This window comes from Capricornis sumatraensis, chromosome 2 (genome assembly GCF_032405125.1).
Source record: "Capricornis sumatraensis isolate serow.1 chromosome 2, serow.2, whole genome shotgun sequence".
In the NCBI taxonomy this organism is placed as follows: domain Eukaryota; kingdom Metazoa; phylum Chordata; class Mammalia; order Artiodactyla; family Bovidae; genus Capricornis; species Capricornis sumatraensis.
In genome coordinates this window covers 143312855-143373802 of record NC_091070.1, presented here as the reverse complement: position 1 = coordinate 143373802, position 60948 = coordinate 143312855, and the positions used below count along the sequence as shown (strand labels likewise).

The window sequence follows — 60948 nt, the reverse complement described above, 5'->3', positions numbered from 1 at the left end:
ATTGATTCATTTTGTTATCATGCTCTGGAAGTGATAAGCTTTGTTCTAGCAGGCAGGTAATTATTGGCTAGTCACCTTGATTTTATGGAGGCTTGATTTCACATTATGTTAAAGATTCTGTCTTTAGTTTTAGCACAAATCCTTAGCCCTAGGCACAGCCTTTACTGCTATATACAACCATTCTAGGGATTTGATGCAAAGTCTAAGGTAAAGGCTTTCTAACTTGTTGGGATTCAAACTCTTGAGTTCTCTTGCAACAGAGAGCAACAATCTCTGCTCAGCTTTTTCAGCCTCCCAGCTACAGCTTTCCACCAGGTTCACTGGAGTCTTCCCTGCACATGCACAATGCCAGAGTTAGCCAAAGATTCAAGAGGAAATCACATGCAGATTAGAAGTCTCTTCCCTCAGAGCCACCTTCACTTCTAGAATCTCCTCCTTCAATTCACAGCTCCTCCAGCAGCAGCCAATTCCAACAGCTTAAGTCATTAAGACTGCAACTTTCTCTTCCTTTCTAGCTTCCCACTCACTAGACTGATTTGTAAATGCCCTGAGGGAAAAATCATGTAAGTATAGTTCTCTTACTATTTCTGGTCACTCCTTGGTGCCTTTAGACAGTTATTTATTATATTTTCCCAGAGTTTATCATTGGGACAGTTTGTACATTACAAGCTATTCCACCACTACCCAAATCAGAAGGCCTTCATTTTATAATTCCTCACTGTTTAATTTAATGCCTTAGAAAAAAATTACAGAACTGTTACTTAAATGTCCTTGGGTCTCTCTTATTTTGCATCTGACAGATTGAAAGTAGAATGGTTCACATATATTAAGATCTTTTATCTCAAATAAAATAACTCAAAATAATCTCCTATTAACTGTTGCTCCCAGAAAGTAGGGAAATAGTTGCTCAACTTTTAGTAAATCTACTGAGCAAAGAGGTCAGATAAACTGATTAGGCCATGGAAATGGAGTGACTGACCTTGAACAATATAGGAGTTAGGGGAACTGACCCTTCCATGCAGTTGAAAACATCTGTGGTTCCATATCCATGGATTCAACCAACTGCAGATTCAACCAACCAGACTGTGCAGTACTTAGTATATATTTTGTGGACCTACACAGTTCAAACCTGTGTTGTTCAAGGGTCAACTGAAATCAGAGTTAGACCAACTAAACTACCATGGAGCAAGGCTATTTCTATTATGAACTGACAAAAAGTATAACACTTCATAGTCATGAAACATAATAAATGAAGTGTGATTTACAACTAGGAAGAAGAATGTGGCTACTTGCATATATAGGAGGCATATTAACTGTTAAGTGATACGACAAATCTTGACCAATCTATTGTTGTCTTCGAGCTTAAATTTATAAAAACTTTATTTTGTAGTCAGCAAATATTCCACTTTTCAGCTTGGATGTGAAAGATGCTATTTAAAACCAAACAGCAACTGTACATGGCTGGCTGAACATTTATAATTCAATAATTATATAACCTCCAAAATACAGCAGAATATGAGGCACATAATTAGGACATCAGCTAAAGAAGACAAAGCAACGCAAAAGGATGTCAATGCTGTGGCGTGTGCTCAGTTGAGCCCTAAGTAAGTGGGACTGTTGGCTGGTAACATCTTCTTCTCATCTCTGTTTATATGCATTAATACCATGTGCTGTCTCATCTCTGTTTATATGCATTAATACCACATGCTGTCAGGACAATGTATCTCGCAGTCAGGACATCAGACTTTTTAAGAGAGAAGAAAGTTCTATCTTGTATAAACTGGTTTCATAAACAGACATTGCTTTTAAGTGATTCTGTCTATGGCTATCTAGCTGTAAGTTCTCTAGTTTGGTCTGTTCCACGTATGTTCATCCTGAAAAACTGCCAAAATAGCAGCAACAACTGATGATATCACAGGGTAAAAACTCATTGACACAGGAAACCAAGCACTGTTGGAATATCTTTCTTCTTGGTCACTCAATTTATACTTATTAGGTAAACCAAAAGACCTGTTTGTTATACAAATACGTGTATGTGTATATATGACTGAAATTAACATCTTGCAATAGAAAATGCCTGTATTCAGAGTCCACCAATGCTTTGGGATTCTGAGCTATTTTCTGGTATGGTAAACAGACTTAGCATCTCCATCTCCAGTGGATGCAAGCTGCCTCCAGTGATAATCAAGGAATGCAATGGTCCTCCCAAGTCCACAGTAGACATTTGCTGCAAAGTGCCTGCTGCAATTTTCTGGTCCTCAGCTCCAACCCTGGCTAAGCCAACACAGAGTGTCTCCTCGGTGACTGCTATTAAAAGAAAAACAAAGATGCCACCATTCAATTCAGTAAATGCATTATCCTGAATCCACTCAAACTAACACTAGTACCAAAAATACATTTAAAGAAGTCCCAAATAAGTTGCAAATATATTAAATCTCCTTTAGTCACTCATTATAGACATACTATCTGCTGATTTATCTAAGGCTTTTCTAAATTATTTGCACTACCTAACATTTAAAGTAAAGTAGTACTTCCTAACTACCATTTCAGAATTCCAAAGACTTACTTTAGTTTAAAATTTTAGGACTTGATGAATAATTACCTGTATCCATACTCTATCACATAGCATTTGTCTTTAACTAGGTTCTTAGTGGACAGTGTTTATTACATGCTTATACTATAAATAAAATGTTTGAGATATCTTCACATTGACCAAGATATACTGGAAAAACCAGAAGATTATGAGATAAATACATAGATTTGAGTCTCTGCTTGACCACTCAGCTATATGACAAACTTTCAGTTTCTTCTTTTTTATGGGAAAACTATCCTTCATAAATGGTGTTTTAAGGACTAAGATAATAGAAATGAAAGTACTTAGTAAACTACACAGCCCTGAAGAAATAATAAGACACTGTGACATTATTTATGCTTTTAAGTTTGAAATAACATACATTAGTGAACTTCATTATTCATTCCAGTGTGTCTGCTCTTTAGCAGACCCTCTTGTGATTTTCTTTAGTTGGAAAAGCTGTCGTGATTGAAAAATGACCAAAATGGGGCAAATGATTTCTCCAAGGACAAGCAGGAATGTAAGGAACTCTGTACAAAGGTATGGGTATAGAGCACCCCTGCAGGTTATTTATTTCATGATTTTAACAAGGCCTACTGAGGCCAATGGTTATTAAAGAATCTCTTTGTGTATCTTTTCTACCAAGAAATATGTGTTCAAAGCCAGCCAGCACCTTGTAACAGAATATAATGACAGATTTATTTAAGAACTTCTCAATAAAAATCTATCGACAATGAACATTTTATTATACAGCACATCTACTGTGTCTAGATATTAAGAATGCAAGGGTAAATTCTCTTGTCTTTATCCTGAAAAAACAACTATACCTGGTCTCAGTGTTGAAAATGAGAAAAAGAATAAGTATACTTTCACAGGATAGAGCTCACTATAGACCTGGGCTAAAATGGAGGTTCTGTATTTCACCAAAATATTTATTCTAAGCTATTTACATAAAATCTGATTTATAGTTAATTTGTAAAAAAAAAAATCCTTACTTTCTAGAATGATATTAATATTACTAGAAAGAAATCCATTACTTTTCTTTCAGTAGAACTTTCAGCCTATGAGATTGAGGGAAAGATGAAAACAATGATAAGGAAAAAATGAATGCAAACACACCGACTCTCACTTTAGTGGTGTTGTTAATGCATGTGTGTGTTTCAGATGTTACATACTCATCTCAATGCAGCATGAGGGGAATATGAGAGCCCTTTTAAGATTCCTGAGTACCTGGTTCTTCTCCTCGTATTCGCTGATTCTGAACAATCTCCAGAAGTTGCTGGGCTGCTTGGTTGACACTCATATACCGAGGAGGTTCATAGATCTTTCTTCCCCTGTTAAGTGTAAAAGTAGATGCCACTATTCTTAGCCATGAAATTACATAATACATTTTTAATGTAATTATTCCCCCAGGTATACTCAATTACCACATTCTATGTTCTGTTTGAAGCTGCCACTTGTTACTCACTTTAAGTATATCATTTACCTTTAGTTTCTTAAGCTTTCTTCATTGTTCTATTTCAAATGCTCTCTCATCTCACTGAAATGTTGGCAGAAATAAGTCCAACAACTTAAAGATAAATGTTTATGTCAAAGTTACTCTTATTCAAAGTGGTACTTTAGGCAAAAATAATTCAAAATAAGTAGGAGTTTGTTCTATAATCAGATTTTATAGGGTTCATTTTTATTACCATGTTTAAACCACAAATTCCTCTTTTTATATCTTCCTCTAAGAAAAGTAAACTACAGCAATAAATATCTCAAAGTCTTGGAGGCTAAGATATGTTTACTTCCATGTGCCTCAAAAGCCTATCAAATGTGCTCAATGGTCAAAATATTGCTTTTGCAGTTTACAAAAAAATTCATATAGATTATTTTGTTGACTCTCAAAACAATTCTGTAACTCAGGCCTAAGAGAAATATAATGCAAGCCACAAATATAGTTTAAAATTTTCAATAGTATCCACAATAACAAAAGTAGAAAAAAGAGACAAAATTAATTTTAATAATGTATTTATTTAGCCTAATATATCCAGAATGTTATATTTCAACATTTATTCCTATACAAATTATTATACATCATTTTTGTACTAAGTCTTTGAAATCTGAAATGTATTCTATATTTTAGCACATCTTAATTCAAATGTTAAATTTTCACTGGAAATACTTGATCTGTATTCAGATCATAAAATTTCATAAAATTCATGGTTGTAAAAGTAGATTTACATATTGAATTGTTCTAAATATACTTAAATGCTATCTAGTTACTTAGTTGAGTATTAGTTTTAAATTAATTAAAACTAAATTATAAATTCCATTCCTCAGTTACATTAGTCATATGTATTTAAAGCTCTCATTAGTTATATGTGGGTAGCAGCTACTGTATGGGACACTGCATCTATAAGTAAAAAGGGGTTATTTCCCCCAATATACAATTGAAGACAATACGGCTCAGAAATGGAAGTAACTTTCCCAAGAGCACATAACCAGAGTCCGACTCATGACTCAAACCCATGTCTTCTGATTCTCAATTAACTCATTCCACATATATTTACTGAGTGCCTATTAGGTGCCAACCACTGTTCTCAATACTGAACCCATGGAATTTACTGCTATTTCCATTCTATCATACTGCTTAACATTTCATAAGATTGAAAGTGTTAAATTTTGCACTGTTACTGAAAACTGATTTTCAACAATCTTTAGAACTTATGTCATTTAAGTAGAACTTATAGTCCATGGAATTAAAATAGAATTACACATTCTCAGAATATGAACTTACTTGATTAGATTTTCCAAAGACTGCTCCTTTACTTTGATGTCTATAGGAAGCAAAAAAAATAGTTCTCTTTTAATTAAGTACTTTACCCAAAATCCTACATGTAAACTGCAGCTGAAACACCTAAATTTTTGGTAAATATTATTCTCAAGTCTCTAAGCTGCTAATTTGAGAGTTTGTGACAATCTTCCCTCACACTTGTATCTGGCCACATTTTTAAGGAAATATAAAGAAGAATGGAAGCTTGTGGTTGTATAAAGATCATTAGTTAGAAAACAAACATGAGGTTGGCCCTGAGACCATCCTGAACAGACTGAATTTCCTTTTGGAAAAGAAGACAGGAAAGAGTTGGATAAATATTGGCATATACACTATCTGACAGCTAATCAAAATCTTTGTGTTCATTTCTATTAGCTGGTAACTGCACAGACCCAACTGAAAAGTTCTTGTTAACATGTTCCTATTCTTACCTATTTTTCAGGCACTAGAATATAAGCTTAAATGCATGTAATGCAAATAAAAGAAAATTCTTACAACATATTGAAGAGACTTTCACCTTTGTGTGAATGGTAAGACATGCCAGTAACTTATGAAACATTTTAATAGCAAATATTCATACTTTAATGGGGATTTCCCAAGCATGGACCAGTAGCCACAACAGCCGAAACACATATAGCCCTTGCTCTCATAAAGCTTGATGATGCAAGCATCACAGAGATTTGATTCTTTAGGCTTTGTAATCACTGATGCTCAGCTAAACAATCTGGTAGAAGGTAAAAAGGCAGAATCACTCTACATCCTCACAGGAACTCAGTACACAACAGCAAGAGCAACAGCTGCTTCCTGTTCTACATGCTAAAAACAAATGGTTCGGCCAAAGTTTGTTTCTGCAAAAATAAATACAGTGTAACTGAGTGGTCTTTTTGATAGACTCTGACAACTTTCTCAAGTGATTATAAATTTTCTCAAGTGATTATAAAAGTTTTTCTTACAAAGGATACTAAGTATTTGCTTGGAAAATGCTCTAGAGATAATCCCTTACATATATTTCTAAATGTTCTTAGAACCAGCAATGAATATATTTTTCAGGTTTGAAATTCATTATTTAGGCATTTTCATTGTATGGCACATATAGGAAATATGTGTACCTGTTATTGAAATATGGCCTGCAATATAATTAATGATATAAACATCAACTTAGATCTCCTTTACCTAATAGTTGTAATCATTTTTAAAAAGTAAACATTTATTAATACATTCACCTTGAGCTTCTGAAATGTTATTTGTGATAGTTAAGTTTTTAATATTTTACACTTTTTCACTTTTTAAATGATATGTTCTATAGAATTTTATTTTAAAAATGAAGAGAGCTGAGGACAATTTTTATGGGCAAATGCTTCTTCACTAATGTAAGTCTGTATTAGTGAATAAATTCAAGCCAGACTCATCTTACCTTGTACCTACACAGGCCATATTTATTCCTTTCTACTTGCTAGAATGTAAGCTTCTCCTATTCATTTTAGTACCAGCACCTAGCATAATGTAAAGTACCTAGCAGATACACCATAAATTCTACTGAATAAATTTGTTCATGTGGCTCTACTATGACAGCTCAACTTAAACTATCTACCTCTTAAGTAGAGTAAAAGTCCCAACTCCTTCAGAAAGCCTTTACAGACTTCCTCCCAAAGGCTCTTTGTCCTTTGAAATAGCCATACAATTAATGCTATATTTTGTTACTCTCCAATTACATCATATATATTATTCTTGCCTTTCCAAGTAAATTTTAAATTCTCTATGACATATTATATGGTAAGACATTAATATGTCTTACCATGACATATTCTCACTAATCCTTACAGGGTATGGCCCATAAGAGCAGGCATTCAATAAATACATACTAATTAAAAATAATGAGAACTCCAGGTGATTAAATCATGAGATCTATGGTTTGCAAAGTCAGAATCATGATATCTTATACTTCACACCTTGTTCCTGTTTTTGTTAATGGAGCAAGGAAGATATATTGTTTAACCTTGTTTGTCTTTTCCCAGGAAAGCCAAGAAAAGAGGCAGCAGCTCTTAGAGAAAGTTCAAGAGCCAAAGTTCTGGTTTGTCCTTCCTGCCTCTACATACAATAGAACTTAATTGTTCTCTCAACTTTCAGGTACACAGCACATTAGTTCCAACTAGATTTCAAAATCCTGAGAGCAGGACCCAGGTCTAATACTTCCTTGGTATTCCAGAAGAACCTAACTCCACAGTGGGCATAAATACTTAATAAATACTGTGAGCTGAATTTCTAACTGCCCTTTCAAAGCTTCCAAAAGATAATTCCAATTTTTCCCCCTTTCCTCCATTTTTTTCGTGATACATGAAGATGTTATCACAGGTAGCTTACCTATTAAGACTACTTTTATCCCCATTCTGTTTTAAAAACTTCTCAGCTCTGTTGTTTAAACACACACACACACACTTCATATCTGAGCTCCAATGAATCCCTATTTTTCATCCCTCAGTTGCATATATTTCTACCTCTGCCAAGCTTTTTTAAATGCCTGTACCTCTTGCATCATTCTCCTTTGACTTTCTACATAGTGCTGGCCTTAATTGGCTCTAAGTATAAGATAACATGATGGATACCTTTAATGGCATATTCCACATGAATTAAGAAGAACCACAAAATAAGTTCTGCCAATAAGAACTACTAAAGAGGGAGACTAGTATCTTTCCACATGGAAAATCCAAACATAAAACTATAAAGCTAATTAGCTAATAATGAATCACTAAATTACACTGATAATTAACTAAAATAAGAAAGCATTATCATACCAGTAAATTGTGGGATTCAGGCATAAGCCAAAAAAATACCAGAGAAGCATGCATGGCCTGAACTAGATCTAGAATTAATTAGGTGTCACTCTTACTGGAGTAAAAAAGGAATGTAATCTAGCTGGAACTGAATGAACTAGCAAGAATTAAAGATTTTCTGTGCCAATGGGTAATAAGATCAAGTCTGAAACTAAAAGAAAAAGTCAACCAATTATCTTCTATTACATATCTGTTGGACAGCTACACTGTGCTACACTTCTAGACATTAGAAAGAGAGGAATCAGTAAGACAAAGTCCCTGCTCTTATGAAGAAGGAAACCAACGAGTTAATAAAACAATTCAGATGAATGATAAGATAAGAAGTTACACAAGGTAATGGGAAAGAAAATCACTGGGGAATACAGGGTGTACATTAAATTAGGCAGAATTTTACTTTAGATCAGGAGTCAGTAAACGTTTCTGTAAAGAACGAGGAAGTAAATATTTTAGGTTCTGAACGCCACAAGGTCTCTGCCAAAACTACTTATTGCTGCCATTGTAGCATGAAATAGACATAGATAATACATAAATGAAGTAGCGTGGCTGTGTTCCAATTAAACTTTATGAAACAGGTGGTAGCCTAGATCTGATCCAGCGGAGGTAGTTTGCTAACCTTTGCTCTACATAATTTCCAAATTCTACCCTATAAGAAATGCTAACCATTAGTAAAACTTTTCTACAGTCTTCTCTTTTAAAAGAGATATATTGATTGGGGTTCTGATAATGTACAAATTATATATTATTGAATAATAGAGAACTTTGTACATGAGACAACCTAAATGTCTTATTTTTTTTTTTACTTTACAATATCATACTGGTTTTGCCATACATTGACATGAATCTGCCACGGATGTACATGTGTTCCCCATCCTGAACCCCCCTCCCACCTCCCTCCTCATCCCATCTCTCTGGGTCATCCCAGTGCACCAGGCCCGAGCACCCTGTATCATGCATCGAACCTGGATTGGCAATCCATTTCACATATGATAATATACATGTTTCAACGCCATTCTCCCAAATCATCCCACCCTCACCCTCTCCCATAGAGTCCAAAAGACTATTCTACACATCTGTGTCTCTTTTGTTGTTTCGCATACAGGGTTATCATTACCATCTCTCTAAATTCCATATATATGCATTAGTATACTGTATTGGTGTTTTTCTTTCTGGCTTACTTCACTCTGTATAACAGGCTCCAGTTTCATCCACCTCATTAGAACTGATTCAAATGTATTCTTTTTAATGGCTGAGTAATTGTGTATATGTACCACAGCTTTCTTATCCATTCATCTGCTGATGGACATCTAAGTTGCTTCCATGTCCTGGCTATTAAAAACAGTGCTACAATGAACATTGGGGTACATGTGTCTCTTTCAATTTTGGTTTCCTCGATGTGTATGCCCAGCAGTGGGATTGCTGGGTCATAAGGCAGTTCTATTTCCAGTTTTTAAAGGAATCTCCACACTGTTCTCCATAGTGGCTGTACTAGTTTGCATTCCCACCAACAGTGTAAGAGGTTCTCTTTTCTCCACACCCTCTCCAGAATTTATTGCTTGTAGACTTTTGGATAGCAGCCATTCTGACTGGTGTGAAATGGTACCTCATTGTGGTCTTGATTTGCATTTCTCTGATAATGAGTGATGTTGAGCATCTTTTCATGTGTTTGTTAGTCATCTGTATGTCTTCTTTGGAGAAATGTCTGTTTAGTTCTTTGGTCTATCTTTTGATTGGGTCATTTATTTTCCTGGAATTGAGCTGCAGGAGTTGCTTGTATATTTTTGAGGTTAATTCTTTGTCAGTTGCTTCATTTGTAATTATTTTCTCCCATTCTGAAGGCTGTCTTTTCACCTTGCTTATAGTTTCCTTTGTTGTGCACAGCTTTTAATTTTAATTAGGTCCTATTTGTTTATTTTTGCTTTTATTTCTAATATTCTGGGAGGTGGGTCATAGAGGATCCTGTTGTGATTTATGTTGGAGAGTGTTTTGCCTGTGTTCTCCTCTAGGAGTTTTATAGTTTCTGGTTTTACGTTTAGATCTTTAATCCATTTTGAGTTTATTTTTTGTGTATGGTGTTAGAAAGTGTTCTAGTTTCATTCTTTTACAAGTGGTTGTCTGGTTTTCCCAGCACCACTTGTTAGAGGTTGTCTTTTCTCCATTGTATATTCTTGCCTCCTTTGTCAAAGATAAGATGTCCATAGGTGCGTGGATTTATCTCTGGGCTATTTTGTTCCACTGATCTATATTTCTGTCTTTGTGCCAGTACCATACTGTCTTGATGACTGTGGCTTTGTAGTAGAGCCTGAAGTCAGGCAGGTTGATTCCTCCAGTTCCATTCTTCTTTCTCAAGATTGCTTTGGCTATTTGAGGTTTTTTGTATTTCCATACAAATTGTGAAATTATTTGTTTTAGCTCTGTGAAAAATACCGTTGGTAGCATGACAGGGATTGCACTGAATCTATCGATTGCTTTGGGTAGTATACTCATTTTCACTATATTGATTCTTTCGATCCACAAACACGGTATATTTCTCCATCTATTAGTGTCCTCTTTGATTTCTTTCACCAGTGTTTTATAGTTTTCTATATATAGGTTTTTGTTTCTTTAGGTAGATATATTCCTAAGTATTTTATTCTTTTCATTGCAATGGTGAATGGAATTGTTTCCTTAATTTCTCTTTCTATTTTCTCATTATTAGTGTATAGGAATGCAAGGGATTTCTGTGTGTTGATTTTATATCCTGCAACTTTACTATATTCATTGATTAGCTTTAGTAATTTTCTGGTGGAGTCTTTAGGGTTTTCTATGTAGAGGATCATGTCATCTGCAAACAGTGAGAGTTTTACTTCTTCTTTTCCTATCTGGATTCCTTTTTATTTCTTTTTCTTCTTTGATTGCTGTGGCCAAAACTTCCAAAACTATGTTGAATAGCAGTGGTGAGAGTGGGCACCCTTATTTTGTTCCTGACTTTAGGGATGCTTTCAATTTTTCACCATTGAGGATAATGTTTGCTGAGGGTTTGTCATATATAGCTTTTATTATGTTGAGGTATGTTCCTTCTATTCCTGCTTTCTGGAGGGTTTTTATCATAAATGGATGTTGAATTTTGTCAAAGGCTTTCTCTGCATCTATTGAGATAATCATATGGTTTTTATTTTTCAATTTGTTAATGTGGTATATTACATTGATTGATTTGTGGATACTGAAGAATCCTTGCATCCCTGGGATAAAGCCCACTTGGTATGTATGATCCTTTTAATATGTTGTTGGAGTCTGTTTGCTAGAATTTTGTTAAGGATTTTTGCATCTATGTTCATCAGTAATATTGGCCTGTAGTTTTCTTTTCTGTGGCATCTTTGTCAGGTTTTGGTATTAGGGTGATGGTGGCCTCATAGAATGACTTTGGAAGTTTACCTTCCTCTGCAATTTTCTGGAAGAGTTTGAGTAGGACAGGTGTTAGCTCTTCTCTAAATTTTTGGTAAAATTCAGCTGTGAAGCCGTCTGGTCCTGGGCTTTTGTTTGCTGGAAGATTTCTGATTACAGTTTCAATTTCTGTGCTTGTGATGGGTCTGTTAAGATTTTCTATTTCTTTCTGGTTCCGTTTTGCAAAGTTGTACTTTTCTAAGAATTTGTCCATTTCTTCCAAGTTGTCCATTTTATTGGCATATAGTTGCTGAAAGTAGTCTCTTATGATCCTTTGTATTTCTGTGTTGTCTGTTGTGATCTCTCCATTTTCATTTCTAATTTTATTGATTTGATTTTTCTCCCTTTGTTTTTTGATGACCTAGCTAATGGTTTGTCAATTTTATTTATCTCCTCAAAGAACCAGCTTTTTGCTTTGCTGATTTTTGCTATGGTCTCTTTTGTTTCTTTTGCATTTATTTCCGCCCTAATTTTTTAAGATTTCTTTCCTTCTACTAACCCTGGGGTTCTTCATTTCTTCCTTTTCTAATTGCTTTAGGTGTAGAGTTAGGTTATTTGATTTTTTTCTTGTTTCTTGAGTTATGCCTGTATTGCTATGAACCTTCGCCTTAGCACTGCTTTTAGTGTCCCACAGGTTTTGGTTGTTGTGTTTTCATTTTCATTCGTTTCTATGCATATTTTGATTTCTTTTTTGATTTCTTCTGTGATTCATTGGTTATTCAGCAGTGAGTTGTTCAGCCTCCATATGGTGGAATTTTTAAGTTTTTCTCCTGTAATTGAGATCTAATCTTACTGCATTGTGGTCAGAAAAGATGCTGGGAATGATTTCAATTTTTTTGAATTTACCAAGGCTAGATTTATGGGCAAGGATGTGATCTATCCTGGAGAAGGTTCCGTGTGCACTTGAGGAAAAGGTGAAATTCATTGTTTTGGGATGAAATGTCCTATAGATATCAATTAGGTCTAACTAGTCTATTGTATCACTTAAAGTTTGTGTTTCCTTGTTAATTTTCTGTTTAGTTGATCTATCCATAGGTGTGAGTGGGGTATTAACGTCTCCCACTATTATTGTGTTATTCTTAATTTCCCCTTTCATACTTGTTAGCATTTATCTTACATATTGTGGTGCTCTTATGTTGGGTGCATATATATTTATAATTGTTATATCTTCTTCTTGGATTGATCCTTTGATCACTATGTAGTGTCCTTCTTTGTTTCTTTTCACAGCCTTTGTTTTAAAGTCTATTTAATCTGATATGAGTATTGCTACTCCTGCTTTCTTTTGGTCTCTATTTGCGTGGAATATCTTTTTCCAGCTCTTCACTTTCAGTCTGTATGTGTCCAATGTTTTGAGGTGAGACTCTTGTAGACAACATATATAGGGGTCTTGTTTTTGTATCCATTCAGCCAGTCTCTGTCTTTTGGTTGGGGCATTCAACCATTAACATTTAAGGTAATTACTGATAAGTATGATCCCATTGCCATTTATTGTTTGGGGTTTGAGTTTATACATCCTTTCTGTGTTTCCTGTCTAGAGATCCTTTAGCATTTGTTGGAGAGCTGGTTTGGTGGTGCTGAATTCTTTCAGCTTTTGCTTGTCTGTAAAGCTTTTGATTTCTCCTTCATATTTGAATGAGATCCTTGCTGGGTACAGTAATCTGGGCTGCAGGTTATTTTCTTTCATCACTTTAAGTATGTCCTGCCATTCCCTCCTGGCCTGAAGAGTTTCTATTGCAAGATCGGCTGTTATCCTTATGGGAATTCCCTTGTGTGTTATTTGTTGTTTTTCCCTTGCTGCTTTTAATATTTGTTCTTTGTGTTTGATCTTTGTTAATTTGATTAATATGTGTCTTGGGGTGTTTCACCTTGGGTTTATCCTGTTTGGGACTCTCTGGGTTTCTTGGACTTGGGTGCTTATTTCCTTCCCTATTTTAGGGAAGTTTTCAACTATTATCTCCTCAAGGATTTTCTCATGGTCTTTCTTTTTGTCTTCTTCTGGGACTCCTATGATTCGAATGTTGGGGCGTTTAACATTGTCCCAGAGGTCTCTGAGATCCTCATTTTTTTAAATTCGTTTTTCTTTTTTCCTGTTTCATTTATTTCTACCATTCTATCTTCTACCTCACTTATCCTATGTTCTGCCTCCATTATTCTACTGTTGGTTCCCTCCAGAGTGTTTTTTATCTCATTTATTGCATTATTCATTATTGATTTACTGTTTTTTATTTCTTCTAGGTCCTTGTTAAACCTTTCTTGCATCTTCTCAATCCTTGTCTCCAGGCTATTTATCTGAACTCCATTTTATTTTCAAGATTTTAGATCATTTTTACTATCATTATTTGGAATTCTTTATCAGGTAGATTCTCTATCTCAGAATTCTTTATCAGGTAGATTCCCTATCTCTTCCTCTTTTGTTTGGTTTGGTGGGCACTTATCCTGTTCCTTTACCTGCTGAGTATTTCTCTGCCTTTTCATCTTGTTTATATTGCTATGTTTGGGGTGGCCTTTCTGTATTCTGGTAGTTTGTGGAGTTCTCTTTATTGTGGAGTTTCCTCACTGTGGGTGGGGTTGGATGGGTGGCTTGTCAAGGTTTCCTGGTTAGGGAAGCTTGTGTCGGTGTTCTGGTGGGTGGAGCTGGATTTCTTCTCTCTGGAGTGCAATGAAGTGTCCAGTAATGAGTTATGAGATGTCAGTGGGTTTGGTGTGATTTTGGGCAGCCTGTATATTGAACCTCAGGGCTATGTTACTGTGCTGCTGGAGAATTTGCGTGGTATGTCTTGCTCTGGAACTTGTTGGCCCTTGGGTGGTGCTTGGTTTCAGTGTAGGTATGGAGGCATTTGATGAGCTCCTATCGATTAATGTTCCCTGGAGTCAGGAGTTCTATGGTGTCCTCAGGATTTGGACCTAAGCCTCCTGCCTCTGGTTTTCAGTCTTATTCTTACAGTAGCCTCAAGACTTCTCCATCTATACAGCACCAATGATAAAACATCTAGGTTAAAGATGAAAAGTTTCTCCACAGTGAGGGACACCCAGAGAAGTTCACAGAGTTACATGAAGAAGAGAAGAGGGAGGAAGGAGACAGAGGTGACCAGGAGGAGAAGAGGGGGAATCAAAAGGGGAGAGAGCAAGCCAGCCAGTAATCACTTCCTTATGTGCTCTCCACATTCTGGACCGCTCAGAGATGTTCACGGAGTTATACAGAGAAGAGGGAGGAAGGAGACAGAGGTGACCAGGAGGAAAAGAGGGGGAATCAAAAGGAGGTAGACAGATCCAGCCAGTAATCAGTTCCCTAAGTGTTCTCCACCGTCTGGAACACACAAAGAGATTCACAGAGTTGGGTAGAGAAGAGAAGGGGGGAGGAAGGAGATAAAGGCGACCTGGTGGAGAAAAAGGAGAGTCCAAAGGGGGAGAGAGCAGTCAAGCCAGTAATCTTGCTCCCAAGTAAATATGGGTACTGAAGGTTGGGTTCTTAAAGGTACAAAATTGATAACAAATACCAAAAAGCAAAGATTAAAAATCTAAAGTAGAGGTTGGATTCTCAAAAATACAATATTAAAGAAAAAAACAAAGTCACATTAATTATTAAATATAAATATATGAAGTTTGCTTTAAAAAATAGAGTCTTTTTTGCATAGTAATAGTAGGTTATAAAAATGAAAATTAAAGGAGTAATAGAGGACTTAAAATTTTTATTTAAAAAAATGATAATAGTAAAAATATAACTAGGACTTTCTCTGGTGTTGTTGTGGACAGTGTGGGGTCAGTTCATTTTCAGATAGTTCCTTGATCTGGCTTATACTTCTCAAGATCTATAGACCCTTTCCTATGTAGTTGGTGCTAACTACAGGGTTTTAATCTATTGCACCTGTCACTTCCAAGGTGGTTCCCTCCGTTTGTTTTAGCTTCTTCTGTTTGTTGGTCTCTTCAGTGTCTAATTTCCACCCTGATGCAAGGGGGTGGTGGTGCTTTTTTAGGCTCACTTGTTCAGTCGTGATGTGGGGAGGGAGGAACACTGCAAACAAATAACACTGGTATGTGCTTGCAGTGTCTCAGCCACACTGGGTTTGCCCCCACTCACGGCGTGTGTGCTTTCCCAGTCTACAGTGCTTAGACTCTGGGCTGCTCTGCCGGAAACTGTCTGAGGCCAGCCCTGGGTTGTATGCACTTCCCAGGTCTAAGCCACTCAGGTTCAGGTATTTGGGTACTCCACAATGGTGCAGACTCAGTTGGGCCTGTGTTTTGTGCTCTTCCCAGGTCCTAGCAACTCAGGTGACCAGGTGCTTGGTGAGCGCAGTTGCCCCCAATTGAAGGCTGCAACTTATTGCCTCCTCCATCCCTGCTGCTCGGTTTTCTGGGTGTACAACCAGCACACCTTCTCAGGCATGCCATGTGTCTCTTCTGGGGAGCTGATCTCTGGCTGTGACCCTCCCGGCGGACGTTGACTATCCAGAATCCCAGGAAGCCTTAGTTAGCAGCGAAGCCTGCTTGCAGTTTGGTAGATGGTGCCTCTTTGGGGCCGCGATTGCCCCCTTCTGGCTCTGGCTGCCTTCGCCTGCCTGTCTCTAGCAGGGGATGGGCCGGTCCACAGCTGGCTAGCTCTGCTCAGTCCTTTGTTCTGTGAGCGGGCCTGGCGATGTTTTAGGTTAGGGCTTTTGGTGGGATAGCTATACCATAGTCTGGTTTGCTATTCTCAAGTTAGTTCCCTCAGATTGCCCTCAGGGCATTCAGGCCTGGTCCTTACCCTAAGCAATGCAGCCCACGCCTCCCTGCCTATCCCCCACTTGCTAGCGGTGGATGTGAACATCTGCGCTGCTTCTCCACTGGGAGTTGCCGTTGGGCACATAATCTGTGGGTTTTAATTATTTATTTATTTTTCCTCCCAGTTATGTTGACCTCTGAGGTTCCAAGGCTTGCCACAGACTCGCCAGTGAGAGTGTTCCCTGGTGTTTGGAAACTTCTCTCTTTTTAAAGACTCCCTTCCCAAGACGGCTCTCCATCCCTACCTCTTTTGTCTCTCTTTTTATCTTTTATATTTTTTCCTACCTCCTTTTGAAGACAATGCACTGCTTTTCTGGGTGCCTGATGTTCTCTGCCAGCATTCAGAAGTTGTTTTGTGGAATTTACTCGGCATTCAAATGTTCTTTTGATGAATTTTTGGGGGAGAAAGTGGTCTCCCCGTCCTATTCCTCCACCATCTTAGGACCGCCCCTCGAGACAGCCTAAATGTCTTTGGCAAATAGGAATCTCTTCTAATGTTCTGAATATCTATACTTACTACAGAGGTCAAAATTATGGGTTCTTTGTTTGTCCTGATTCTGTGCTACATGGCAGACATTCTTCTACTGGACAACTTCACACACAGTAGAATCAAAACAGTGCAATTCAGTGTATGATCCAGGGACTGATGCCAATACGTGAGCATTTTGTTCCCAACAAATGATAAAAAAAAAACACTACAAGAGTGTGAATCAGTGTTTACAAACACAGTAATTTGACTTCGACACAAAAGACTAGAGACTTTAAAGTAAATAAATATAATGTATTTATTTTTTATGTATATTTTATATATGTGTATGTGCATACACACACACACACACACATACTGATCTAAACACTTCCAAAAGACAAGAAAAAGGCTATTACTATTTGATAAAAAAAGAAGGCAAAGGTATGGACTGTTCAAAATACTCTCTAGCTAGTATAGAGTAGCACTCAGATTTTGTCTTCTGATGTCAAGTACAAGTGTCACTTCAAAGTTATCAAAGATGACAGTTATTTCTCTTCTGTTGATCAGCCACAGATTAAAGCTCTGATTACAGTATTTTTACAACACATACTGTAGAAAAGGAACTGACAGTGAATGTGAATCATTATAATTCCAGTATCTCTGCTGGCAAATGCAGTAGCTAAAACTCCTGAAGCTCTATCAGTACCATCATCTTTGTACACAAAGACAGTAACCCCAACTCTTTCCACACTAGGTAGGAAATACAATTTAGCAGCATAATACAGTGAAAAGAGCTGTGAATTACAGGCCCTGTAGACTCTACCAATTCTGCAACCAATAAGCTGGGTGATAGTGGGAAAATGATCCAATATCTCTGGGCCTCCATTTCCAGAGTCTCTCTCAGGTCTATAATTCTGTAATTCTGATAGCATCACGACTGCAGTATTCAAAGGACACCTCAAGAAAGATAGGATGGAACTTGGTAAGAGTAAATGTTCAGTATATGTCTTCTGAGTTGCTGTAAATTGATGAGGACAGGCTCTTAATGAACAAATGGGTACAAGATGGAACGCTGGAGAGGATCTAATAGGGCAGAAGTAGTGTGTTACATACACAGAAATAGACAAGTTGTATTTGGAATGAAAATTCACTTCTCCACAAGAATATGGGGGAGGGCACACCATGCACAGAGTAGCTAGACTATATCACACAGAACGGTTTTACCTTCATACAAAATCAAAACAAGAACAATATGACAACTCCATACTGTGACTCTAGAGAAACTGCAGAGCACTTACCTAGTAGGCATAATGTGTGCATGCCATTTTGTCTGTTCTTCTTCACTTTATCAAAGAAGCTTTCTGGTCTCCAAGTGTCCGTCCAGAAAACGATAGACACTGTCTCTCCAAACTTATACAACTGAAAAAATAAAAACATTAATTAATGATGTAACAATTTACTAACTACTGTCTCATCGATAACAACTGAAATAAAAAGTGACACCCAAACTTGAGATGGACTGGGGATCAACTCTGTCATCAAAAAAAAGTAATAAAAATTCCCTTTGCTCCATAGCAGCTGGTGTCATTCTGATGACCTTTTGGTAGGAGGCTTCTAGTATTTCTATATTCAGCACATGAACATATGTAACTAGTTCATGATTTAGCTAGGTAGCTGCTAAAAATACTGAAATACAGAGAACCCAGAAGGAAGCAAAAAAAAAAAAAAAAGACTTGTGAGCAGTCAGAGCAGTGTTCATAAGGTTCCTATTACCCTCATTTTATGGAGGAGTCCACCAAGGCTCAGAAAGATGAACTGGCTTGCCTAAGGTCACACAGCTAGTTAGTAAAAACAAACTCAAACCTGGGTCTGAGGGAGAGTTCCTTTCTACAATGCCAGCTCAGTAAAATTCATACACTGCATACTCACTGTGGTTACATCTCAAAACCTATGCCCTTACTTTCCCCACTATTTATTCCCCAACTCTAGAGTTCAACGATAAGGGCCTTTTCCCAAATCTCCTCCTTTCCCCCAGCGGTGGCCCATCTACTCCACATGACCATCTGCCAGGAGCCAGCACGGGAGATCCCACCCATGACAAGGTCATGCGGAGAGGCCTGATGGGCAAGGTGAGTCAGGCCTCAGGGGTTCCCCCTGGGCTTTCCTGAACATCTACCCCCAAAAAACCAGAGTCTGCCTGCCTTATTGTACTGTGCTTTTCCACTCTTCTGACACTCTCTGGAAAAAGTTAACTTAGGGCTTCAGTCTTCTGCATTTGAAAGGAATGTTTCAGCTCAAACCCCCTCTGATGGCTCTCTAACTTGCCTAACAGGTTCCCCCGGACTTTTTACAACTTGTGAATTGCTTACAGTCCCCCAACCACGAGAAGCACAAAGCTTAAAGCATCTTAAAGATACAGAGCCTTTTATAAAGAGCTAAAAAATATATTGGTGACAGGTTTCCACTGTTGACTCAATGACTGATGCCAGGCCTCCATATTCTTTATCTTTTAGGCACCTGAAAGATATTAATCAATGTAATTGGGATATAGGAATAGGAATATAGTAGTTTTGATCTTAGCAACACTAGACTTTTGGGTTAATTACTTTTCTCTTTGTTATATATCACTGCACTCCTCTTGTGTCCTTGCTATGTAAGAATGTAACTTTATTTAGTGCTTTCTGAGAGTGGCACCAGACTTTGGGAAGAACACTGTTAACACAAATAAGTCTTCTGGTTGACAAACCCTTATCAGAAAAAGGGCTGTAAAATGTTAATTGGCCCTCTGGCCAGAAGATGATGTAAATCACCTAAGACTTATGTATACAACTAGGTATGCACAGAGAAAGCCTGATCTCGATAAAAGTCAGGGCTGCTGATGCTGCATAACTTTGTATTACCCATTGATCTCTATGTACAATCAAAAGTATAAAAAGCCTTCTGAACAATAAAGGATGGACCAGTTTCTCGGACTAGTCTCTCGAACTAGTTTCTTGGAAATCTGCTTCTGACTGGATCTCTTTCTCCCTCTCCTTCCCTCTCCTTTTCTGGCTGAATTCCCATCTGGAGCGAAGAGGCTCGCCAAGTCTACTTACTTGCCCCAGCTTTTAAGTTCCGTGAGAGAGAGAGCCCAAGGTGGGGCGCTCTCCAATATTCAAATGGGCACTGGTGGCCCAATGTAGATGGTGCAGATATCTTGTCCTGAGATTTTATTGGCTTTCCCCATAAACCAAGTTATTCAGTCTCTTTTCTCCACCAAATTTTCCTACTACACTATTTCTTCCTAATCTAATCTTATATTTCTAAATAAATAAACTTTCCTCACCTACACCATTCACCCTTCGAATTTCCCTGGATCCACAGGGGCTGGACCCCAGCAACCATTACACAACCAAGAAGCATCTTTGTTCCAACTTGCTTCCTGACTAGCCGCACATCTGACTTAAGTGAATCCAACTCCAAATCTTATGTTGAGAAAATCTAGTTTTGAGCTTTGGTTCTGCAATTTGTTAGCTGGGTGACATTACTCTTTCCTTCCAAGTCTTAATCTCTATAATAGGAACAGTGATAACACATGCCTTTCCTACCCACAGAGTGGTGTGAACCAAATAACATGTAAAAAGTTATTTAAACTGTGAATGATATTCTTATATTCATTCCTATCTAGGTATTGCACAATGGACTTTTCAAAGACTTAATATATTGTAAAACCTAATACTAAAGCTGTTACATACAGATCTTAACTATTCAATTTAAAGACTGCTTAAAATAATGTTTAATACAGCTCAGTTCAGTTCAGTTCAGTCGCTCAGTCATGTCCGACTCTTTGTGACCCCATGAATCACAGCACACCAGGCCTCCCTGTCCATCACCAACTCCTGGAGTTCACTCAGACTCACGTCCATTGAGTCAGTGATACCAGCCAGTCATCTCATCCTCTGTCGTCCCCTTCTCCTCCTGCTCCCAATCCCTCCTAGCATCAGAGTCTTTTCCAATGAGTCAACTCCAGTTTTTTCAGCTTTAGCATCATTCCTTCCAAAGAAATCCCAGGGCTGATCTCCTTCAGAATGGACTGGTTGGATCTCCTTGCAGTCCAAGGGACTCTAAAGAGTCTTCTCCAACACCACAGTTCAAAAGCATCAATTCTTCGGCACTCAGCTTTCTTCACAGTCCAACTCTCACATCCATACATGACCACTGGAAAAACCATAGCCTTGACTAGACAGACCTTTGTTGGCAAAGTAATGTCTCTGCTTTTGAATATGCTATCTAGGTTGGTCATAACTTTCCTTCCAAGGAGTAAGAGTCTTTTAATTTCATGGCTGCAGTCACCATCTGCAGTGATTTTGGAGCTCCCCAAAATAAAGTCTGACACTGTTTCTACTGTTTCCCTATCTATTTCCCATGAAGTGATGGGACAGATGCCATGATCTTCGTTTTCTGAATGTTGAGCTTTAAGCCAACTTTTTCACTCTCCACTTTCACTTTCATCAAGAGGCTTTTTACTTCCTCTTCACTTTCTGCCATAAGAGTGGTGTCATCTGCATATCTGAGGTTATTGATATTTCTCCCAGCAATCTTGATTCCAGCTTGTGCTTCTTCCAGCCCAGCGTTTCTCATGATGTACTCTGCATAGAAGTTAAATAAGCAGAGTGACAATATACAGCCTTGATGTACTCCTTTTCCTATTTGAAACCAGTCTGTTGTTCCATGTCCAGTTCTAACTGTTGCTTTCTGACCTGCATAATACAGCTGGAAAGCACTAAATGCTGAAAATCACACCTAGTCCTCTGCCACAAATTAGCTGTTCGGTTGAAACACCTGTATGACTTCACAAGATCACCTAACTTTTCTAAGCCTGAAGTTCTTCATTTGAACAATGCTGCTGCAAGAGGCATATTCAGGGTCCTCCACCTCTACATGCCTAAAGAAGCTCAACCTTTCTTGATGTTTATACACGGAGAGCTTAAAAACTATCACTCATACTCATAATGGTGACTCTGAGCTACCAAGAGAAGGTTCATTTCATCATATTCCTCACATGGTCACAGCCTCCAACCTACTTACCAATAGGCTTTATTCCCAAAGTCCATTTGAAAATTGTCTAAAGAGGATTTCCCCATTGAAGCCACGCTATTCAAGGGCAGTCACACTCACAGATTAGTTTACAAAGACCTATATAACTCTCAGAATGAAAGCATAAACCTTCCAGCCACACCTAATATGATTTCTCTGTAAAAAAAAACTGTAGAGTTCCAATGTGAGATCTTTGGAATACATTCAGGTAAGCTACAAGGAATAAGCCTTGCTCTCTTGGGGGTTTCTGTCATTGGTATTGTTCTATGAGAGGCAAATGTATCTAACAAATATTTACTATGAATCATCCGCAACGTGCCAGGCATTACATTATCCACGGGTATAAAATGAGAGAGAAACAGAGCTCCAGCCCTCAGGAAATATGCAGTCTTACTTATACCTCACATAGCAAGCAAACGCTGTGGAGTCACGGCTCTGGTTCCTACTACCAGGATGATCATGTGACTAGCTGAGTGACTTTCAGGAGGAACTCCCCTGCCAATTCGATATAATTATAAACCTAACAATCTGTTTTGTTAAGGATTAATTGATATACTGTATGTAGTGCCCAGTGCCTAGTAAAGACTTAATAAATGTTAAGGATGTGATAATCTAACAATGATAATGTTTATAATGAAGATGCTCTAAAACACTGTGTTACACTATAATCCAACTGCTTTCCTTACTGGAGTGAGCTCAAAAATATTACCAAATATTTGAAACAAGTTCAATCTTTTACATATTGAAAAGGATTTTTGGCATCTCTGATCAAATTTTGAAATATTAACATTACTCTATTTAAAAAAACCTTACAGTAAAACCATTAAAGAAAACTATATATGTCACCATAAATAAATAAACAAGTTTTCAATATTTTAAGAGTCACAGAAATATAGTCATGGACATATATTCTTCATTCAAAAAGCAAGGAACAGTTCATTTAAAAGAGCATTGCGATGCTAGTCACATGTAAACACTAGCTGAAACACTTTGTGTAAAAGCTTCTCTGAACAGTCTAATTTGGGCGATTAAAGAAAACCTCACATAAGCACTGCTTTCTAGGACACTGATTTATAGACTGTAACCATTTCCATGGCTGTGGTACAAACTTCTTCAATGAATTCTGGAACATTATGCAAACAGTTTCACCATTTAGATGTCAGAACCTCAAAGAACAGAAGGACCAGTCCCTTTGTGTTTCACAATTCAAGGACTTACAAGTACAAAAGGAAACTGGAACAAAATCATACAGTTGACGAGAACTGCGTTGCCAAGGCCCGTGTACCTACCATCCTACATTTAAACAGTATAAAAAGAGCAGTTTTGAAAAACAGTAGGTAAATACTGGCTTTTTTAATTTTAACCTAGAGTAAGTTATAGGGAAAGCAGTTTATCTAACTTGATACTGAATCATGATTTTTTTTTAATCTATTGAAGATAAAAGCTCAATTCAAAATGAAATATTTAATCACATATAAGGCACTAGTTAAGAGTGAAAAAATGCACAAGAAAGGACAAATATGAGGTAAAAAACAATAATAAAAAATTAGACATAGATTGTAAGAGTTTAGCGTTTCCCCCATCTAGAGAGCACCTGAAGGTAACTTTTGAATAGACAGAATATAAGCTGGACCTTAGGTAAGATTTAGTCTAGGGAAGCTGAACATGCAGAATAAGATAATGTAAACAAAGGAACAGAGGCGGGAAATCTTGGGCAATACTGAGAGTGACATTAAGCAACTGTCTAGAAGTAAGTACTGCCTGCCTTGCCTCTAACAAGTATGTCTAATTCCTGACATCTTACTATGTACCAATTCCTGTCAATTCTTGCTCTATAGGTTACCCAGACATTATTCATTTCTTTTATCTCTACCTTAGTTTGAGTTCTCAATACAACTTGCCTGAATGACCTTAATAGTCTTATTGTTCATCTCACTGCTGATATTTCCTTTCTTTCAGAAGTACAGATGCTTTGTAAACTCCATTTTATAATTAGATTTTAATGCTTTGGTATTTTATATTCAAGGGCTCAGATGGTAAAGAATCTGCTTGCATTGCAGGAGACCTGGGGGTTCAATCCGTGGGTTGGGAAGATCCCCTGGAGAAGGAAATGTCAGCACACTCCAGTGTTCTTGCCTGGAAAAATCCCATGGACAGAGGAGCCTGGAGGGCTACCGTCCATGGTGTCACAGAGTCAGACATAACTGAGAATGCACATACATTTTAAATTCAAATGAAAATATTTTGTGATTTTTAAGTTAAAAAGTATCTTTTTTGGATATGGAAAAGTTAGAAAATTTAACTTGCTAAGAACTTTAGCAAGCCCTACATATATCATTTTATATATGTATATCCTAACCAGATCACTTAAATTTGTGATGTAAAAGAAAGCTGAGCCAGCAGGGCTGTCCAAAAATGTACCACAAAACCATTTAATCAAGAGTTACTAGTTTTGTTTTTTATATATAATACTTGTTTTTGTTTTTAATCTTCACATGCATTTTGCTTATCCAGTGATTATCCAGTGAAGTCGCTCAGTAGTGTCCGACTCTTTGCAACCCCGTGGACTGTAGCCTACCAGGCTTCTCCGTCTATGGGATTCTCCAGGCAAGAATACTGGAGCGGGTTACCATTTCCTTCTCCGGGGATCTTCCCTACCCAGGGATCGAACTCTGGTCTCCCGCATTGGAGGCAGACGCTTTAACCTCTGAGCCACCAGGGAAGCCCTGGTGCATTTTGCTTAACACTGATATAACACTGATTTTTGCCAACAGTAAGAAAGATTATACACAGAAGTAGGTACACAGATAAAGTTGAATGACTATGTAGACAGAAGAGCTGTAAGATTTATATTTTCACATATAAATAAGAGAGCCCACATATAAATTAAGTGAAAGAATCACAATTTAAAGCATACAATTCCAAAGACAAGATCCACCTTGGGGTGGGGGGCAAGCAGGGTGGGATAAATAAATAAGCAATCCAACTCAGCAAATATTTGTTGCACATTGATTTTATGCATACACAGCAATAAAGTAGCAAGGAAGATATGAAGATGAGTAAATTAAGGAGTTTATAATACAGTGAGCACATAAACATACACAAGTAACTGAACTCTCTTATAGGATGGAGATTTACCAGGACTGTTTGAATAGAAGAATGGCATAATCAGATCTACAATTTAAGCAGAAAACTATAAACTGTAGGAGAATAATGGTAAGATGGCTATTAAAACAGTGACTAACAAAAAGGAAATGAAAAGGAAGGGGAAAAAATTTAATATACTCATGATTTAACAGGTGGTCAAAAATAATTCCGAAGTGACTAAAAGAATGGAGAACTTACTGGATGAGTTTTTCTAAGATTTTCTAAGGTGACAATAGTAATGCAGAGCTCTGATACCCTTATTACCTAATCTGCTGTTCTTTGTACTCATTAAGTTTTATCATTTCTAAAATAGTGCCTGGACAACAATGAAACCAATTTAATGCTTCTGAAAACTAACAGTAAGAACTACAACAAGGTCAAAATGCTATCACAATGAGTGTTATTTTTAAAAAGGAAGGAAATGAGTTCTTACTTTTTGACAGTAATATATATTTTTTCCAAAGTAGAAAGGTATTATATAAACAGGGGAACATATGGCAATAATCAAGGTCACTCATGCAACAGTCAGAGAAAGTGGAAGCATTTCATAATGATGAGAAAATTATACAGCCTTTTCCCTGAAGTCAGCCACAACTGATAAGGAAGTTTTTATGCAGAAATCACTGCTACCTGGTTTCATCAAACCGTTTTATTTACATTTCCTTTAAATATCTCAAAATTATTTCAGTCACCAAACTTTTACAAGAATTAATACATTCTATCACACAAATCGCTAATAATAAATTCTAAATAAATTCTAAATTATAAATAAATACTAGGCCAAAAAAAAGCATTTTATTATTATATAACTCTTTTACTTAGTTTGTCAGATTCAGGAGAATGTACACATAGTAAGTGCAAAGTAAAAAGACTGAAAGAAAATATACCAAAATGATAACTGTGGTTACCTTTAGGAGGTGAGACGATAGATGCTTTTATTTTCTTCTTTATACTTACTGTATTTTTCCAATTTTTATGAGTACATATGTCATTTATTATCAAGAAAAAAATTACAAAATGACTCTTCAAAAGCAGAGCATGATTACACTGCTAAATGTTTAACTTGAAGATTTCAAGAAAAGAAGGACTTGTTCCTCTTGTCTTTTGTCTACTTAGAAAAATCCTTGATTTTTCATTACCAGGAATGTTTAAATATAACCACAATGTCTGGCTCTTGATAAATAAATAATTTTTCTTTGACTAGAAAAATCCTCAGAATAAAAATAATGTGTTACAAGTATCTGTTGCCTAGGTATTTCAAACAACATGATTTTAAAGTACACATTTGTAACTAACATTTTAATTGTGAAAAATCTCAAAGTTAACTCAGTGAAAATCTAGGTAACCTTTGCCTAAAGTTGGCAAACAGACTTCACTGGTGGTCCAGGGGTTAAGAACCTGCCGTACAATGCATGAGACTCAAGTTCAATTCCTGGTAGGGGAACTAAGGTCCCACATACTAAGGAGCAACTAAGCCTGCACACTGCAATTAGAGAGAAGCCCACATGGTGCAAAGAAAGATCCCGCATGATACCACTAAGACCTGGCAGAGCCAAATAAATGAATAAATATTTTATAAATAAATAAAAAAATAAGTTGGAAAACAGGCCAACTTTTTAGCTTCCAAATATATAGGATACTAGAACTTATCATCTATTATACGCCACCCTCTCCATGCGATCTAAGCCCCCATCATCTCTCCTCTAAAGGAATAGAATAAACTTACTAACTGATTTCCTCACCTCTGGTCTTGCCTGGTAGCAATTCTATCTCCACAGACCAGCTAGAGCTATCTTTTTTTTTTTTTTCAGATATGAATTTTATTTTATATTTATTTATTTTTTTACAATACTGTATTGGTTTTGCCATATATTGACATGAATCCACCACGGGTGTACATGCGATCCCAAACATGAACCCCCCTCCCACCTCCCTCCCCACAACATCCCTCTGGGTCATCCCCGTGCACCAGCCCCAAGCATGCTGTATCCTGCATCGGACATAGACTGGTGATTCGATTCTTACATGATAGTATACATACTTATCAGATCAAGTATTTGCTCTGCTTAAATCCCTCTAAAGGCAGTTAGTCTGTATCACTTAGAATAAAATCCAAACTCCTGATAGTGTATTAGACAGCCTAGTGATCCAAGTCCACCCACATATCCAGCCTCAGATCACTCTTCCCTGTGCCTGCTAACTCTCCAGCAAGCCTTCCTTTGTTTCCTTTAAGAAGCCAAGCTCATTTCCACTTTAGGGTCTTTGTCCAAACTTTGGGATATGTTTGTCCCTTCCTGATTCCTATCTAATCTTAAATGTTACCACCCTGAGAGAGCTCTCCTGACCACTCAACGACAGTAGTGATCTAGTCACTCTCTAATGTAGCAGTCTTCTTGAATTTCTTATACTTACCACTACCTGACATTTATTTTGTTATCACTTCTCTGTCCTACTAGAATGTAAGCTCTTTGAGAGCAGAGACATTCTTGGTCAGGTTTATTACCATATCCAAAGAAACTCAGCAGGCAAACAGTAAGAGAGTAAAAGTCATCCAGTCAAGTCTGACTGTTTGTGACCCCACGGACTGTAGCCCACCAGGCTCCTCTGTCCTTGGAATTCTCTAGGCAAGAATACTGGAGTAGGTTGTCATTTATCCTCCATGGGATCTTCCCAACACAGGGATTGAACCCAGGTCTCCTGTATTGCAGGCGAATTCTTCACCATCTGAAAATCCAGTAAGAAGGCAAATGGTATTTGCTGAATAAACAGATAACTATTCCTCTTAATGATGTCTAACTTGGCAACCTCTAATATACTTTCCATTTAACAACAACAAAAATTTCATTAGGTATATGTGGTTTGTGGTAAAGAACTGTATTTATGGCATACTGTAATAAAACACATAGCAACTGTCTGTATGTGTGAGTAGAAGTGTTAATCTATGCAACTACTTACCTTCACTAATACTAATAATTAAGAGTCTCCTGTTGGTTAATACTACTGTTCCTTAACCTAAGGTAAAGATGTTGGAAAGTACATATGGTCCAGGTCTGTCACCTTACCCAAAGCAGCACTTCTCTTCAATAACCTGATGGCTGTTTTTGAATTCATAGGAAAGTTCTTTCACAGAGATGACAAGAATGCCTTTCGAAAGTGGTGCCCACTTCCCTTTTAGGAAATTGAGCAAGAGAGCACAGCAAGGTAACATTCTACATTTATCAAGCATATTTCTGGAACTAAGATTGACTTTTCCAACAGAGAATGACAGTACAGTTTTCAACTTTCTAAGAAATGTTTTATCTATGTTGGTGATTCTCAAGGTGTGGTGCCTATAACCAGCAGCTTCAGTATCACCTGAGATTTTCTTAGAAATTCAAATTCTCAGAACCTTACCTCAGATATATACTGTATCAGAAAATCTGAAGGGAAGGCAGCAAACTCTTTAATAGTCCCTCTAGGTAATTCTGATGAACACTAAAGACAGAGGACCACTGGTACATGTTACTGTCTTTTCCATAAATGCTAGTCAAAATAGTAAAGAGAAAAAAAGACCAGCTATTATAAGGAAGGAGACTTTGCCAGAATTTTTATATTATGCAGGATCAGTTCAGTTCAGTCACTCAGTCGTGTCCAACTCTTTGCGAACCCATGAATCGCAGCACGCCAGGCCTCCCTGTCCATCACCAACTCCCGGAGTTCACTCACACTCATGTCCATCAAGTCAGTGATGCCATCCAGCCATCTCATCCTGTCATCCCCTTCTCCTCCTGCCCCCAATCCCTCCCAGCATCAGAGTCTTTTCCAATGAGTCAACTCTTCGCATGAGGTGGCCAAAGTACTGGAGTTTCAGCTTTAGCATCATTCCTTCCAAAGAAATCCCAGGGCTGATCTCCTTCAGAATGGACCGGTTGGATCTCCTTGCAGTCCAAGGGACTCTCAAGAGTCTTCTCCAACACCACAGTTCAAAAGCATCAATTCTTTGGTGCTCAGCCTTCTTTACAGTCCAACTCACATCCATACATGACCACAGGAAAAACCATAGCCTTGACTAGATGGACCTTAGTCGGCAAAGTAATGTCTCTGCTTTTGAATACGCTATCTAGGTTGGTCATAACTTTTCTTCCAGGAGTAAGTGTCTTTTAATTTCACGGCTGCAATCATCATCTGCAGTGATTTTGGAGCCTCCCCAAAAAAAGTCTGACACTATTTCCACTGTTTCCCCATTTATTTCCCATGAAGTGATGGGACCGAATGCCATGATCTTCATTTTCTGAATGTTGAGCTTTAAGCCAACTTTTTTGCTCTCCTCTTTCACTTTCATCAAGAGGCTTTTTACTTCCTCTTCACTTTCTGCCATGAGGGTGGTGTCATCTGTATATCTGAGGTTACTGATATTTTTCCCGGCAATCTTGATTCCAGTTTGTGTTTCTTCCAATCCAGCATTTCTCATGATGTACTCTGCATAGAAGTTAAATGAGCAGGGTGACAATATACAGCCTTGACGTACTCCTTTTCCTATTTGAAACCAGTCTGTTCCATGTCCAGTTCTAACTGTTGCTTCCTGACCTGCATATAGGTTTCTCAAGAGGCAGGTTAGGTGGTCTAGTATTCCCATCTCTTTCAGAATTTTCCAGTTTATTGTGATCCACATAGTCAAAGGCGTTGGCATTGTCAATAAAGCAGAAATAGATGTTTTTCTGGAACTCTCTTGCTTTTTCAGTGATCCAGCGGATGTTGGCAATTTGATCTCTGCTTCCCCTGCCTTTTCTAAAACCACTTGAACATCAGGGAGTTCATGGTTCACATATTGCTGAAGCCTGGCTTGGAGAACTTTGAGCATTACTTTACTAGCATGTGAGATGAGTGCAAGTGGGCGGTAGTTTGAGCATTCTTTGGCATTGCCTTTCTTTGGGTTTGGAATGAAATCTTTTCCAGTCCTGTGGCCACTGCTGAGTTTTCCAAATTTGCTGGCATATTGAGTGCAGCACTTTCACAGCATCATCTTTCAGGATATGAAATAGCTCTACTGGAATTCCATCACCTCCACTAGCTTTGTTCGTAATGATGCTTTCTAAGGCCCACTTGACTTCACATTGCAGGATACTGACAGACATTTATTTAAAAATTTAAGCATGCCATGCATACGATTATTTTTCTATGTTTTTTATCTTAGAAAACTATACAAAGGCATCAATACTTAAGGCATCAATCCCTCCTTCTCCTGGGATATGAATATCTTGCATGGTACAAGAATTATACTTTCATAGAGATTTCATAAATACATAAGCCAGAAAACAGAAAGCTATCTTCTGTTTTTCACACAAGTAGTAAGTCATTTCATATCCAGATTAGAAAACAGAACTAAGATGAGGAAACAATATTTTGTGGCTGCTTAGAGAAATCTCATGTAAAACTGAAAGTTACATTTAAAAACAATAATAATATATGTAAATATGATATGATCTTGAGGGCTTACACGTATAGAAACTTCAATTTGCTTAGTAAATGTCTTCTCAAATACCTTCATTCATTTTAAACATAAGAAAAACAACTGCACTTCTTTATCAATGTAGAGGATCAGAGGGACAAGTCTAACTTTATCAGTCTGGATAACAGATTTACATAAGAAAGACAAGGATCTTTTAAAAATTTAGGCTTAAAAACTCTAAATGATAGATTATCATAAGATAATTTAGAGCAAAATATGATGGAAAGGGACTAACGAACCTTCAGATATAAAAACAAAACCAATATGAAAAATATATATAGTCAATTAGCGTTAAGATTCACATATTTTTATCTAACACATGATAACTTTTGTCCTTTTTCCTTTCTCCTGGCAATCATTCTTAAATGACTGAAAGGCAGCATTGTCCAGAGGAAAGCACATTAGATTGAGAATCACTCAAGAATCTGAGCATCAAGAATTCAATTTATTCCAACACAGAAATGTTCAGAAAGAATTTTAAGTGTAAAAAAGAAGACTTGAATTGGCAAGGCTTTTTTAAGTATGCATTTTATTAGAAGACAAAACAGACAGCAAAGCTCTTTGCCAATTTGGACATAGTTATAACCAAAAGCAAGTAATGAATATTGAAAGGTAAATGATTTACACTTTTTCTCTGGTTCTTCAGAACCAAAGGCAATATTTCTGGGATGACTGGCCAGGACTAGTCAATTAAAGTGAGCTACTCTTCCTAGGTAGTACAAAAAATACAGTTCCCTCTAAAGTCCCAGAGACAGCACTGAGTTCCAAGGGTAATGTAGCTTCTTGCTGTAAACAGCTGCTGTTTTTTTTTTAACGGATGAATTATTAGATAGAATTTTATTGACCCTCAGAATAAAAGAAAAAGTGTTTTCTGAGATTTCCCATATATACAGCTAGCATTGAATCCACTGGCTCTGAGTCATCTCTTTGTGCCTAATAATTAGTAGCTCTTATTCTATGTGGTAATGCATCTGGGACATCTAACTAGTGTGTAGAAAATTTTAAACTGCATTTATCAGAATAATCATGCCACTACTTCATAACTGACAGCAGCTTTTACCCATGGGCGTCACTAAAGCATACAAGTATTAATTAAGTTTTATACGATTATATTTCTTTTAAAATAAATGTGCAGAAAGGATCAAGCTATCTTTATACTTCCCAAGATACTGGAAATACATAAATGATTCCCCAAAGAATAACTACTATTTTTTCTTTTATTTGATTTTGAGAATATTCCACATATATGAATGAAATATTTAAGATTTCATGAAAATAAAATGTCTGTTTCATATTCACAGAGAGGAAACCAACTAATACAGGCCAACAGTTCTCAGCTCATGTCGTCCCTTACTTTGCAAGGTTATTTAAAATTATGTATTCCAGGAAGATGTATTTCACAGGTTGTAAGGTGCAAATTCTTTCCTATTATATCTGAAATAGGACTGTGTCTTAACAATCAATGGAGTCTTAAAACTACTATTGACCATAAGCAGTCACAACTGTCAGGGATTACATACATGTGAACATCAGAACACAAATTTCAAACTTGGAACATGAATGTTCCTGGCGTTCGTGTTCCACCTTTGAAATACAAAATCTTAAATGCAGCTAGAGTACTCCTTTAACTCCTCAGAACCAAGATTTCTGGGTTAAAAACAACTAGCTTTACATATCAGTAACTGCAAAGTTGGCTTAAAAGCCTAATATCACTGGCATTTAGCTCTTTTATGTATTATTTTAAGAAGTGCTCCATCATAGTGCTCTTGACCACACAGAAAACAATACCCATGTGGAAAAACATGGCCCTCAGCAATGCAGAGCAAGTCATTTGGAATAATGTAAAAAGGTTTTAGGAATACTTAACCAATTGAGTTATAGTCCCTTTTTTGTATGTACCAATTGGATATAGAATTAAAATCTTTCTTTAGATAAATTTCAATGATCTAAGAGGGAGGGGGAAAAGTCTAAGGTATAGGAAAATTAGTATAAAATATCTAGTATTAAAAAACTTAATACACAGTCTTATATAAAATAATATTGTCTTATAACTCATGAAATATAATAAAATCTATGGGAATTTGCAGAAAACAAAAACATTTTTGCCAAATACCACTAAGAAAACCATTCTTTTGTAGTATTACCTGCAAACCACAACAGCCTACAGCATTCATTATGGACGCATTGTGAATAACTCTGTAAGGGATCCCCAGTTTCGTTGCTCTCAGAATAAGATCACTGTGTGTTGTAGCCCTATAGTGAGAAAAGATCAGGTTGGGTTAAACTAACAAAAACTGACTTTTTAAGACAGTAAATCTACAACATTTCATGAGCCCAAACAGTCGAGAAGAATCAGTCAAGGACACTGTTCTCCCTCAAATATTTCAAAGCACCCGCTTAATCTGTCATCTGGGAATTCTGGCAAGTGTATAAGTTTACACAGGCCCTGTACAATGTTAAATTATGCCTTTAACACTCTTAAAGCAGTCTTGGCAGCTACAGAAAAAAGGGAACTTTTAACTTGATCTTTTTATTCTGTTAATACCTGCAAAAGACATCTGTGGAATATTACTCAGCAACTGAACTTGAGAAGCAATTCTCAAATATTTTGACCTCTCTTATAATTTCTGTGACAAAGTTTCAAATTATAGCACAACTAGACTACTTGTTAATTTCTGCTCTATTTTGAAGGCTTTGATTCTCGGGGTAAAGAGAGAATATGTGTAAACATAAATATGGATACTGTGAAACTTAACCCCAAATCAATTTAGAACTGCATTATTAACAGCTTGTATCCCCCTTGATGAAACCTCCAGGCCCAACTGGGGAAAGCAACATTAGCATGTTTGAGAAACTACATACAAACAAGCAGAACCTGTCAACTGGTCAACGCATACCAAGTAGCAAGATCAAGGGCTTTTACCCCATGAGGCAGCCAGAAACAGATTAACAAATGCCCACCAGGGAAGTCTGTTTTTAATCACACACATAAAATGAAACAACAGCTACTATAAAAATAATCATTAATTTGACTTAGAATAAGCTTCTTTAAAAAATACAAACGTCCGTTATAAAGAATGTTTTTAATATCCCTTTCAAACAGAATTTTACTAGTTAACACTAAGATAAGGGGAAATTAAATTAGTTACTTGGTGAGTTATTTAAATAGATGAGCAGAAAGAAAAACTGGTTTAGAATTATTCTCTTTTTCACAAGTTCATTTAAAAAGACCAGATGTGGTTGGTATACTATGAAGATTTAATGACCTGGCAAAGTGATTTGATTTTGTGAAACTGCTACAAATGTGATTAAATGAGCCTCTCAGATTTCTGCTATGAAAAACTGTGATAAAACTGTTATTTTATTACCACAATTACCTAGATTATATTGCATCATTAAAAAAAAAAGAAACAGAACTGGAATGAACTACATGTTTAACACCCTCACACCAGGCATTCCTCAGTCTGTGGCTCATGAAAATATTTCATTATACTAGACTGAGAAAGGCTGTGTGTGTGTGTGTGTGTGTGCGTGTGTGTGTGTGTGTGCGTATGTGCAGGTGCGTACATGCATATGTGTACTGCTGTGTGTAAGGATAAATTTATTACTATTTCTGGGCATGTGTGGCTCTATCCAAAATCAGTTTGAATATATAAGTCTGAGTATGTTTATTTTACATTTTACTTTATAATAACATTAATTTGCAGAATGGGAACAATCAAATGACTCACATTAAGGTACATAGGAGACAGGCAAAGAAAGGTAGGGGTGTGTGTGTGTGTGTGTGTGTGTGTGTGTGTGTGTGTGTGCACATGCATGCCATGAAGGAAATGGCACACAACATAAAGATAAAAAATTATGTGTTCATTTATTATAAAATACATATAGTTATAGAGCACATTAAAATAGAGAATGGAATAAAAACAGAACTATCTTTAGAAAGAATCTGTTTAATGACAACCTTGTTCAACTGCTCTTTATGGGGATAGAAAGCTTAGCACTGTCATCTCTCACATGACTGAGTCAGATCTACTGATGCAGTATATTTTAAAGTCATTTACATTCTTTATGTGATTAACTTCCACATTGCTTTAAACTACCTAGATAAAAGGGCAAAGATGAGAACTACACCAACTGACTTAACTGACTTTCAAGTACCTTCTTCATGAATTTAAGATTACTGGAGATGGATGGTGCTGATAGATGCACAATGATGTGAATGTTCTTAATGCTACTGAACTGTCAAAAAATGCTTAAAATGATAAATTTTATAAATTTTTAAATATTTGAAATTTTTTAAAAAATTACAAAAAATAATTTAAGATTGAGTAAACAATTTCCTCTTCTTTTTGAATTTTTTATTCAAATAAGTAGAAAGGGGCTTAAACTTAAACACAGTACATTTTTTGGTCATATATAAGCAAGCATTTCAGTGCCTTGTTACATTTTGTATTCCATTCCTGGTTTATCCATTTAATTAATTTAAATTCAAATTTTTCAAGGCCCAATTAAAATTTATACCTTCCTTATCATCTTATCTCCAATGACTAATATATCTTAATAGTAATACAGTGGGTAAATGAAAAACAACTACAGTACAGTAAATACCACATAAATATGAATACAATGTTATATATGACTAGTCACTGACATGAGGGAAACTAATTCGCTAGAAGTTTAAAAAAAAAAAAAAAAGCATTTACTCCTGAATAGAACATGGGAAGATTCTTAGAAGAGGTGGCATCTAAGTTGGGTCTCAAAGAATCTATTATTTTACTAAATAGAAACTGGCAAGAACAGTCTGTTTTAAGGAAAAAGCATGAGCAAAGAAACAGAAAATGAATATTGTGAAACATTTACAAAATAGCTTGGTTCTACCACAGTCAAAAAGAGGAGCAGCCAATGGAAAAAGTAGATAAACTGTTAAAAGATTTAAGGCCATGAAGTCACTGAAGGATTCTGAGTAGCACAGCAGTACTTTCTCTGGGCCTCAGGTTTTTTCATTTAGACTGAAATTTCCCTTTCTCCCCAACTCCCCCCCATCCTACCTCACAATCTTCAACTGTTAAACCTGACCTTTGCCCAGCACCAACTCCTCCATACAGTCTTTAAATTACACAGACTTTCCTATCCTTGCCTTCTACTCAACATTTCAGCAGTACATCCAAGTTGACCACTCTTTCTTTTCTAAAACATTCTCTTTCCCTGGCTTCTGTTTTAGCACAACTCTAACGGTTTTTATCTTCCTCTGCTCTTGAGAGATGATGAAATGCCAGAATCCTAGGGACTGACCCATTCTAGGTTTTCTTTTCTTGCTCTTATTCTTTCCTAGAGTAATTCCACCCATTCCTCTGTTTTTAAATATCTAGATATGGGTGGCTTTAAAAGTCATATAACCAGGATAGATTCTCCCCTGAGCTCCATTCGCAGGTATCATGAAAGCTAAAACGTTTCCAGGACCAATTCTTATCTCCCCCAGCCCTCTTCCTTGCTGGTTTTCATCATTTCAGAAAATGGCAGCATCAACTACTCAGTTACTAAAGCCAGAATACTTGAAGACTTACTTCTTTCCTTTCCTCATCTATTATATACATCTGAGCATTTTTTCCTTCTAAATTTTCCCCAATTTGTCTTTTTCTCTCTTGCACCAGGGCTACTTTGCCTCCCTAAAGTCCATTCACCCACACATTTAGTGATCTTTTAAGAATGTCAATGAGATTGTAATTATTAGTTTCAGCAGAGATAAAATTATTTTGTGAAATTGTTATAAAAGTGTCTAAATTCTTACTTTCAATTTCTGTACTTATCTCATCATGGACTGGTAAGTTTATAGACTGATAACAGTCTGCAAATCTTACTTCAAGTAGCGTTGGTTTCCTGGACTTTGTCAATGACTGGATACCATTTGCAACCAATATAATAATGATACATAATCTCTAAAACCTCATATTGATATAAATTATTTTCCTTTTGACAGACACATGTACATGTAACTCCATTGTTTTGAAAAATATCCTTGATGGTGGGCTCAAAGTGACTTAATTGTCCTTATGTTCCTTAAATCTGTGACATAAATTTTGGGTCACCAGCTGGAGAAAAAGAATTGTTCTATTTGGCTTGACATTAGAGATTGATGATGCTTGACTAGATAAGTACAAGCCCATCTTTGCAGTAATGTGGGCAAGAACAGAGCTCCCAGTGTATATAAGAAATTGAAATCTGAGGCTTCATAAATGATAAATTCAAGGCAAGTAAAGTGACAGCAGTATCACTAAATAGCAGATGATTAAAAGGGGGCAGAAAGAGGGGGAGTCTAAGACAAAGCAAGCAGAAGACACTTGCACTTACCTGCAAAATAAATGGCATGTATGATTCTTGATAATGCAATATACTTATTTAATAACAATATACTACTTTATTATTTGATGTCCTAAGTGACTTTCTAAACAAAAGCAGAAGCAACAACATAAACCTGACACCTGATAACCAATGTAAGTGATACATGATGACATCCTTCCCAAGTAAATTTTATTCATTAATCTCAAAGATAACCAAAGTTTATAAGATTTTAGACAGAGCCTATGTAAACAGAGTCTCCTATCAGCACCTGGAAGACAAAGTTCTAAATATAATAATTCTTAATGATGAAAAAAGTAAATAAATTAAGTCAAAGTATCTGCTTTGACTTACCCAAATGGATCACCAACTACAAGGAATGCAACATCACTGATATCAGCATCCTTTAAAATATTATCTGCCTCCTGTTCCACTTCTTCTCTATCAGCAAGGATCAATTTTCTCTCATAAAACTCTTCCTATAAATTTAAATTCAATATAAAAATGAGATAGCAGGTGACCATTTCAACACACACACACACACAAACACACATACACACTCTCTCACACACAAAAAACAATCTTTGTCTGTGGCTGGTGCAAATCCTGGCAACCATCCAAACACTAATCCCTGAATACAACTCATCAATGAACTAGCACTCTGTATCATGCTGCAATTAAACTCTGTCTTTGGGGCTATCTTAATATCCCAAGAGGAGGTAGACCTCCTAACATCTGAGGCTTTTTGCATTTTAAATTAACCTCTAAATTTGGGTCTAATAGACCAGGCCAAACATTGTAGTTTAAATAGAAAATATGTATGCATGAGCCTTACTTGCTTCAGAAACACAATACTACAGAATAAATATATTAAACAATAATATATGTTTATTTAACATATGTTTACCATACATATATGGTAGTTGGGTTTTATTAAATTTTCCTTGGGAAAATCTATGGGACCCTGATGAAAATAAAAGATAATTTCAATGAGAAATAGTAGAAAATTATGATTTAGTTGTTTACAAAACCAGCAATCATTCCTACATAATTGTAGGAAAGACTAATTTAAAACTGTACTTCCTAGTTTCGGGTAAAAAAAAAAAAAAAAAGGCAGAGTTGCAGGAGAAAAAAAAGAATTCTAAATATATAGGAAATCTCCATACAAACTACTTGTGAACAAATCCCCAGAAATTCAACCCCAAAGCATAAACCCAAGAGGCTGACATTAACTGGAAAGGCAGCATGTAAGAGTGAGCTAGTGGTCATGGGGTAATGGTTACAACCTATTATGCAAGATCACGAATCTTATAACTGATTTCCTGTGGAGTAATATATAACTCAAATACAGTAAAAGTGGATGCATAGATAAATGATAATATTTCTTACATGCTAATAAATTTATTTTAGTCATAAGGATTATATCATATGTCAAAAGTTATAGCTATAATGGAAAAGTGTCAATTATTCAGTAATATTTGTCAAGCAAATGAACAAATCATTAAGCATTTGAAGATAAAGGCTAAATAGTTCCAAGTGATAATTATTTCCTAATACTTAACTACAATCAGTTTCTCAATTGTGAAAAAAGATCCTTTCCTTTTCATTGCACATCTTCTTAGAGATAATGTTCCAGAAGTTCCCAATGACAATGTTTTCATGGATGAAAAATGTTTCATTTTCCCTCTAACCACATATCTTTTCTTAATCACTCATTTTATATACCTTATTTAATTTTGTCAGCCCAGTAAACTTAATAGTTGCAGAACATTTATAGTCACATATGTAAGAGAACACACATATGATTACTTAAAGCTGAAAGAAATGATGTTCTTTTCTGAACTTCTAAAATTTCTTAAAGATCAAGGAATCACATGTTACTAGCTTAATGCTGGCAGTAATCCAATCCCATCTTTTATAAATGACTTAACAGAAAATCCATTCTCTCCTCAAGACTTCTATCATGTTTACTCCATATTTATCACTTATCCTAACTCAAGAAATATTTCATTATCTAACTGACACAACAGAATATTAAAAAAAATCCTCAAAGAGAAATACACATTAATACCTCAATATAATCAAATGGTTGATCCTCTTTAAAAAGAATGCTTAAAAAAGGGAAGAAACTACGAATTGCCAGTCCAGGTTCAATGCAGGATACAGGATGCTTGGGGCTGGTGCACTGGGATAACCCAGAGGGATGGTATTGGGAGGGAGGTGGGAGGGGGGTTCAGGATGGGGAACACATGTACACCCATGGCAGATTCATGTTGATGTATGGCAAAACCAATACAATATTGTAAAGTAATTAACCTCCAATTAAAATAAATAAATTTAAATTTTAAAAAAGGGAAGAAACTGCTAAAGCAGAAATAGACAGGTACTACATTATTTTTAACATAACCATTTATTTATGTATTTGTTCATTCACTCATTTGAAAAATATTTATTGTGTACAACTTCCATGCCAAGCTCTATGCATGATGCTGGAAACAGTGTAGACATACACAACCCCTGCCCTAAGGAGCATAATATCGAGTGTCATATTCTTTTCCATCATGGTTTATCAAAGGATATTGACTACAGTTCACTTACTGCTGTACACTAAGACCTTATTGTTTATCCATTCTCTATCCCAAACTCTTAATCCATGCTTCCCTCACTTTCCATCCACCTTCCAGGCCCAGATTTTGACCCTATAAGTAATAATTGTTCAAACGTTTTTTTGGGAAAAATACTTTAAAAATCATGGCAGCCAAAATTAACATTTAGCTAGCACTTAAATTCGCAAAGCGGTTTCAAATACACTAATAAATGATATAATCTTAACAGCCTTCCAACTGATTATTATGTCCATTTGACAAATGAAGGAATTGAGATATGGAGATGTTTGGAAATGTCTATTAACTCCTATTTCTGAACACTTTTGTGCAGCCACTATGCTAAAATCCTGTAAGGCAGGCAATTCTGTCCTCTTTTTACAAAGTAAGAAACAAAAGTTAAAGGGCTTGTCTAAGGTCACATGTTAACATGTGACAGAACAAAGACATAAAACCAGGCCTAGTTCTTTAAAACTGCTAACTTGTTATTTGTCTATATTCTCTAAGAAGATTTTAAGTTCATTCAAAATGCCCCTGATCACTAATTAGAAAGGAATATTTCTATCATCTTGAGCTTGGAGACTGTGGCTCCATCCTATTAAATTGAAGCCAACAAATTAAAGCTGGTCATTAGACACACCTTTCCTTTCAAAGTATGGCTAATTCAAGTAGCAGTCCTTCTTCAGCTTTTAAAGTAACTGTGAGACCTTCAGAATTCCATGGGCTGTTAATCTGAGAGGCCAGAAGACTGAAAATTCTCTAGGTTACCTTTTTGTTTGGAAGACTTGATAGACCAGACAATCCTAAAATCTTCTCCCTCCTCTTGTAATATAGCCATCAGTTTTTGCATCTTAATCTACATTCTATTTGAAATTTGACAATGAACCTGAATCTGACCCCTCTTTCAAAATTTCCTGAGCCTTTAACCAAATCCAGCTAAATGTATGATACGCTAGCAAATTCTATGGTTACCAGGTTCCTGGCTCACTCAGCACATTCAAGTGTATGGGTATAAGCTTGACTGGGAACCGTCTATTTAAAGGTTAGATCTCTCTGGATAAGACACAGACAGAAAGGTGATTACCATTCCCAATAGAAATACTTCAAAGGTATGAATACATAACCAACTCATTAAGGCTGTGTTAGCACCTCATTTGCACTCAACTCAGAAAGGATTTTTTGGCTATCTCACGAAATAAGGGATTCTGATGACTATCCCCAGGAGTGTAAAATAACTTTCCTTTCCTATTTAATGGAGAAAGCTACACAATTAGACTTGTAAGAAAAAACACCCTTTCATTTTCCAAGTCACATGGTTAGTGTATGATTGCCATTCTTGTACTCCTCAGATTCTTCATGAGAAGGGGATGTATTTTAAAGGGTTTGAACCAGGAGACCTGAAAAATTCGATTCAGCTTAGTGTAAAAAGAAAATCAGCTGTTAAATATCCGTCTTCCCAGGAGGCTAGAAAGCCTTAAGCACTTACCAGAATTTCTTTCCCTACAGTCAGGACTGACGTATAGGTTTCCAGATACACTCGACTGCAGCGTCTGACAACTTCCAGGCCCTTGACTGTGATGTCCTTAGCATCTCCCAGGCCCAAACCAATCATGTAAAGCATCTCAAATAACAGGGGGAGGGTGACTGCAGGAAGAAATGAATATGAAAATCAAGTGTCAGCTACACCAAGGATACCTAAAATCTAGTAATGAAAACGAAAACCAAAACAACACGGGGAGGGACGGCATGTCAGCGGGAGATTTAAGAACTTCCCACCTTTTAAATAAGGACTGGAGTGTTTTTAAATAGCCTTACCCGCTTTCTCTCTTATTACACAACGCTAGGAGCAGACAGTTACCCGCTGAGAAAACGACAGTTGAATTCCTGTCCTCCCCAAATTTCTGTCTGCCTCCGTTCCCCAGAAGTAGTTGCCAAAGCAGAGGATTTACCCAAAGAAAGGATCCACGCCGCCGGCCTCACCTACGATGCCGCAAAGCGCCTCCGCTTTACGGCATTTCACGACTAGCTGTAAGGGGAGGTTTCTGCAGGCTCCGGGCTGGGGCCCCCCGCATCCCACCGCCACTAAGGTTGACCCGCAGGGTGCTGGGGCTGGGAGGCGAAAGTTCACCCAGTCAGGGGAGTCCGACCAGTTCCCCGGCATGGCCTTTGGGAAGGGACGAGGCCTGCCCACGATCCCCTAATTTTATAAACATCCCATCCTGGAACCAGGTAAGTGCAAGAGCTTTTCGCCAGCGAGGAAAACCAGCCGCGAGGTTGGACCAAGGAGCTCCACGCCTTCCTTCTCTCCTCCAGAAACACCAGAGGGTGGCGGGTGGAAGGGGTTTCCCTAGTCTGCCCCGAGATAGCCCTAATGCACGCATTCCCATCCTCGCCTTTTCTTTCGGCTGTAATTTAACCAGCTGCTTTCCTGTCGAGCTGTCATTTTGGCAAAATTGGTGATGAATGTTGGTTCTAATTTCCCAGCGGGGCCGTGATTCCTCGGGTTTGTCCTCGAAACCTTATTCTGGAGTGCCCCAAGGGGTGTGTGACTGGAATCTGCCTCAGTCATCGTCAGTTCGGGAAGCCCAGAACCCTCCTGTGCCTCGAGAAGTGACCTTTAAGAATGCTCACGGATTTCAGATCTCGCCACAACGCTTCCACAGGGGGAATTCTTAAAGTGGTTGGTTAAATGTAGTTCCAATGCCGAGATGACTGAATATGGCCTTCCTAAGGTCACTAATGACCTCATTCAAGTTAAAAAGACAGTTTCCATTGCATCTCAGCAGGCAATGTTGATTATTCAGAATTATCATTGTTGTTTCTCTGACAATGGTTTTTTGCTCTATTCTGCTTCCTTTCACCTTGGCTATCTTTTCTCTCTGAATTTCATCCAGGCTTTGGCCTTCTCATTCTGTACACTCTTAATGTTTGGTTCTATCCACTGTCACTGTTAGATTTATTCCTCATACAATAAACAAAAGTAAATTCACTCATAGATGTAAGTGGAAAACTTCAAATTTCCGAGGGAAAACTGGAGAAAAAGATTTGTGACTTACTTAGGCAAAGATTTCTTAGGTGAAAAAACAGAAGTATGATAGAGAAAAGAAAAAAATAAATTGTACTTCAGCAAAATAAAAATGATGGTCTTCAGAAAACATTAAAGTCACACATTGGGAGGAAATATTTGCAAAGCATATATCCAATAAAGGACTTATGTTGAGAATATACAAAGAACTCTCAAAACATAATAGTAAGAAAACAGTTTTAAAAATAAGAAAAAATTAAGTATGGACACATCCCCAAAGAAGTTACATGAGTAGCAAATACACATTTGAAAAGATGCCAAACATCATTAGACATTAGGGAAATTATTAAAAACCATTCCTACTATTGCACACCTATTAGAATGGCTACATTAAGAAACAAACAAAATCTGTAATATTCATTACCATGATTTCAGGTTATCTTTTATGTTTTGCAGACTCAAATTTTCACCTCTCATTCAGACCTCTTCCTCGGCATCCTGTATTTAACTTTTTTCTGGAAATCATCTGAGTAACCCAGAGGCATGTCAAATCTAACACATCCAAAGCTGAATCCATCAGCTTTCAACTTGGCTTTTCCTTCTGTATTGTCTGCTTTGATTGGAAGACATTACCATCTGTAGACTCTTATCGAAGCCAGACACCTGGAAGTCACCTCACATTTTAATCTGACAATCTGCTGGTCTTTCTCAATAGAAACCATGGCTACCATCACAATCTTGATTTAGGTCCTCATTACTGCCATTCCTGCAGCTGGTCACCATGTCTCCTCCACATTCATCCTTCTCTCAAGAGCCAAGGAGATCTAGCTAAGGTACAATCTGAAAATGCCACTCCCCTTCTAAATCCTTTTGAGGCCAAGAGAAAGTCCAGTCTCCTTAACATGTCCCACAAGATCAACCATGATGTGACAATTGTCTACCTATACTATAGCCTCATCTGTCTCTGCTACTTACCATGAGCTTTTTCTCTAGCTGTCTAGTTCTGTGCCCACAACATGCTGCTCTGTGCCTCTCTGCCTTTAGTCAGGCGGCCACCTCAGCATGGAATACCCTTGGCCATTTTCTCCTGCCTAAATCCCTGCTGCTAAGTCACTTCAGTCGTGTCCAACTCTGTGCAACCTTATAGATGGCCGCCCACCAGGCTCCCCCGTCCCTGGGATTCTCCAGTCAAGAACACTGGAGTGGGTTGCCATTTCCTTCTCCAATGCATGAAAGTGAAAAGTGAAAGTGAAGTCTCTCAGTCATGTCCGACTTAGCGACCCCATGGACTGCAGCCTACCAGGCTCCTCCATCCATGGGAATTTCCAGGCAAGAGTACTGGAGTGGGGTGCCATTGCCTTCTCATTCTTTAAGACTAAATCAAAGAAGTAGTCCCAGAGATCCTGAAACTAGGTTAGGTATCTCCTTTTTGTTACAATAACACTCCTTACACATACTTACTCATCAATTTAGGTGTTTTGTAGTTGTGTATCTTCTTTATCAAACCATAAATTTCATCAAATCAGGGGCCATATTTTATTTATAGTCTCATCCCTAAGGCATATCACAGTGTGTGGTACATGGTAGGTATTCAATAAACATTTGTTAAATAGGTCATTATTCACTACGAGCTGAGCAGTTTCTTTGTTATGATGATTTCTTTTTCAGTCTTTATGAAATGCAGAGAGTGATATTTTGATGACAGTCAAAAATCACTGGTGAAATTATCAAACATAAACATGCCTTGCTTATGATGCTTTAGGAAGGCATTTATGTTGAAAGGCTCCTGACATGTCACATGTACTTTATATGCTCACTATTGAGTAGGTAAATTTTCCAATGTACTGGTCATTTCTAGCATGTTTCAGTTTTCAGATTTTCCTTGAGTGATTTCAGGTAGCTTCACAGGGAAAGAACATTGCCGTAAAGAATAATTAGTAATCCAAAGGAAGGTATCCTTTATCTCTTTTCAGGAAATCTATATGGAAAGTGAAGTTATTCTGAGTTGGTAAAGAAATACTGTATTTTTAAATACAGAAGTAATTTCATATTTTAATTTTCAAAATTCAGTCAAAGGAACTTACTTTCACTATAAAATTCTTAAACACACCTTTCTGCCTGCCTTCATTTCTCAAAAGGAGTGTGGATTTGGAGGACTTTTCTGGAGGTAGATAAAGTAAACAAGTTATGGCAGTCTTTTTTCCTCCCCACCTCAGCAGATATAAGCAGAAAAAAACCTGGTGTCATCTTTTTTTTGCAGAATGTTTCTGTGTGATTTGATTTCTGTCTTGCCATTTAAAACAGGTGTCAAGTATGACTGCATTTCCATCAACAATTTATCATTAAAAGTTTCAAACATATAGAAAAGTTAAAACAGTTTTACAGTAAATATCCACATAGCCACCTCCTAGGTTTTACAGTTTTAACATTTTGCTGTATGTGTTCAATCACATGTTTATCCATCCACGCAGCTGTCAACTTATGTTATTATTTTGCTGCATTTCTACAGGAGTTACATAAGTACACATGTGATTGCATTTTACCGCTCTTCTGTTTCTCTGGCCTCACTTCCTGGTGTTCTCCACACCACCACCCCACAGGTATCTGTTTGTTCCTGGCTCCACTTCCTTGAAGTCTTTGCCCAAAATTTACCTCCTCAATGAGGCCTAACCTGTATAAAACCGACAGTTTCAGTCACTGCATCTGCTGTTTCCCCCCAGAGCACATATTTACCTTCTAACATAACAGTGTAATTTACTAATTTATTATGTTTATTGTCTGTGCCATCCTAGAATATAAGCACCAGAAAGTCAAGAATTTGTTGTTCCATTTGGTTTACTAATGTGAAAGAAACACCTAGCACAGTGTTTGGCACGTATGCTCAGTAGATATATGTTGAAGGAATGAGTACACATCTACATATAGTAAGATATTATAAATGCATTATGTGTAAGGGAAGAATTATGCAGAGAGAAGTTTGCATGATGATTAAGAACTCAGATTTTGGTATCATTCCGACGTTGGTTTAAATTTAGGTGTTTCTGCTCAGAAGTGTTAATGAACCAAACTTGGGTCTGCTTGCCTGTGCACGGTAAAGCCAATCTACTGACACTGAGTTGTGGTGAAGGAAAGTGCAGCATTTATTGCAGGGCGCCAAGCAAGGGGAGTGGGTAGCTCGTGTTCAAAAGAGCCAAACTCCCCAGTGGCTTTCAGGTAAGTGTTTGTTGTTTTTTAAAATTAATTTTTATTGGCGTTTATATAGGTGCTTAGGAAAGGGGGTTTTAAAGGCATTGTAAGGGAGGAGACGTGATCAGCTTATGCATAGTTCTCAGATTGGTTGACATCAAGGTGAAGTTTCAAGCGTCATCAACCTTTGGGTCTCAACAGGTCTAGGGTCTGTGTGCTTGTGGGCATTGTTTTCATCTGGTGGGGGTCTACATCCTCTAAAGACAACTTGGGAATGTGTGTCAGGCCTTTATATCTTTTAGGAAACTGAAATCAGTGATTCTGCCATGTGAAAGAATCTATAGTAACTGATTACTGATAACAACCTATACTCTAAATTATCAGTTTCCCAACCCAATGTCTATTCTTTGTTTCTGTACCTTCACATTTCCTAATCATTAACTATTGAGCAGTCTTTGGAGACTCAAGGGAAACTGGGTGTGTGTTAGTCACTCAGTTGTGTCCTACTCTTTGCAACCCCATAGACTAGCCCACCAGGCTCCTCTGTCCATGGAATTCTCCAGGCACGAATACTGGAGTGTTTGCCATTCCCTTCTCTAGGGATCTTCCTGACCCAGGGATCCAACCCAGGTCTCCTGCATTTCAGGCAGGTTCTTTACCGTCTGAGCCACCAGGGAAGCATTTTACTGCAAAGGACAGGGACACAGGGGCTTGTATATGGTTTCAGTAGCACATTCCCTTTCTAAACCTCAGTTATCTCATCTGTGAAATAGAGATAATAATACCATCCTTCATAGGTTTATTATGAGGTTAAATGAAAGAATGCATATTAAGGGCTTAGTACAGTATTAGGCATTTAGTAAAGACTCAGTCAATAATGGCAGATACGGAGTTTGAAATTAATTTTATGGTAATCTACAGTGTCTATCAGATTATGAGAATCAGACTCATCTTTCACCAAGATTGGTTCTCATTCTTTTCTTCATTTGCTATAGTTCTCTGAAATCCTGACATCATTCAATTAGACCTCTAGGTGGACTATGTTATTGATTCACAAGAGTCCTCTTAAACAAACATTATTATTATTATTATACTCGGAAGTACTTTTTCTGAGAAAAACTTTATTTCTATCATTCTGTCATTGACTTTCACACTGTAGACTTGATTGGCACCAAATAACTGTTGCCTACCAATATGTTAATATTCAATGTAGAAGACAGCTAGCATGCAGGTGAACTTTGTATTCTAGTAAACAAAATCTGATGAGTAGAGAAAATGTTCACTCGGATTATAAACAATTAATTTTTTAAAATTTTCAATGCTCAGCAACAATTAAAAAGATAATTGTAGTCCATTCTACAATACAATGCTGCTGCTGCTACTGCTAAGTCGCTTCAGTCGTGTCCGACTCTGTGCGACCCCATAGACGGCAGCCCACTGGGCTCCCTCATCCCTGGGATTCTCTAGGCAAGAATACTGGAATGGGTTGCCATTTCTTTCTCCAGTGCATGAAAGTGAAGTCAAAGTGAAGTTGCTCAGTCGTGTCCGACTCTTAGCAACCCCATTGACTGCAGCCTACCAGGCTCCTCTGTCCATGGGATTTTCCAGGCAAGAGTACTGGAGTGGGGTGCCATTGCCTTCTCCAACAATACTATATAGCAATTAAAAAGGTGAACTACTGCTACATAAAACAGCCTGGATGACTCTCAGAATCTCAATATGGATGAGTAAAAGAGTACTTTTTTTTAGCATAACCAGAATATAAATTTTTTTAAAACCACGTAAGTTCTTGTCATTATTAAATATGTACACTAATAAACTCTGTGGACATTGAGTTATTCAGATAATATGGTCACCTATGTTACTTAGAGGCCCGTTTTTTTCCTGTGGTAAATCTAGAAACCCTTTTAACCAAAATTAAACCCCTGTCTATATCAAGTTGCAGAATTTCCACAAACTTTAATTTTCCTGGAGTGGATTTGGTTTTCATTTTCTAAATCCCAGGCAGGCATAGGGCATGATTCATCTTAACCTCATTTCCTTGCATTTTAGTTTATTTTATTTGATTCTTTTGCTTGATTTACAGTAAACTTTTGTGCTGTAACTGAGTAGCATTATTTCTTTCAAGCAGTTTTCAGCACCTCACTTTCCAGTTTCATTACATTTTCTGAAAATAATGGCTTATTAGTATCCAGACTCAAATAAAATCTATTTTAATCTTATCTTCACTTCTGATTATTGTTCCTCTTTGAACATTCATTAAATAATAGGCACTTGATAAAGTGCAACAGTAGTATCAAAGATACTGTTTATGCCATGAATACCAATTGCAGAAGCAGTAGAAAGCTGTGATTAAGAACCTGGGCTTTGAAGTCAGACTACTAGACTTGAATTCTGGCCCTCTGTGCTAGAAGTGTGACCTTAGGAACATTCCTGAATCCTTGGATATATTATCTGTAAAATGCAGATAATAAAGGTAGTTATCTCAGAGGACTGTCTTGTGGATTACAGGTAGTAATACTGCGTATGAATTGCTCTGAACAGTGTCTTGTACTTAGTAATCATTCAGTTCTTAGCTGCCATTATAAATATTACTACCTTTAGATGTTTTCTGAGAATTAAATGTAGTAATGTATGTAAAGTGTATATCAAAAGGCCTTCAGTGTGCTACACAATTAACAGTTGATATATTACCAAACAAAGATTTTTTTTGATCAGTTGGTTTTTACAGAATTTCTCTGTGTCTAACTAAAGCTTGGGACCATTCTCTCCTCTCCCCTCACCCAAAAAGTGAAATTGCCATTAGTATATTTATACTCAGAAAATGTATGGATTTCTAAGCTAAACCACAGAGCTTTTAAAAGTTATAATGTAGCTGAAATGTTATTTATAATGAAAGGAAGCAAATGTGGTATTAATCACTATTTAAAAAAGACAAATGTTTTTCCTTCAATAATGATACGATGACATTTCCTTCCAATTATTTCCTGTCCTAATAATTTTGGTCTATAACCAGTTAATCTTCATCAGTAAGTTGGGGATATTTGAGGGGATTATGGCATTGCGTTGTCTGGGGCCAGTCCTTTTCTTGAAGAAGCTGTAATAATCTTACATAGAAATTACACTCAGAAGTCATACTAATCTTGATTCCTTGTTTATACCTAGTTCCTAAGGACTAGCATCTCTGTCCTGTTGTTTCAAGAGACTGAACCATACAACTGATTCCAGTCTTGTGACGTAATTTCTTGCCTTCAGATGCATCTCCCCCTGAGTGAGCTCCCTTTTGCAAAGTGAGACCCCCACAAAGTTAAATACTCACCGTCTGAAACCATCAGGGTTACTGAGTACCTTTGAACAGGTAGTGCACCAAAGGGTGCCATTCACATAGACTGCATACAGCCTGCCCAGCTGCACCTGTTGACCCAATTACCAGTTTTCGATTTCTTAAACTATTGTTCACCTGCTATGCTCTTTCTTGAGTACATACCCTGGATCTTGTGTTACTTGATTTTCGTTTGTTTTTATTTTAAGGTAATATTATATGCTGTATCATTGTGTACTAGAGTAGCACTTTTCAAAGAGTAGTCTTCATTAGACAGCATGTAATGAGACTGCTGCTCAGGTTTGTGAAAATGAAAGTAGCTCAGTCATGTCTGACTCTTTGTGACCCTATAGACTACACAGCCCATGGAATTCTCCAGGCCAGAATACTGGAGTGGGTAGCCGTTCCCTTCTCCAGGGGATCTTCCCAACCCAGGGATCAAACCCAGGTCTCCCACATTGTAGGTGGGTTCTTTACTAGCTGAGCCCTAATTATTTTATCTCATCTTCTTTGTATTTTGTGATTCACTGGTGGCTCAGACGGTAAAGAATCCGCCTGCAATGCAGGAGACCTGGGTTTGATCCCTGGGTTGGACAGATCCCCTGGAGGAAGGCATAGAAACCCATTCCAGTATTCTTGCCTGGAGAATCCCCATGGACAGAGGGGCCTGGCAGGCTATAGTCCATGGGGTCGCAAAGAGTTGGACATGACTGAGCAACTAAGCTTTGTATATTACTCCAGTTATTTTGTTTTAACTTTCACAGCCACTCATTGCTTAATATTGTTACATCCACCTGGAATACTCCTCCTCTATTCCATAGGCATCTTAACTTTTAAACTCTAGTTTTAAATATAGTATATTTTAAATGTATACTATAGTATCTCACCTGAGCTGTGATCTCTTCCCTTTCTTCCACTTCTCATTTCCTTTAATGTTTTATTACTATTGCTTGTTATTTCTTTAGTTATACTGTGGATGTGAAGGACAAGGGCAGTGTTTTACCTGTTTTTATCTTCTCTGTGACATCTGTATCAGTGCTTTACTCATAATAGATGCTCAATATTTGTGGAGTGACTTGGTGAGACTGCTGCTTAACAAGAGCCATCAAGTAGATATGCTTAATGGAACTGAGAAAGGAGAGACTAAACAGAAGTAAGTGATTTGATAAACTATTATAGTGATATGTATATGAAATAATAATCAATCCTGAATCTACTCAGTGGCAAAATAAGTTGAGATGCATTAATTATATAAATCAATGTGGATGATCATGAACGTAATTAAATGGAGGAAGGGAAGACAAGGATTGATTAAAATCTGATGTCAGTCCAAACTGGAACCCTGTTTCAATCCAAACTTCTAAACTTACTTTTAGAAGTTTATTTCAAATGTCAGGAGAATAAAAGTAAATTCAGACCTAAGTTAATGATATTCTACATTCACTTTAGTAATATTTAAAACCACAAAGAAATGTAGCATTAAAAAACTCTGTCTTTCTAGTGTGTCATGACATTTGATTATTTTAAACATGAAATCCAGTTTTTTTGTGAATTTCAACAAAACTAGAATGAGCTATGGGATTTCCACCCCCTCTTGTAAACAGCTGAAAGTGAAAGTGAAAGTGAAGTCGCTCAGTTGTGTCCAACTCTTTGTGACCCTGTGGACTGTAGCCCACCAGGCTCCTCCACCCATGGGATTCTCCAGGCAAGAATACTAGAGTGGGTTGCCATTTCCTTCTCCAGGGGATCTTCCCGACCCAGGGATTGAACCCAGGTCTCCCACATTGCAGGCAGATGCTTTAACCTCTGAGCCACCAGGGAAGCCTACTGTAAACAGCTGAATAACAGGAATAAATAGACAGAGTAAGAGTTGAGACTTACTCATTTATGCAAATTACTTGGAATACTTTTATGCCTTTCTCCCCAAAAGCCCTGAGAGCTAGACATATGAATTTCTGGAGCACCACGTTTTTGACATATTCTTGCATATCTGTGAGTGTCCATCACATGGAGAGATTTAACTTAATTCCTTTCACAACTAATTTGAAGCCCTATAATACCTATTTGACCTTAATTGTCCCTCGTTCAACACAATGAATATTTATTGACTGTCTTGTATGTAAGGCTATATGCCCTGTATTCTTAGGGAAAAAGAAAATTTCTGTGTCCTCTAGAAATTACATTCAGGTGGGAAAAACAGCATCAGTAGCTGTGTTACATAGTGATCATGTGATAATAGGCAGCAATACATGCTGTAATAAAGGTACAGGCAGTGTACAGTGGGAGAAGAGAGCGAAAAGGGGATTCATTAAACTGGATAATGCTCTAATAGCTTGATCTAACTCTGTTCTTTTTATAATATCTAGGTAACACAAGGAAACTCCGGATGTTCGACTGATCACCAGATAACCAGTTTATTTATGTCACAGGGTGGAGGGGGGAACTATATTGCAGATGAACTATTTAGTTGCAGATGAACTTCAGCCTTAAAACCTGTTAACTGGATTTTCCAGGTTACCAGAATACCAGTGTCATAGCAATGGACTAATACTAACTCTATTTACCTGTTTCTGACATACAAAAATCTGGGCATCATTTTGTCAACTTTATTAGTGTTTGGGGAGAGGTAGGGTACTCTTGCCTGGAAAATCCCATGGACAGAGGAGCCTGGTGCGCTGCAGTCCATGGGGTCGCGAAGAGTCGGGCACGACTGAAAGACTTCACTTTCACTTTTTGCTTTCATGCATTGGAGAAGGACATGGCAACCCACTCCAGTGTTCTTGCCTGGAGAATCCCAGGGACGGGGGAGCCTGGTGGGCTGCCGTCTATGGGGTCGCACAGAGTCGGACACGACTGAAGCTACTTAGCAGCAGCAGCAGGGGGTGTGTATTCCTAATTTAGACATTCCTTCTTTCAGATACCAACTTGTAGGTTACTTGATGACCATACAATCTGTACAGGAAAGTGAATATTACCTAGATTCTGGGAAAACATAAGGAAATATCAGTCTTCCACACAGCATACAGATTAATGGGATTCTTGTGAGCCCCATTTTTATAAGTTCCCTTTTAGAAGTTTGTTTCCTGGACATACATTTGAATTGGTTGCCCTGTGGGGTTGGTATTCATAAATGAGTGACTCATCTTTTAAGGATTCCAGACAGCTAAGTACACCATCATTTCAGAGTGTTTTGTTTTTTCCATGAAAACTGCCGAAGTACTATTGAAAAATTTCAGTTATAGGATGAATTAAGTTTTTGTGGTCTATTTTTATGAGACTGTTTTCATAGAAAAATGAGTACTAGTGATTGCTAGTTTAAAATGTTATAAATATATTGTCACAATATAGTCATGCCTTCTGCCTACTCAGCAGAAACAGAATGTCCACTTATGTATCTATTTCAGTAGTTAATTCCTGGCTTCCTCAGGAAAAGGAAGCCATGGTGTGGAAGGGATATTTGGGCCTAATATTATGTATGGCATTCCTCTGTAGATGTATATAAGTCGTTGCCTATTTTGTGTCATTTTCAAAGAATAGCAAGCTCAATAGGATTTCCATTGTTACGGAATGCCCTGTCCTTGTAAGTAGTTTGAGTTGTAATTTAAGTTTTCTCTTTGTAGTGGCATCCCTACCATTGTTTTTTCTTTCCTGCTGGCAGCAAGGTATTCCTCATGTTGTTTGTTGAACATGTATCCCTCTACCCATTCTCTTAATCTCTTCTCCCACATTCACAGAGCCTTAGCTTCATCCATTATGGTGATGATTTAGTCACTAAGTTGTGTCTGAGTCTTGCAACCCCATGGACCCCCTTGTAGCCTGCCAGGCTCCTCTGTCCATGGGATTCTCCAGGCAAGAATACTGGAGTGGGTTGTCATTTCCTTTTCCAGGGGATCTTCCTGACCCAGGGATTGAACCCAGGCCTCCTGCACTGCAGGCAGTTTCTTTACTGACTGAGCTACCAGGGAAGCCCATTATCCTCTTCCCTAATTGCACCTACTCCCTCGCTGCTGGCTTTTTACCTTCAGCATATTAGAGTGTACCCATCTTAGAAATAATCAGAACAACCTTCCTCTAATTATTACCCCATCTAGCTGTTACCCAATACTTCCCCTCACATATCATGTTTTGAAAAATATCCAGAGGTCATCTCAAATTCCTCCTTCCTGCTATTTTGTTAATCCTGCTGTTCTTTAATCTGATTTTCATCCCTTCTACAGTGAAACCTTGGTCTCTATTGACCTGCGTTAAATTCTGCTGCTGGATCTTTGGAGCTTTGCTGATTCTTCCTTGGTTTGTGACACCATTTCTCTTCAATTTCTGTGTTCTCATTCCCTCTACTTTTCAAACGTTGGTGTTTGGGGGGGATTCTTTTCTTGGTCTTATTCATTCTTTCCTTGCTCTACAAACTCCAGTTTGATGCCTTATTCATTCCTCTAATTCCAGAATCATTGTTAAAGTTATGACCCTCGTGTCTGTATTTTCACTTGCAATAACTTACCCGAACTGCCATCTCACATGTTCAGCCATATGTCTGCTATACTTCCCACCATGGATGCTTTTCTTCCTGGATTCCATTTAGTGACAAGAAGCACCATCCAGACCAAACCCTGATGCATCCCTAAGTGCCGACCTCTTCAAAATCAAAAAAGTACATTCCCATTTTACCTCCTTATATCACTTGTTTCTGACTCCATCTTTCCAATTCCAAAGCTTACTGTTTTTGTCTGGAATTACCTCATCACTTCTTAAGACTGATTCCAATCTCATCTGATATTTAATCTATTTATAACTGTTGCAGTTTGGTTTTTTTTTTTTTTTCTGAAACACATCTTTTACTTTATTCTCCTGCTTGAAATCCTTCTGTGCTTCCCAACAACATTCAGGGTACACTCCCACTTCTTAGCATAGTGTCTGTAAGATATTTTATGTTCTGGGCTCAGTGTTTCTCTCTGGCTGCACCTCTTACCTCTCCTATGTGCAAGTCAACTTTTTATCAGGTCCCAGAGGGAACTCCATTCTTCACCTTCCACACTGTCCTCTTTCTCCTTCTTACCCTGCCCAGCTCTCCTACTTCTAATAGCGTTTCTTCCAGGCCTCTGCTTTTCTTTCTGACCTACTCATTTGGCATTGCCATGTCTCCTATGTCATGTTTCTTTGATCATACTAATTCTGCTGTAATGGTTTATCTGAGTCTTTCCTAGACCAAAACTTCCTGGCAACAGGAATTGTGTATTATCTGCGTATCATGACATCTAGAATGTACCCATGGAATATCCTTAATAAAAGTTTGTTGGGAAAAAAGTCTCTGATGTCTGATTTACATCAGAAATAATCACTACTGTTACAATTGCAGTTATATAATGTATAGCAGCTTATTCTTTAAGAATGGTCAAAATTCCTTTCTGAACCAAAGAACTTAGAGAAAGTAGCTCAGGAATACAGGTGGCAGTAAATATGTAGAGCCTTTGCAATGCGATTCTGACTCTACCCAAGGGCCAAATTTCATAGGTTAAGGGCACAATCTTCCACAAGACTGCTCTCATTTCATTCACCAGCTACAAGCTTATGATTTCCCAGAGCTACCCTCACTTCTGACCAGCTACTTATAAATTTCAGAGGTTCCCTTGACCCACTCAGGTTTGATTATTCACTAGAAGAATTCACAGAACTCAGGAAAGCACTAAATATAAATTATAGTTTTATTAAGGCACAGAAGATTAAAAGCAGAACCAGTCAAAAGAAGAGACTTATAGGGTGATGTCTGGAAGGGCCCGATGTGTGAAGTTTCCGTGTCCTTTCCCCATGGAGTCAGCTACCCGCCTCACGTTGGTGTGTGACAATAATTAGTGTATCACTAACCTAGATAGCATATTGAAAAGCAGAGACATTACTTTGCCAACAAAGGTCCGTCTAGTCAAGGCTATGGTTTTTACAGTGGTCATGGATGTGAGAGTTGGACTGTGAAGAAAGCTGAGCGCTAAAGAATTGATGCTTTTGAACTGTGGTGTTGGAGAAGACTTCTTGAGAGTCCCTTGGACTGCAAGGAGATCCAACCAGTCCATCCTAAAGGAGATCAATCCTGGGTGTTCATTGGAAGGACTGATGCTGAAGCTGAAACTCCAATACTTTGGTCACCTCATGGGAAGAGGTGACTGATTGGAAAAGACCCTGATGCTGGGAAAGATTGAAGACAGGAGGAGAAGGGAACAACAGAGGATGAGATGGCTGGATGGCATCACTGACTCGATGGACATGAGTTTGGTTAAACTCCGGGAGTTGGTGATGGACAGGGAGGCCTGGTGTGTTACGATTCATGGGGTCGTGAAGTGTCGAACATGACTAAACGACTGAACTGAACTGAACCAGAGAAGCACATCTGAGCTTCAGTGTCCAGAGTTTTTATTGGGATTCATTACGTAAGTATGACTGACAAATAACTGGGCATGCATGCATGCAAGCTTAGTTGCTCAGTCATGTCCAGCTCTTTGCAATCCTATGGACTGTAGCCTGCCAGATTCTTCCGTCCCTGGAATTCTCCAGGCAAGAATACTGGAATGGGTAGCCATGCCCTCCTCCAGAGGATCTTCCCCATCCAAGGATTGAACCCACGTCTCCTGCACTGGAAGGAGGATTTTTTTTTACCACTGAGCTACCTGGGAAACCCCAGAAGTCATTGGCCATAGGTTGAACTCAATCTCCGTCCTCCCTCCCCTCCACACAGGTTGTACTGATATTGTATAGCTTAAAGTTCCTGTCTTATAATCTCATGATTGCTCTTTCTAGCATGTCTCTCCCCCATTCTGAATCTCACTAGTAGAAACTCTAGAAGCCCACCATGAATAATAGAGCCACTCCTATCACTGGCAAAATCCCAAGGCTTTAGAGGCTACCTCACAGGAACTGGGGACATAAACCAGCTATATTCTCTAGCCAGTAGACCATCTACAGTTAAAACAAGTCTGGCTACCAGAACTGAAACTTATATAAAGCCTAAATTATATTGGTAGCCTAGAATTTGTCTTCATTTGTCTTTTTTAATCATACCAAAAAAAGACCATGGTCTAAAGGAAACAAAAACAATATCAAAGAGAGATTTGCACTTTTTTGTTTATTGTAACAGCGTTCATATTAGCCAAGATATGGAAGCAACCTAAGTGTCCATTAAGAAATGAAGAGATAAAGAAGATGCAGAGTGTGTGTGTGTGTGTGTGTGTGTACACACATATATATGCGTGTATATATGTGCACATACACGGGAATATTCAGGCATGAGAAGGAAGGAAATCCTGCCATTTGCAAGTACATGGATGGACCTTGAAGACATTAAACAAAGTGAAATAAGCCAAACACAAACAAATTCTGCATGGTATCACTTATATGTATAATCTTTTAAAAAGTTGTAAAAAAGTGGTTTCCAGGGTCTGGGGGTGGTGGGAAATATGGAGAAGTTATAAAAGGTTATAAACTTCCAGCTATGAAACAATGAAGTCTGAGGATCTGATATTTAACATGGTGACTATAGTTTTAACACTGTATTGTGTAATTGAAATTTGCTAAGACAGTGAACTTTAAATGTTCTTACATGGGGTGGGGCAAGGAATTTGACATTCATGTACAGTTTTAAAGTCTTAATGGCACTTAAAAAACTGAATTGATAGCATAGATTTCCACTTGGCAAAGTCTGTTAGAGACTGTCCAGAGAAGAAAAATTTATCAGAATTAGAAACTACTTCTGAGTTAGGTTATACCAAATTCACTTAGAGAATGTGTTTCAGAAATTGTGCTAATGTGAACATTAAGAGTATAAAGAGAATAAAACTTGGATGATCCTTCTTATAAAGCTGATGACCTATGAAATCTTGTTAGGTCCTGCATTAAACAAATTGAATAAACAAAGTAATCTTCCCTAGAAAAGATTTATTTCCTCAATTTGGTATTTCTTACTGATTTAATATTTTTACCATTTATAATACATCAAAATTTTATTTATAAACAGGAATTAAATCTTGATTAAGATTTCCATCTACATTAAAGTTACCTTAAGTAACCAGACAATGTTAAATCTATTTTGCCAATATTGGCGGTCTTAAGAGCTGTTAGGCTGGACTGAAGTATAACTCATAGGAAGAAATCTGAAAATCTCTATGACTTTAACCTCCAAAACTCTGAAAAATTTATAGAGGATAAAACACCACATTGTTTTTAGATAGTGTGAATAAAAATGACTTGTGATTAGAGGATCTCTGTTTCTGCAGAATAATAAAATATTCTGACTTGCCCTCTTACTGATAACAGCAATAAATGATAGATAAAGGAACAACTGAATTGACAAATTTTAAAAATTCACAGGCCAGAAGCAAAATGAATACAGAAACTCAGGGAGCTAAATTAGCACACAAGTTGCCTTTTGCCCCAGAAATTTGTGCAAAAGCATTTGACCTTGAGGTTCCTCTGCAGAAATCAGACTACTGAGGGCAGAGACAGACTCTGTAGCCACCAAGGCAGTCTAATAAGAATCCTCTCTTGTAAACAAGAGCTGTCCTCAGAGGGCTATACCCTCAGTTTAAGAGTGAGCCTAAACGTAGGCTTGTCCCACCAAAGGTAACAGCAAGGAATATTAATTTTAAAATGAATGTTTGTTTAGCTGGGGATTTCAAGCAGTAGATCTCAAGCCAAATATGCCTGCTGTCTGTTTTTGTATAGCCTGTGAGCAAAGCATTATTTTTACATTTTTAAATGGTTGAAACAAATCAAAAGAACCATATTTCATGACATGAAAATTACATATGAAGTTCAAATTTCAGTGTCTATAAAGTTTTATTGAAACAGCCATGCTCATTCATGTATGTATTGTCTGTGGCTACTTTTTCTGTGGCTGGAATAGCTGAGTTAAGCAATTACAGTAGATACTATGCATGGCCTGCAAAGCCTAAAGTATTTACTATCTAGACCTTTACCAAAAAAATTTCTCAACCCTTAGTTTAGGATTTATAATGATTAGCAATCATTCATGCTTTTTTCAGATGCAGCTCATAACCCATGAGATACTACATAGTCCTTTATGTAAATAATAGACCCAAACAGTGATTTAAAGTCAAAGAAATAGAATTCACTTCTGCCATTTTCTGTGACCACCTTGAGTTTATGAAACTGCAACCTATGAGGTATAATATCTTACTGAATTTTAATCTTTAAAATTGAAATGTCTGATTTATTAATTTTTTAAACTAAAGAACAAATCAAGGAAATAGTTCCTTATAAAAGGCCCCAAAACTGCTAACCCTAACCTAAAAGCAATTGATAAACTGAAAATTCAAAATTATTCTGCTCATCCAAAGACATCATTAAGAAAATAAAAAGTGATGCCGCAGATTGAGGGAAGATATTCTCTCTATATATATAGGTATCTATCTATATATATCTGGATAAATAAGTCCTACAAAGAGATAGAACTCTGTTTCTACTTCACTGTTACAATACTACTTCTGACACCAGATGTAGGGGGTTTCCCACAGCACCAGCTCAGTGCTTACAATTTAATTCAATTCTGAAACTAACCAGAGTTAGTGCATACTCCACAGGTTAAGGGCTCGGTCTCACAAGACTGCCCCCAACTTCAGAAGCCAATCACAAGTAGTAGATCCCCGGGTATAACTTGTGTTTTTTTCCAACACCAAACAATTCTCTATTTCTCGTACTTGGTCCCACAAATTTAACTCAGTTCTGGCTTTATCTACCCAGAGATAGTGTAAGATCCCATAGGTTAAGAGCTCAGTCCCACAAGACTGCCCCCACCTCAGGTGCCAGTTATAATTCCAGTGTTACATGTGCTGCTGACCAAGTGACTATAGGTTGGAGAATATCACCACCTTCTCTTTGGGCTTGATCAACTTGCTAGAGTAGCTCATAGAACTACCACATCACTGCTGCTGCTGCTGCTAAGTCACTTCAGTCGTGTCCAACTGCATGACCCCATAGATGGCAGCCCACCAGGCTCCCCCGTCCCTGGGATTCTCCAGGCAAGAACACTGGAGTGGGTTGCCATTTCCTTCTCCAATGCATGAAAGTGAAATGTGAAAGTGAAGTCTCTCAGTCGTGTCCGACTCTTCGCAACCCCATGGACTGCAGCCTACCAGGCTCCTCCGTCCATGGGGTTTTCCAGGCAAGAGTACTGGAGTGGGGTGCCATCGCCTTCTCCGACCACATCACTGGTTTATTACAAAAATAACTCAGTAACAGCCAGATGGAAGAGATACAGAGGGCAAGACACATGAAAAGGGTACTGAGCTTCCATGTTCTCGGCTCACTATTCTCCCACCATTGCCACTTGTTCACAAACCCAGAGGCTCTCCAAGTCCCCTCGTTTTGAGTTTCTGTAGATGCTCCATTGGGCTTCCCTGGTGACCCAGCGGTAAAGAATCTGCCTGCAATGCTGGAGACCCAGGTTCCATCCCTGGGTCAGGAAGATCCCCTGGAGGAATGCATGGCAACCCACTACAGTATTCTTACCTGGTGAATCCCATGGACACAGGAGCCTGGTGGATAACAGTCTGTGGGGTTGCACAGAGTTGGACACTGCTGAGGTGACTAAGCAGCAGCAGCAGAGGCTCCATTAAAGAGGCATGATTAATTTATTCATTGGCCATTGGTGACTGATCCAATCACAAGCCCCTCTCCCCTCTCCAGCACTCAGGTGGTAGGACTGAAAGTTCCAATTGCTTAATCATGGTTAGTTTCCCTGAAAATTAGCCCTGATCCTTAGAAATTTTCAAAAGTCATCTCATTAACATAAATTCAGGTATAGTTGAAAGGGGCTTGTGAATTACTAGGCACTCCTTTCACCTATATGGCTCTGGAGCTATTTCAGAAATCGATGACAGAAGGCCAAATATAGCAAAAGATGCCCCTACAGGTCTTATAAAGGGAATTGCAAGGTTCTACAAGCTGTGTGCCAGGAACAGTGGGCAGAGATCAATTAATGTATTTCTTACTATAAAGCCCAGTATCACAGCATTTCCCACAACTTCTGTCTGGCTTGGCTGCAAATCAGATGTTCCCATGACCCCCTCCCTGCATTGGATCATCTGCTAGAACAACTGCAAGACACAGGGAACACATGTTTACCAGCTTATTGTACAATAAAGGATATGTTAAAGGATACACATGAATAGCCAGATGAAGTGATGGATAGAGCATTGCCTGGCAGTGTCCCAAGCACAGGAGCTTCTGTCCTTGTGGAACTGGGGTGAGCCACCTTCACGGCACAGAGATGTGTTCACTTACTCAGAAACTCTCTGAAGCTTATACCATTGGGGTTTTTATGGAGGCTTCAACTTAAAGGAATGATTGATTATTAACTCCATTTTCAGAGCTTCTCCAAATCTCCATTTGGATATTTACAGAGGCTCTATATAGGCATGATTGATGATTACATTCAAGAGGAGGGAGTGGAGAGAAGCTGAAGGTTCCAAGATTATGACAATCCTTGGTGACCGGTCCCACCTGGAAGCCATCAAGAGTCATCTTGTTAGAACAAAAGATACTCCTATCACTCAGGAAATTACCAAATTCTTAGCATCTCTGCATCAGGAACTCTGGTCAAAGACTATTAGAAAAAAATTCTCCTAGCATCCCTATTTACAAGGATTTTAAGAGTTCTATGTCAAGAACTAGGAGCAGACACCAATATTTATGTATTTTCTTGTTATTTCACGCTAACATTCAAAGATAAGATTATCTAGTTTTTAAAAATGACCTGAATGACACTTCATTAGAGAAGATTTATTGATAGCTGGTATGCATAGGAAAAAGTACTCAGCATAATTAGTTATTAGGGGAATGCATACTAACAATGAAACACTTTACACCCATTAGAATCACTAAAACATTAAAAACTA

The 60948-nt window shown here is 37.7% G+C and overlaps 1 protein-coding gene across 4 annotated transcripts; it reads right to left on the bottom strand.

The window, feature by feature from the left end:
- Positions 1-1404: 1404 nt before the first annotated feature.
- On the bottom strand, positions 1405-41476 carry DPH5 (diphthamide biosynthesis 5). 4 transcript variants are annotated; one of them, XM_068965557.1, is made up of 8 exons: positions 41468-41476; positions 41005-41162; positions 37270-37394; positions 32724-32832; positions 18167-18287; positions 5355-5394; positions 3803-3906; positions 1405-2307 (listed from the first exon to the last, which is right to left on the bottom strand). In XM_068965557.1, the coding sequence occupies exons 2-8, from the start codon at positions 41137-41139 to the stop codon at positions 2084-2086; spliced, it is 858 nt and encodes a 285-aa protein (XP_068821658.1). In that variant the 5' UTR covers positions 41140-41162; positions 41468-41476; the 3' UTR covers positions 1405-2083. The 4 variants fall into 4 exon arrangements, with proteins under 4 accessions (XP_068821658.1, XP_068821656.1, XP_068821660.1 ...); XM_068965555.1 differs by lacking the exon at positions 41468-41476 and adding an exon at positions 41334-41456; XM_068965559.1 differs by lacking the exon at positions 41468-41476 and adding an exon at positions 41334-41456 and having other exon boundaries at positions 1405-2304.
- Positions 41477-60948: the final 19472 nt, after the last annotated feature.

Coding starts and splice junctions, on each gene's coding strand:
- DPH5 (XM_068965557.1), bottom strand. CDS start 41,139: ATGCTTTACATGATTGGTTTGGGCCTGGGAGATGCTAAGGACATCACA. Junction 18,288..32,723: donor TAGGCTGTTGTGGTTTGCAG/GTAATACTACAA, acceptor TTATTTTTTCAG/TTGTATAAGTTTGGAGAGAC. Junction 2,308..3,802: donor AATACGAGGAGAAGAACCAG/GTACTCAGGAAT, acceptor TTCTTTTAATAG/CAGTCACCGAGGAGACACTC.